This window comes from Pleurodeles waltl, chromosome 5, assembly GCF_031143425.1.
Source record: "Pleurodeles waltl isolate 20211129_DDA chromosome 5, aPleWal1.hap1.20221129, whole genome shotgun sequence".
Lineage (NCBI taxonomy): Eukaryota > Metazoa > Chordata > Amphibia > Caudata > Salamandridae > Pleurodeles > Pleurodeles waltl.
In genome coordinates this window covers 1092151770-1092223858 of record NC_090444.1, presented here as the reverse complement: position 1 = coordinate 1092223858, position 72089 = coordinate 1092151770, and positions in this window count along the sequence as shown.

Here is a 72089-nt window from a genome sequence, read left to right as displayed (position 1 = left end):
ACGCAGCTCCAAATTAGGATAGATTTGAAGGCTCTTCTTGACTTTACACTTTGACCTTTCACAACCTCCCCCCTTCTTTTTGCTAGGTTCACGCTATAGAAATACCTTAGACATACATGAATAATATTCATAACAGTCAGAACTTTAAGTGAAAATTATGCTTCCTCTTTATAAAAATATGCATTTGAAATGGATGGAAGTGAGCAGATAGGCTTAAAACGTGTGAGATCTACATCTCAAAGAGAGGTTATCAGTGAGCCAACAATACATCCTCAAGGCACTTCTATAAAGTAATTGACAGAGATTATTATAAATTCAGCAGCGTTCAATTGTGAAACGTTCACTGCCAGCAGGTTTTACAGCCCTCAGAGCAATTATGGTTTTATTTTTGCTAGTATTATATATTATCTCAGATCAATCGTTTCTTCCTCTTGGGGAAATCGGTTTTATTGGCATTTCGTTTTGCTGAAAGATATAAACTTGAAGTGGATAACATTCACATTTAATGGGGTACAAAATAAATGCAGCATTTGCAGAAGAGGGATGGTGTGTAAATGGAACGCAGGATACTTCCTTAGCTTTCTGTGTATCTTTTTGTCAATTGCAAAATTAAGTTTTCAATTTTCCGGACAATCCCATGACGCTTTGTTTTTTTGCCTTAATTGTTAAAAAAGTTTCAGACAGTGAACATAGCATGTTTTGCGGTACACTGATTTTAAACCAGTATCTTGTATGTGTTTTATTTTTCTTGGGCAGTAATATATGTAATCACAGAATGCATACAACAAACGTATAAGAGGCCTGGTAGTCAATTATTATAAGGTTAATTCCTTATTCCTTATCGTATTCCTTATCGTATAACTGAAGTACATTAATCTTGCGGAACTTCAAGTCCAATGTAGCAAATTTTACGGGACATATTTTTGAGTAGTTTCTGCACTTATTGGAAGCACGCTGTCATAGGAAATGTTCTAATCTACTTGTGTCTTCACACATTTCGAAAATAGTTCAGGAGGGAATCGCTCTCTGACAAGGGTAGAGTCGTTTTTCGCTAGAAGCATAATTCACAACTAGCAGTAATATTGACAAAAAAGGCTATTCAGGTGCTGTGTTGTCCTCTAGTATATTTTCTGAAATGAGTCAAACTGAGCCTGTGGTACTTGTCCAGACTCAAAACAAGGCATTCAAAGCTCTTCAACAAAGACCGTTTTACAAAGAAGGCAAAATAGGGCAATTTGAATTTTGAATGTAAACTTAACTTTTAAATTTGCCCATGCCGCCCTCTAAAACATGAACATTGGCAGCAACTTGTCCATCCTGGGCGTCGCGAAGGGAGACTTGGCTAAGCACATACAGTAGCAAATATATTATCAAGGCTTCTGGATATATGGTTTTTATATATTTAACATTGCCATGTGTATTTATACATATTTCTTTTTTCATCTCATCTATACTTATCTATATTTATTTTGTTTTCTGTGAAAAATAAAGTTTCAAAAACTTAATTTTAAGCTTTAACCAATAAAAGTGCTATCATTCCCTTTGAGTATTAACACCACTAGCAGCCAAATAAATACACTGTACCTATATGAAAATATTATCATAATACAGAAACACATGCCCATGTGCATCTGTTCAGTGCCTAATTTGTAAATAAAAAAAGTAGTGCTTTTCCATAAGATCCCTCTATCCAATTGTATCTTTGGCGCGGCCCAGGCCAGGCCTGGGCGAAAGTCTGATTTTGCTTGCAGAGTTGGTGGAATTCAGGAGACTCCACTGTTATGCATGTAATTAAAGTTTCTGTCAAATTCTGAAATTTATATTCGCGTTTTCACATGAAAGGCGCTGTAAACACGCACTCACAAGATTTGCAGCCTGATTGCATGATTTTACAATGAGCGGCCTCGTAGCTGATCCTTAAGTGAATTTTCTACCCAAGAAGCAGCGAAAATAAACTCAAAAATACCTTTTGGAGTTGCTATTCTACTTGAACAGACAGTTTAGGTTGTTTTTTAGTACGAAAAGCTTTTTTTCTGCTGTATTTTTCAACAGGAAGGAAGTGCCCCAGGGACTTTAACTTCCTCTTCCTGTCCAGAAGGCTCCTTCTGGTGCTTTGTCCAGCTCTGAGCAACTTCATTTGGATTTCAAAGTGAAAGGATCAATCTCTTTGTCTGCAATTCCTGCTTCATACACACTATTGGATTTTAAGGACTTTGGGGCTCATTTAAGAAAAGTGGTTCTGCACACAGTACAGCACCACCTTTCTTGCGCCCCTTAATGCCCCCGTAATGCCACCATGTGTGCGCCGTATCTGAAATACAGCGCACCATGGCGGTAGTTAGGGAACTAGCACCATAGGATTAGCATTAAAAATTCTGACGCTAATCTTGCAAAGTACACGGATGCTCGTTGAAACCAATGAGAGCTTCCACTTGACACCTGCTCTGAGCGGGCGTTAAAAATGCCGAAAAAAATAATGCAAAGAAATATCTTAGATTTCTTTGCACCATATTTTCCCCCCCCCAATGGGGGAATGCCCCCTTTGAATACATTATGCCTGGTGCAGGCATAATGCAGCGCAAAGGGTTACAAAGTGGCGCAATGCATGCATCAAACCACTTTGTAAATTTGGTGCAGTGATGTTGGCCTCGTTGGGCCACATTAGTGGAACAAAATGGCGCTAATGTGGCACAAGGATGCGCTAGCTGCTCTTAAAGTTGTCCCTTTGTTTTTGGAACATCACAACAAGTATGTTCAAAAACCTTTGGATAAAGGTGTTGTTTGTTAGAGGGCATGCACCAGTATTTTTGTTAGTACTTTTATTCAATATTTAAATGTGTTTGTCGTTGTGACGGGGGCTTGGAGTTGCAGTAGGGGCCTAGTATTTTTTTTTTGCATTTAAAAAAAAATCTTTTATAAGGGAAAAAGGTTGCACAGTTAAGCACATTTTCCCCTTGTTTGTAAAATGTACACTATTCATGTACTTTACCATGTGGTCTAGTCTGCCCATGGGTCATCCATCCAGTACCAGTCATAGGTATATGAAACAACTGTTCCTGTGGTATATGTTGTTGAAAAATCTATGATTTAGGCCAGGGATGACATTTGATTAAATGAAAAATATGTTTTTTTGTTTAATTTAATTTTTTTCCTGCAACAAGTGTATTTTGCTGGGGTGATATCATACCTTGGGAGGATGTTTGTTGTTTAAATTCTCATAGCTGACTTCATTTTCTTCTTTGGCATTGCTGAATTAATGGTTGTGTTTTTCTCATTCTTTCCACCTCTCCTTTGTCTGGCTAGTCTTTGTGTGTGTGTGTGTGTGTGTGTAAGAGAAAATATGAGAGGCAGAGGAGTATGAGGGGTAAAGAAAAGCAACTGGAGGAAGAGGCTGTTATGAGAGACAGGCAAGTACATTACTTTCTTGTGTAGATGAAAGACAAACAGAGATAGGAGTTGACAGCAGACCCGTCAACTTATGAACATTTTTCACCATTTGAGGAGGGGGTGGGGCCTCAAAAGGACCATGGCTTAGTGCTGACTATAGCCCGAAGCACTTATTTCACAGCCTCCCCCCTCTGACAACAAAAAACAAAGCCTAGGAGTTTGCCATGGATGTCCTGGGGAGATTTCAGACCCTGTAATGGACAGTGGCTGCTCAGAGCATCTAAACTATTAGCTGGAAACCTGCTCTCTGCAGGGGGTTCCAGCTAATTGTTTCACACCTTCTGATATTGGCTCCTCACCAGGTGACAGTGTGATGGGATCTGATCTCATGTGACACAAGGGGGCATCTCATGAGTTGTCAGGCCTATGAGAGCAGGAGGAGAAAGAAAGTGGAGACTTAGGGGTGAACAAGGAGAAAGAGGAAGGCAGAGAACAAAACTCATTTGGCTTTAAAACAAGAACAGTGTCAGACAAATATGAAGAAATAGAGAGAGGGAAAGAGAAAGAGAAAGAGAGAGAAATAATCAGGTAGAGAACAAAGTCAATGAGACAAGGATAATTTGACACACAGAAACAAAGTTGAGGCATACTGGGAACGTGTACCACATGATGCAATTGTCTTCGGACCCAGCTCTGGGGTAGTGGCAGGGTTTCCCACCTTCAATTCTGTCCGTTAGGTCTCTGAATCACTTTAAAAGAGCCATGAGGCATGGTAAGGGCAAATTGGTAATAGTAAGTTTAAGGCATGTTAATAGGAATTTATAGACAGCTACATCCTTTAGTGCTATAGGCAGAGCAGCCTAATACAGAAACAGAAAGCAAATAGAGTAATTTTTAGTCTTTGTCCTAAAAAGAGTATGTGATGATGCATTATTTTAATGCTGAAGAAAGATATTCAGATACGAGAGGCCAATAAAGAAAACATATTATCTGCAGATATGACTTTTTTGAAGCCAGGTTGAATTGGGGTACACAGATTCAATGACAAAATATTGGGTTTATCATTGCAATCGGTGACTTTAGGTTTTAGAAACTTCAAAAATTAGCCACATACGCATTTGTGGATTAGACTCAGAACTTTAAAACAAACTCTTCTTTGAAAAGATAACCAGTGCGGCTGGAGCCAGAGGGGAACTGGCTAAAGATTTGCAAGGATAGAGAGTAAACTAGTATGACTGCTGGGTTTTGTACGTCCTGGAGTTTCTGGAAAATGTGCTTAATGTCTGCTATTGAAGTACATTAAGAAACTACATTGGCGGCCCATAAGACAGAGAATTGTTTTCAAGGCACTCAGCATTGCTTATAAAGCACTAAACGACCTAGGCCCAGGTATTTTCAAATACAGCTTCAAATGGTACATAGCAAGAAGGACCTTAATGTCTGCTTCAGCCAAATTTGCCATTGTCCCTAGGTTTAAACGCTCTGCTAGGGCAGGCAGAAGCTTTGTGTGGGGAGCAACAAATGTTTGGAATGGTCTGCCAATATACAGCAAAACATCTCCTAATCTACTAGCGTTCAGGAAACACTTGAAAGCTTCGTTGTTTAGTAATGAGTAGGTTCTCTCTCGATTAGGATCCTGGGCCCATACATACGAACACATTTTCCCTTAGACACAGAATGGATAAAACCCTTTGGTACATCTGGACCCTGGTTATTAAAGAAAGGAAAAAAAAAAGAATGAATAGGTTCTTTCTCTTTCAGGATTCCTTACACTACCATTTAAGCCAGCGGCTACCCTCTTGGGTCATCGAGCGCTTTACAAATTGATTTAACATTAATATTAATATTTGATGATAGAGAGGTATAATGAACTGCTATAGTCTACTATGGTTCCAATAGCTGCCATTATCACAATTTTCCTGCATTCAAACAAAAGATGATATGTGATACATTTTAGTTTACATATCCAGAAGGTGAATGACCTTGAATCAACTTACCTGTCATTACTCCACACTCATTCATTCAATACCCACACCATCCATCCATCCATCTCCACCCTGAATCATGTCTATCCATCTTCTAAACTACTCACCTACTTATTTACATACATCTATCCATTCAACCAACCTCCATCCATCCAATCAATCCACCCACATGAACTTTCTATCTACCCCAATGCAATCCAATCATCTATAAATCCTTAATTTCATTCACATTATACATAACCCTGTTCATATCCATCTGACCGTCTGTCAGTCCATCTGTCCGTCCGTCCATCCATCCATCCATCCATCCATCCATCCATCCATCCATCATCCATCCATGTATCTGCTGCAATTAATTTACAAGCTGACAAAATGCTTTATAACAATGATGTGCAAAGTGTCATATGCTAAATGTAAATTTTATAGCAGGTAAGCATACGTAAATCTTCTAGGCCTGTAAAATGGAGAAGAAATATTGACTTAAACTTAGCCTAACTGACGGTGCCATGTTAACTGAAAACTAATGCATTAACAGGGAATGGCCTTTTTTTCCGCATTGAATAGTTTGTGCAAGATTTTTTTTTGACTCTTTACTGCAGATGTTGCCACTTCAGAACTTGCTTTGCATTAGACAACAGAAACAAAGGCTCTAACCTTGAGGAGATGGAGGCAATAGGAAGAATGATTCATGGGAAGAAGGTTTGGACCACAAGAAAGTCAAACTGAAACATTCAAGAACAAATGTCTAAAAGGCTACTATGCTCTAGTGAGAAGATAAGAAGTGAACCTATTCACAGGAGCGTACTGAAATCCTATTGATCATCATGAAGAAGAAAGAAAATAATGTTGCAACATAGAATTTATATATTTATATTAGTGCCTGTTCCTACTGTAGAGTAGCAGTCTCCACTTAGACTGAGAGACAGATCTCAGATGCCGTATGGAATAGAGGCGGATTCACGGATTCTTTCCCAGACTCTCTGATGTCTTTTCCATTGGAAGCATGCTTCCTTGGTTTTTCCCTGAGTGGCCTGCTTATTTTTGGTCTGAGAATACTTTCCAGCTTATTATGCAAAGGCTTCACACTTATCCTTTGACTTCTCTCATCAGAACTCTTTATGGTTATCTGAACTGACACCTTTTCTCATAAATCCTTAATATAGATCAGGGAATTTTCCTTTATGGAACACAGTTGTTGTATTATTACTATATTGACTATAAAACTGACAAATGTATTGTTTTATTTTATATTCAAATATGGATTGATGGATTAAAATATCTTTTAATAATGAGATTTAGAGAATAATATGACTTTAATACAATATTTGAGAGTAAAACCCTTTAATTTACACTAACTCTCTTTATTGACTGAACTGAAACATTTAATAAATGATTGTGCTTTTATGCTGATGATAGCTCCTTACTCTTTGTCGACTCCAAATATCCATATGACCAGTGAGGGAGGTTTGTTTAATGAGTATATCAGGAGAATGAGGTGTAGGAAATCCCCCTCTAGCACATCCATCCATCCATTCATCCATCCACCCATCCATCCATCCATCCATCCACTTCCATTTCAGACCATCTCTCAGGAGTCCTCGTCACAGATGTCCAGTTACCAAAACAGTGAGCCACCGGTGCCCTGGAAGGAGATATTTAATAGGGGTATCTGGAATCTCTCTTGTTCAGGAGGGGGGGGGGAGAGATGTCAACTTGGGAGGATATGTACTCCTAGATTTCTGGTGCTGATCAAAATACCTAGGAAGAATTCCTTTAGTGCGTGTGTTTGCATGAACATGGATGTGCCTGTGTGTGGTGTGTATAAGCTGTATGCGTGCATGTAGGAAAGTATGCATGGCTTGTGTGCATGTGTGGGGTGGTACTCGATGCTTTGCTATATAGATCACTCTGCAGCTAAAAGACAGACCTTCATTTCTAAGAGAGGGGTTGTAACTTGTGCAGAAACAGAGAGAAAGTAGGGTGTCCCCAAAGCAGTTGGGATGGCAGAGTGTTCCAACTGCACAATGATGCTTGACGTTAGAAATATCAAAGTAACATACCCCACTAAATCTATAAAATAAAATAAATTCCTCAAGCATACCAGCAAAGTGCAGAGTGGAGTTCCACAGCAGCTGGACAAGACACCATCTCACTGTACAGTAGCACCTGAAGTTAAATAGAGATAAGAGTCAGGAGCCCCAATTCTACCCTAGTGATGTAACATCACACAATAAGCATCACTGGTGAGACACAAATGGAGTTAGCTGCAACCAATGCTTAGCTTGAGCAATGCTGTAACAGGCGTGCTGGGCTAGGAAGATGTTTCAGAAGCTGTTGCTTGAGGGACCAAAAGAATCCTGGTTCCCTTACATAAATTCTGGTGGGCTCCACTGGCTCCCAATGTCACAAATTAACTTCTGACTTGGATAAGCATGTTTTTCTTGTTACACCTCTCTGGGGTGGAGGCAGCAGCGGCTCGTCCTTAAAAGCGGAGGGTTCACGCCCCACACCTTTTGGAGATAAAGAATGTCTGTCAGGCTAAGCAAAGGTCAGCCTGACAGACACTCTTTATTTTCAGGTCAGACAGCCAAGACCAAGACATGCATTAAATGTGCAGGATCCTGGCTGCCTGAGCTGAACTTTGCTGGGCTGAGGATGTCACTGCTCTTGTAGGTGTGCCCTTCTCAACTCAGCAAAGGTCCTTGAGGCCATCCCCCTCATGAAGAGGGAGAGAGTCTGTGATAGCCTCATATCGGGGCGCTTCATTTTCAAGCCCTGAAGTGCCCAGAGCTGAGAGTCTATCACTGACCTCATCATAGAGTGGCTGGGGTCAGCATTCTCTCTGACACCATCCTACTCTGTGGTGAGGTTGGGACTGCTGCCTAAAGTCAGCCAATGAGGAAAGGCAGCAGTTCCAACCCTCCTGGCACCTCTGAGGCTTCCTTCCCCAAGAGCTGCAGCAGGTAAGTGCTGTTTTTATTGACTGGTGTGTGTATGTATGTATGAATGTATATGTATTTGTGAGTGTTGTATTTGGATATGTGTGTATGTCTGCCTGTGAATGCATGGGTGTAAGTGAGTGTGTGTGTGTGTGTGTGTGTGTGTGTGTGTGTGTGTGCCCCCGTGCCTCCCATATGTCATACCTAATGGCTACCTCTGGGGAAGTGCACTGATATCATGAAATTCCAGCTTTATAAACCTTAGAAGATTTGGAATTGCATGAAATCCATGAGTGGATGCACAGGAACACCCATGCTCCACCAATGCAACACCTACCTCTATTAAATGTAATGCAACACAGTGAATTGTGCTGTGTTATTTGACATTTCTTTACAAAGCCACCCAAAGCCACACAAATCAAGCCATGCATGCCTATGTAAATCCCAAATAAGCAATGCCATTGTAAAGGCTCAATACATCTGGGTCCAGGTATCCTTGAAGGAGGCTTTAGTGGTGAGATTACAGTGAAGCTCATAAGTTGCAGTTGTGCTAATCAGGCACCAGATGTCCTCACATGAAACTTTGGGAGGTGATGGGATTACAACAGAGTCCAGTTAACTGCATTTTTGGTGGTTTTCCTCCATATTCTGTGCTGGTTCCTCCTGTGGAGTGGAGGTCTTCAACCTTTGTCAATGACTTCAGCAGAAACGCAGTGCCACTGACCCTATCCACTGTTGCAAAGGAGTGCCCCATCAGCCCTTGTGAGGCCAACAAAATGTGCATATTATGGTTTTGGGTGCTTCTGACAGGGCAAGGGCATTAGCTACAAATTTGACTGTGCTCTACAGGCTGACAGGAATGCTGCAGCCCCTAAAGGAACCTTAACTTTAAAATATAGCTTGGCACCCTTACATTGGATAGCTACTTTCTCAAAGTAATGCAAAGTTGTGCAATGCGCTGCTTTGCATTAGTGTGTGTCATGGGGGTATTCCATGGCTATACATGGGCATTCCCATGCTGCCAACCATGGCTTTTGACCCAAATACGTACCTAAGAAAAATGGCAGACAGGGGCTTGATCTAAATTGCATGCCTCATCGAGGCAGTTGTAACAAAGGGAAATGTTTTCATTTCTCCTTGTTTTTCCTACTTGGCATGTTTGGTGCATTGTGAAGGACGGAGGTTCACTCTGAAGAAGACCTCCTTCTGTGTTTTTCATTCAGACAAAGGATGAAAGGAGGGCCTAGTCATACCAGAACATTTACACATGCATCTACCTATCTACCTATGCTTAAATTTACACTTCCTTGCCTTTCGCCATTTCTCAGAGTAAATGTATTATAAACTTCATACTTACATGTCTACTCACCCTCAGGCCTTGAAGTGGGACTTTCTACAACAGGTTTTACAGTTGTAAAGTTACTATTGACCATTTTTCACACATATTTGGAGGTCTCAACAAGTATTTAAAAATATTAGAAATATTTTATTGGAAACAATACATTTCATTAAACTAAATATAATTAACCTAGCTCGAAAACAATACAAAAAATTAGAGTCCATCAACTCTTTAAACTTAATGTTTTAAAATCAATTCAGTATATAAAATGTTTTAATGTAATTTATAAATATTTCTATTTAGAATACGTTTAATAAAATCTCACCTTTAAAATTATATTTATATAGGTATTATGTAGTACATTATTATAAAACCTATTTGTTTAATTCATTTTATTTTTTAATAGAAATTTAAGCAAAAGTAATTTTAAAACAAATACAACTTTTAACATAAAATAGATAAATAGATAGATGTTAAAATTCGGAATAGATTTTATTTAACATTAATTACTTTGGGGTGTTGTGCCTCCATTGTTCTCTACAAGAGTGTGTTGCAGTACCTGTGAGTGGCCATGTGGGAATAAGGGTTCTGGACATACTGCAAGGTTGATTTAGAGTACATTTACTACTTTATTTACTTTTTGTGGGTGAGCATTTGTATTTGCATGTTTCTCCTTAAACTCCTCTCTTCCTCTCCCTAAGCCTGTCCTTACCCCCTCATTAACTTGCTTCTATTTAATATTAAAGTATATAAAAAATGATAAATGGAATGCTTGAATTAATCTCAGCCAATAGTAATTACTCAGGGCCATATCCCAGTTCATTCATCACTCAAACCAAGCTGTACTTGGCTGATGGGCCCATAACTAGGACAAAACTGACCGTGGCTTGCTTCTGTTCAGGGTAGACCTGGCTTGACAGTTTTGGGATGGACTGTTCCCATTGGAGCAGGGTCAATAGTGACTCGCATATAGCTGGGTCCAAACTGAAGTAATATGGTGTGCAAAGTAATGATGGATTGGGAGGCTGCCTGAGTAATTATCAGTGACTGAGATTAATTCACGTATTCCATCCATCCCTTTTTTCTATACTTCAGTCCATTTAATATTAAGCATTCTCCATTTTTCAGTCACTCCCAGAGGTTCCTCCCACATTTAGGTTTGTGAATAATACAAAGGGATAGAATGAAACTAAACAGAACAAGCTGATGCAAAATGTCTTGATTTGGGAATTTGAGCATATCATAATTAGGACTCTGGTTTTATGATATATATTTTTGAACATTTCCATCTGTATTTATTCATATGTGTTTGTTGGTCATCTTATTGGTATTTATCCATATTTATACTGTGTTTTTTGAATAAATGAAGTTGGAACTTCAATACTTCCACATTAATTTAACCATAAAAATATGCACTTATATTTTGATCCTTGCTGGGCTCTATCATATTAAATAGCCAAATATAATGGCACAATACACCTATATGAACATTTTAGTATTATACAAAAAATAAATGTTGACACCTACAGTGATTTAATGACATTTCACCCAGTTTTGTAGTTTCTCATGCTGTGAATCTGTTCAGTGGTTTGCCTGGAATTCATGAATGACAGCATAGAGAGTTGCCGAAGGAGGAACATTATCGGTATTTTCTGCTTTTAGAAATACATACAGAAAAATAACACATTATTTTTTGTCTATGGTTAGCTGTAAAAATGAAACACAGACATCTGGGAGCCCTAATCATAGCCTATGTTTCTGCTTTTGCATCATATACTATCAGCAAGTAGGTGGCAGCTTTCATGGCAATGAGCTTGGAGCTGCAACATCAAAATGATGCCAATGTGAATTGTTTGTTGCTTTTTGTTTGTCTTCATGTCTTTGGTTGGCAAGTTGATGAGCAGCATTTGGTGAAATCTTTGTGTGGAAGTGCCACCAGTGTTAATACATTTCAGAAGGGAACATATTCTCACATGCAGACACAAGACTCACTCTAGCAGTATTGTGGGTTTCCAATAGCACCAAGTTGGGGCACCCTTTTTTATCATTAGGCCCATACCCTGTGTCTTTTACAAGTAAACACATTTCAGCAATTTCATTTATTTTTTATCATATCAAGCTTTTAGCTCCTTGTTTTTAAATTTTAAGCACAGCTTCTTTCCTAGAAGACACAGGGGCAGAATTACAAGAAACTGGTGCATCAGCACTGATGCACCAGTTTTCTTTCGTCGCCCCACCTAACGACACCATGGGTGCGCTGTATTTACAATACGGTGCACCATGGCAGTCATTAGGTCAATAGCGTCAGAATTTTTACCCTGTTGGTGGCGCTTTGCTTCACTAGCATCAAAAATGTTGTTACTAGTGGAGCAAAGTGCAAGGAGGCAAATAGGTTAATATGGGTGTGTCATTTTAACGCTTACTTTGAGGAGCCCATAAAAATTATGCCAATAATGGTGCAGTGAAATCTTGTAGATCTTACTGCGTCATTTTTGCAGGCCTCCTAACGCCGGAACGCCCCTCTTGCTTACATTATGCCTGACGCATGCATAATGTGACACAAGGGGTCGCAAAGTGGCTTTGTAAATATGGAGCAGCAAAAATTGGCTCCTTGAGCCACATTAGCATAAAAAAAATGACTAGTGTGGTGCAAGGAGGCGCTAGGCCTTGTAAATCTGGCCCATAGTTGTTTGCTTTGCACAGTTTATCAGCCCTTTAGACACAGTGCACTCTGTGCCTTGCACAAGGCTGCCATGTACAGTACTAAATATACTACTTCATATTGCCACTCCAGGAGCTCAGGAGTCAGTCCGGATCTGCTAGACACATCAGTATGTCAGGCCTGTTCTTAGAACTCTGTATGCGTTATATAAACAACACATGGACCCACGGGGGGAAGAGGGCATTCCAGTCATGGCTGTCCTGGGATGCACATCATTCTACTGACAGCTTCGCTTATCCTGATGCTGGCTCTTCAGCTTCCCAAAGAGCATTGCCAGACAACAGGCAGACTCTTGCTATCACATTTGGGTATGCGGTTGAAACAGGTTGAAGGGTTACCACTGGTATCCTCTCTGACCTAGACATAGGGTGTAGGAAGAATTATCTAGGCTCTCTAGAAACATACAACATGATTGGGTTATTGATCTTCTGTACACTGGTTGTGATGGTGATTACTGTGCTAAGTTTCATCTACCTTATTAGTGCAGATCATTCCATTTATACTAGAATGCAATTGTTCAAATAAATGCATTGAAATCCAGTTTGCATCTTGTGTTCTGCCTTGGCAAGTGTGATTCTCCGGGTAACTAAGCAAAAGGGGTGTGATCTGTTCACCACAACTTCCCTGGGGAGTCAGAGTGTTAAGTTTAAGTTGCAAAAATAACCTTTTCCTTTCTAGGGTTGAGTGAGTCACTGCCGGATAGCCTGGAGTTAGGCCAACAGTTTCAAAAGTGGTGTGGGTTGACTTAGCCTCCTACACTCAGTGATGCTGCATTCCTAAACACGCAGTTTTATTACCATAATAGGAATCGCATGAAATGGTGCTACTAGAGTTGGTCAGGTACAAATTTAACAGATGTTGTTTGACCATGTGGCTATTGGCCATTTTGTCCATCCAGCCAGTGTCCCTTTGCCAGAGGCTTGCACTGTTCTTTGTTTGCCATGCCTCCTTGCTCCTTGTTGGTATACTATGTGGCTGGCAGCCACTTTGTGCATCGAGCCAGTGTATGTTTGCCACAGGCTTTCATTGGTTCTTCCTTGTTCCCCATGCCTCCTTGCTCCTTGCTGTTGTTGTTTGACCATGTGGCTGCCAGCCATTTTGTCCATCTCATCAGTGCCCCTTTGCCATAGGCTTTAATGTGTTCTTTGTTTGCCATGCCTCTTTGCTCCTTATTGTTGTTTTACCATGCAGCTGGGAGATGTTTTCTGCATCCAGCCACTGTGTCTTTGCCATGGGCTTACATGCAAAGATCATTAATTATTGATCATTTGTTGATTTTAGGATTATATTTAAAAAAAAAAAAATCTATTTTCATTTTTTATTTCATTTTTATATATTTTTTATTTTAATTCAATTTATTTATTTAATTTATTGTTTTTTATTTTCATTTTGATTTTACTTTAATTTTTTTAAATTGTATTTTATTTTATTCTGTATTTTGTCTTGATCTATCCATCCATACACATCCATTCCTCCATCCATCTATCTAGCAAAGTTGCACAGCCGCTGTACAGCATTCGGTTTCTTTAGATGTATAATAATTCCATTTCCTCCTGGACACCCTGGCTGTGGAGCATTACAGACAAATCAGCAGCATAATTCATTTTTTTAATTATTATTCCATTTCCACTAGACTACCTTGCCACCATAGGTTTTTTAAAGAATATTTCATTTACCCATGCACTACTCTCTGACTACCACAAGTGTCTCCTTTAAAACAGATCGAGATAAAGCAATGAAATATATCTGCATGTTGTGCCGCCTGATTTGAAATTAAATGTTATGGTGTGTGTGAGAGGAGGCCTTTTTTGCATGGTTTGCCCTCCACTTTTTGCCTGATGTTGAGATGTCCTAGAAATTGTAGTGCCCAGGGCTCCTGCTAACCAGGATCCCTGGGCCAGAGCTCTTTTCCTAAATCTGTTGTGATGCTTGGCACAATTGGATACACTCTTAAATATCACTGTAAATCCCTAGTAAATGGGTAAACCAATACCCAGAGCATGGGATATTAGGGGTAGGTTCCTGAGGGAGCAGCACTGATTGTGCCACCCTCTGGGTCCTGCACCCAGATGCACCCAACACTGCCCTTGCAGGCTGAGTTTTCTGGGGCAAACCTAAAAAGACAAATTCAACATTGCACACTCCCTGTGTGCCCTGTCTAACCTACACTGCATATGTTATGGCTAAGTCACCCCTCTGGCAGGCCTTCTAGCCCTAAGGCAGGGTGCACAATATTATATGTGAGGGCATAATTGAATGAGCAATATGCCCCCACTGTGTCCTTGCTAAACATGAGACATAGTGAGTGAACAGAGCAGTCATTTTAAGTACATGTACTGGACATTGGTCAAACACGACTTCCCCAGCTACATGATGGCCACTCTGCACCCTGGGTTGTTTGGTATCAAACAACTCAGGAAGATAAATACAAACTGGTACCAGTACTGGATTTATCCCTAAATGTGCCCAGGGGTCACCCTAGAGGTGTCCCCTGCAAAAGTTAACCGAACTGGCATGGTTGCTGACTAGGTCCATCCAGCATGCCACCTCCAGACAGCTAACATAGAAACAATGGGGAAGAGCCCTTTCTCTCTGATTTGTAATACAATTACCTTTCTGGGTGGAGGATGTAACACCCCTTCCCTCAGGAATGTGCACTCTTCTGGTGGTGAGCTTCAAAAGGCTACCATCCTTGAAACTCAAGACCCCATGCCTGCTGCTAGCATCAGATGGCTTTCCCCTTTGTCAACTCCCACTTTTGTTTGGAGCAAAAACGGGAATCCACACAAAGGGTAGGATGAGGGGTCTCACTGAGCCTGGACCATCCATAGGGACTTGCAGATGAAGTGGACTCTCCATTTAAATTTCTTCCATGTTGGATGGCAGGAAAATCGCCAATGAGGTATAGGGTAGTGCCCTTCCACAGGAAGTGGTCACCGTAGTGGGTGTAGCCACCCAAGGGTAAGTGTCACATTGGACACTAACAGCTTTCTCCTAAAATGCAAACTAAATTCAGTATTTAGTGGGCCCCCTCAGACCAAGAAGTTTGATTCATCAGGAAGAAAAGAAGACAGCACAAAAGAACCAGACAGGATGAGAACAGAGGACCTGCTGCACCAGAAGAGGCTCTAAGACCCCTGCTTGCTGCACCAGAGTCTTGACAAGCACTGCTGTGGAGGAGCTGACCACTGGACCAACCTCAAAAGACCTAGAGGACCTCCAGGGTTTGCACACAGCCCGAGATCTCCCTCCTGAGTAGAGGCACAACTCAAGAAACCAAAGAAACCTACAAGGAACCAGCAAACCAGCGAGTGTCACTTCATCGACTGGATGATATCTCTGCAACTGGAAGTTGCAGCTGGACCTGATGACACACCAACAACAGCCCAGATGGGACCTACAAGTGTGTCAACTTTGGTGGCATTGCACCCTCCCATGGCCGCGTTGTGCCAATACCCCAGGTATTGGTCAGTGCACATCAGACAACAGCAAAAACAGATCACTCAGAGCTGCAACTGGACCAGGAGGAAGCCCCAGTTAAGGGACTTAAGGAACACACTGGATTTCCCACCAGAGTGTCCTCGTCATCCCATAAGGCCCCCAGAAGAAGACTTACCTCCAGCTCCAAAGGGTTCCATTGCGCATAGTTTCCAAGATCTCCAACTCACCATGCATCCGGCCCCCCTGAGCCCTGCATCATGGAACCTGCTGTGTGCCATGGGTCCCTAACCCCTTGCAACCTCGACTGCCCAAGGGGACCAAAAGGCACCACGTTTAAACCTGCACACCAGCTCCTTTTACAGGTGGCCCCTCCAAGTAGCCCTGTGCCAAGAGACTTTCCAGCACTGTTCCTGCCACCAGGAGCCACCTGAGACTCTCCAGCTGGCACGGTGTGCCCACCAACCTCATCCACCATCCTACAAAAGAAGAGAGTGGTAACTAACCTTTGTGATTTTATCTGCATTTTTCTACGTGGCCTTCCATTTATTCCTATGGTGATTAATTACACGCAGAAAGACTAACTTTATTAAAACTTTGAAAAATTATAACTCAAAAAAGTACTTAACGTATCTTAACCATTTTGGTCTTAAAAATTAAATAAACGTCTGAAGTATTTTTAGAAATTCTGGTCTCAAGTTCATTGAGTGTGTGTGGTGCATGATTGATTTTGAGAGTATGACAAATGCTTAGCACTTCTCCTGCATTAGCCTAACTGCTTGAGCAGCTATCTTAAAAATTGGAGTTTTCGTGGTCTAATTTGTACCTCTGTAAACCAATGTGTAGTTGCCTGGACCCCCTGAACAGTGTACCCAGTTTTGCACACTACATAGAGGGCCAACCTCCTACAGTGTGGTAGTGTGGTTTGACTTTACAATGTTTGATTAAATTGCTATTTATAATATAAGTACCCAGTCCAACTAACATTGCATTTGTCTGTACTATTTCAACCTGCAACAATGCCACGTTTCACTAAGTACATGTTTTTCTTGCTTGGTTGCTTGAGATCTGGGAGCCACTGATTATAAAAGAGGAGATTCTTGCTCGACAGGATGTTGGCCCCCTGTTCTGCTCTAACTTCAGGAAGATCTACTACTGCTGGCTGCGGCTGCTATTCACTTTGCTCTGTTTTCTGAAATAATTGCCAAAAGGGAAAATTCCAATTCAACATCACTGCTTGTCGGCATCGCTATGATTGGAGTGACTGCCTCACTGACAGACATGGTCTTGGGCATATATTAGGGTGGTGCGGTAGATAAAGGAGTGCTGCTCCCAGGTTCCTCCCCAAAGGCCGGTATGGCAGGCACACATCTCCCCAAAAAGGTTGAGGTCGGCACACCACTGATGGAAAGCTTCCTCTTCTCACTGACCACTTTTCTTGGGGCCATCTTAAAGCACTCATTTGGGAGTGGTACTAAGCTGCGCAAGCAGAAGAGATTTGAGGCCGAGCAAGAACGTCCTCTTTTATAATCCATTGCTCCCAGACCTCAACCAAGAAAAAGGAAGGTTACTACTCCACCATCTTCTCCAAGCATCACTTCTGGTGACGATGATAGGGACATGTTGTGGACCCTGGCAGAGTCCGGGAGATGCCAGGAGAAGCAAAGGAAAAGAAAAGTTCTAGAAAGCCATAGAATCATGGAAAGAAATGATGGTGTGGAGGATGTTGACGACGAGCTAGACATTGTGGAAGCTGGCACAGAGGAGGCCGGCATTATCATCTAACCTTCTCCGAGGGACATGACACAGGCAGCACTGCCAGTTCCCATATTTATAAGGCCCTAGCATATACCTGCACCAACCCATAACTCAGTAGAAGTATACACTTCACACCCACCTACCACCAGTTCTTTTTAAGGCATTGGCAGTGGTCCAGTAATAAAGTCTTCCTCCCCAGTTTGGGACTTTTTTATGATTAGAAAACAGGAGGAGAACATGGCCATATGCTCCATTTGCCACACAAGTGTTTGTCAAGGTAAGCCTAGTTCACATTATGGTACTAGAGGCCAGATGTGCTCATATAAAAAAAACATTGTGCAATCTAGTGGGAGGAGCACCTTAAAATACATGGTTGAACGTGGTCACAGAGTAAAGGTGAGGAGAACCGGGAAACATCTACTACAACTGGTCGATTCGCAATGGAAGGTGAAGAAGAAGATGGTGACATCCTCACGTAAAGCAGCCCTGTTCCTAACAGTGTGCCAGAATCACCTGCTTCAGCGACCTCACAATGGCACAGGAAGAGTCAGGTGGAGACACTACAGCATACGGTGACTGCACCACGATACATATTGAGTCTACCACCACCAGCATCTCAAAAGCCACCTGCGTCAGTGGCCCAGAGAAAAGAAGAAAATCCAGGCTACTATTACGGGCATGTTTAGGCAGAAAGAGCCCGATGATCGCAACCACACATATGGCACTTTGTATAATGGGAAGCTGGCAAAAGTTTTAGAGCTGGACCTCCTCCCTTTTTCTTTTGGGGAAGGAGTGGGATTCTTGTAGTTTGTGGCAGCCTGCAGCCAAAATAGAAGGTTCCAAGTCGGACCTATTTTTCCAGAATTGCTGTTCAAGAGCTGCATCACGATGTGCTGCAATTGGTTGGACAAACTTTGCAGCAAAATGTTGTCGACACTATCCACCTGGCAACAGACATGTGGACCAGTTGTCAGGCTACTGATTACATGTGCATCACTCCACACTGGATCTCTTTAGCAAGGGTAAAACGAAAGCTATCTACAGGTCTTGAATCTGAAGAGAATTTTAAGAGCATTTGGCGGCATGCCACAGTAGCCATGTTCACCATGGAGAAATCACATACATCTGCAAACATCTTGGCTGAATTAAATAGCAAGGTCTCTGAAACAGAGGTCACCAATTTGGATTTGTTGCCACAGACATTGGCACTAATATAGTCAAGGCTATGGCAAACAGTGACTATTTCAGGGTCCTGTGTTTGGCACACTGAATCTACCTGGTTGTGCAAGACTTTCTAAAAAAAGAAAACAAAGCCAGCAGCATATTGACAACCTGCAGATGAGTCTGCACTCATTTCAGCCATTCTTTCAAAGCCCGGAAGCAGTTTCAGATTATTGAGCGCGATAACAGAGCACCATTCAAAACCCTGATACAGGAGGTGCCAACACCGTGGAACTCAACCTATTATATGTTGCGACGTCTGTTTGAGCAGTACAGACAGATCAATGACCATGTCATTTGAAGAGGAGGGGATGCAATTGGGAAAGCTTTGACCATGGATGCGGACAAATGAGTCCTAGTCAAATGCCTGACACAGATACTGCTTCCTTTTGAGGTTTTCCTATGGGAAGTTAGCAAGGAGGACAGCACAACGGACCAAGCTATCATGTTGTTGCATCTGCTACAGGAGCCTTTAAAAAAGCTGTCTGAAAGGTGTGCACTCAGAGATTTGAATGAAAACTCAGAAAAACATGCCTGTGTTTAGAGCCTAGCGATCACTGGACTTGTAATGCAAGGCTGCAAAATGACATTAGCAAGTCCAAAGAATACATCTGTGCCACCCTATTTGATGCACACCACAGTAAAATTCTTCCCCCTTTCATTCCTTTTTCTGAAGGGGATGTTTTAAAATACAAGAGGTAGATTTTTGAACAAGATGGACAAGATGGAGAACTAGAAGAAGAACAGCTGGCACTTAGAGTCCTTCATTGCCGTTCTGGGGTGCCACCTTCAACTTTCAGAGAGGGTAGTCTTGCGTCACAGCATCCAAAACCAGCAACAAGTACAACAGTAACTACAGCATCAGAAGAATCTGACCCAACCTCTGCATCTGCTTGGTTTCAAGTGGCAGGTCTTAAGTCCAGTGCAGAGTTGAAGGCAAAAGAGGTTGAGCAAGTGACATCACCAATGACACTTCAGAGGATGTTCCAGGAGTATCTGGATGTCCCAAAAGAGGGGAATGTGGATCAAAACTCATTGATGTATTTGTATGGAAAGATGTGGCAATGACCACAGCCCAGCAGGCTGGAAATAAAGTAACTGGTTGTCCTGTGGCCAGTGTGTTTGCTGAATGTGTGTTTAGTGCACCTGGCACAGTTGTTACAGTGAGAAGGACCAGTCTCTCTCCTCAAAATGTGGAAAGATTAACAATGATCAAAATGACCCAGCATTTTATACCACCTCAATATACTTCCTGAAACACCACAAGAAGTTGAAGTAGATAACTGGCCAGAATCCAGTGTGTTTGCGGACCAACTTCTGGGTGAATCACCTGCGTTTGAGGACAAACTCTACTTCCCATGGTATGCGGTTGCCACCATAGAACATTTTAATTATTTCTTGTTGAACTTCTTTCTTTGTAAAGAAAAATAGCTAGTGAAACTTTGCTTGTGTCACATGTATGCTGCCCCACCATTTATAATAATCATATATATGGCCAGATTGGAGTTGGACCCATCTGCAGCTCGGAAGCCTCCACATTCCCTTCAGGGTTTTTGAGGCAATGCCTGCCTTCCTTACATGCCATTGTCTATCCTTTTTGATTTTTCACATCATCTAGCTGGGCCGCCCAAGAAAATCATTCATTAAAAGACTGCAAGTGCCAATGCCACATTCCAATGTGTTGCTACCATCAAAGAGGAGAATATATTTTGCATCAACCACTGTGCTTGGATTGGAAGAGGTAATGACTAACTATTGCACCAATGAATGGTGATATATTGAGTGATTGTGAGTGATGGTTGATAATGTATGTGGTGGCTGATAGTGAGAGAGGGAGTTCAACAAATTTAAATTTGTAAACTTGATTTTAATGATTTGCAATGTTTTGGGGCTGATCGGTGATAATTTTTTCCTAAAAGTGATTGGCTTTACAAACTTAGTGAAATTTACCTGCAGAGTATACTCCTTTTTTCTAGTTCTTCACAGAAAAGACCAGCCACTTTAGTTATCAAACACAAATCTACACAAACTACTCTAATGCTGTTTCTCTATTTGTTCTTCAATAGCAGTGTACTACACAGGTACACCTCATTTGGTTTGGGACTAGGACTGAGTTACTCAGAATCAGGAAAAGGAGGAGAAGAATGGAAGGATTCAGGGCGTGATCACCTCAACAGCTAGAAGGAGAAACTTATCAACTTCAAAGAGAAACCATGATGATGGTAAAGACTCTGAGGCCTAATGCGTTGATTTGGGAAATGCTGCTGAGGGTGCACGTGCTGCATTGCTGACTCAAACATGAAAATCTTCTTTATGTTCTTGCTCTGAGTCATCTTGGTACACTCCTGACTCCTCATGAAGCTTACCTTGCGCCCATTTCTCCTTCTCCTTGACTGTATAATACAGTTACTGTTTTTCAAAATGTAGGCCTTCTCCTAGCCCATTCTGCACAAACAACACTTGGTGAAAGCTCGTCACTCCTGTTTACCTACTGGACAGGTTCAGCCAGGCACCCAAGAGTGATGGACATTCCAAGAAAAATTGAGACTCACTACTCAATTAGGCAATAAAGTATCATTTTCCTTTTAACTTTTAACAATCAATTTTTAAAAATGGGTGGGTTATCTTCAATCCTGCATAATTTGTATATTTCAAACCTAGAAATCATAACATTTAAAGGTATGCCATCTTGGGTCTCTCTGGGGCAGATGGACTGTTTGCAATGCATTTAACTGAACTGTGTCATACCTTTATTGTTTCCTTCCACAGCAGATTGATGATGGTGTGCTGCTCAGCACCCTGATAATGATTATTATTGTTGTAGTTTCTTTTGTGTAGTGTTTGTCTTTGTCACACCTTTCCTAAATCCCTTTTCCCCATCCTTTCATTTACCCTCTTCGACTGGGCTGTGTGATTTGTTGAGGTGTGGCAATCAATTTTACACCATAAATGATTCACACACTTGCTGGGGGAGATGTGGTGAAAGTGACATCAACTCACTGCATGACCTTCTATTACCTGAGTAATATTCTACACCAGCCCCGTCAACATCATTATTAAGGTTAACCTCATCCAAATACTCCTGATTCTGATCCTACTTCTCTTTACTTGAGGATTTTATTTCCTAAGTTTATTTTTTTAAATTTAGCTCCCCATTGCTCAGAAGAAGTTGGTTTTGCTTGTTGTTTTTCACATGTTGTTATTGTGGTAGTCTGGTCTCAGACTTCTAAAAGTTGACAGTGATGAATAACCCTTGCATAGGTGGTATGGCACCTTGTGTCTTCCCTTCTAGCACATTAGCCTGCTACTACTACTACTACTACTACTAGCCCCTTAAGATGCCACCTTGGGAAACACCCTGCGGTAAGAAGACTGAGATATTATTAGTTATCACTTCATGTATTCAGGTAGGAGAAGAACTATGGATTGATGTGAACTTGTTTAATTAATAATTAATTTCCACTGAAGATGTTGTTTGTATATAGGTTTTTGTAGGCATAATAGGCAATAACAATCATCCCCTATTGGTCAATATAGTTACAGAGGGCAGTAGATTTAAAAAAACAGGCTACTCTAAAAGACAGTAGCGCAAACTAAAACACCAAAATAAACATTTGAGGTATAAATCAAGTAAAATAAATGATCCCCTTTTTATTTTTTACAAATATAACTCACACCTATTCCACCCACAACAGGCCCACCCCATTTCCCAAACAAATGGCCCCATCCCCACAAGTCAAATGTCTGTAACAAAAGTCTCCAACGAAAGTCTAAAGTCCAAAACTCAGTCCCAACTTCCTTGCCACCCCTCCACCCACAACAAGTCCCTCCCACCAAAACAATTTTTTTTAAAAGAGGGCCTGTAAGGAAATGCCTCCTTGGCATGGTTACCCCCTGACTTTTTGCCTTTGCTGATGCTATGTTTTGAATTGAAAGTGTGCTGAGGCCTGCTAACCAGGCCCCAGCACCAGTGTTCTTTCCCTAACCTGTACTTTTGATTCCACAATTGGCACACCCTGGCATCCTGGTAAGTCCCTTGTAACGGGTACCCCTGGTACCAAGGGCCCTGATGCCAGGGAAGGTCTCTAAGGGCTGCAGCATATCTTATGCCACCCTAGGGACCCCTCACTCAGCACAGACACACTGCTTGCCAGCTTGTGTGTGCTGGTGAGAACAAAACGAGTAAGTTGACATGGCACTCCCCTCAGGGTGCCATGCCAACCTCACACTGCCTATGCAGTATAGATAAGTCACCCCTCTAGTAGGCCTTACAGCCCTAAGGCAGGGTGCACTATACCATAGGTGAGGGCACCAGTGCATGAGCACTGTGCCCCTACAGTGTCTAAGCCAAACCTTAGACATTGTAAGTGCAGGGTAGCCATAAGAGTATATGGTCTGGGAGTCTGTCAAACACGGACTCCACAGCACCATAATGGCTACACTGAAAACTGGGAAATTTGGTATCAAACTTCTCAGCACAATAAATGCACACTGATGCCAGTGTACATTTTATTGTAAAATTCACCCCAGAGGGCACCTTAGAGGTGCCCCCTGAAACCTAATCCAACTACCCGTGTAGGCTGACTGGTTCTAGCAGCCTGCCACACTTGAGACATGTTGCTGGCCACATGGGGAGAGTGCCTTTGTCACTCTGTGGCCTGTAACAAAGCCTGCACTGGTTGGAGATGCTATCACCTCCCCCAGGCAGGAGCTGTAACACCTGGCGGTGAGCCTCAAAGGCTTACCCCCTTTGTTCCAGCACCGCAGGGCACTCCAGCTAGTGGAGTTGCCCGCCCCCTCCGGCCACGGCCCCACTTTTGGCGGCAAGGCCGGAGGAGATAATGAGAATAACAAGGAGGAGTCACTGGCCAGTCAGGTCAGCCCCTAAGGTGTCCTGAGCTGAGGTGACTCTAACTTTCAGATGGAGGATTCCCCCAATAGGGATAGGAATGTGACCCCCTCCCCTTGGGAGGAGGCACAAAGAGGGTGTACCCACCCTCAGGGCTAGTAGCCATTGGCTACTGACCCCCCAGACCTAAACACGCCCTTAAATTTAGTATTTAAGGGCTTCCCTGAACCTAAAGATTTAGATTCCTGCAATTTAACGAAGAAGAAGACTGCTGAGCTGAAAAACCCCTGCAGAAGAAGAAAGAAGACACCAACTGCTTTGGCCCCAGTCCTACCGGCCTGTCTCCTGCCTTCTAAAGAAACCTGCTCCAGCGACGCTTTCTCCAGGACCAGCGACCTCTGAATCCTCAGAGGACTGCCCTGCTTCAAGAGGAACAAGAAACTCCCGAGGACAGTGGCCCTGCTCCAAAAAGACTGCAACTTTGTTTCAGAGGAGCAGATTTAAAGACCCCTGCAATCCCCGCAAGAAGCGTGAGACTTGCAACACTGCACCCGGCGACCCCGACTCGACTGGTGGAGAAACAACACCTCAGGGAGGACCCTCCGGCGACTCTGAGACTGTGAGTAACCAAAGTTGTCCCCCCTGAGCCCCCACAGCGACGCCTGCAGAGGGAATCCCGAGGCTCCCCCTGACCGCGACTGCCTGACTCTAAAAATCCCGACGGCTGGAAAAGACCCTGCACCCGCAGCCCCCAGCACCTGAAGGATCGGAACTTCAGTGCAGGAGTGACCCCCAGGAGGCCCTCTCCTGTGCCCAGGTGGTGGCTACCCCGAGGAGCCCCCCCTTTGCCTGCCTGCACCGCTGAAGAGACCCCTTGGTCTCCCATTGATTTACACTGCGAACCCGACCCTTGTTTGCACACTGCACCCGGCCGCCCCCACGCTGCTGAGGGTGTACTTTCTGTGTGGACTTGTGTCCCCCCCGGTGCCCTACAAAACCCCCCTGGTCTGCCCTCCGAAGACGTGGGTACTTACCTGCTAGCAGAGCGGAACCGGGGCACCCCCTTCTCTCCATTGAAGCCTATGCGTTTTGGGCACCACTTTGAACTCTGCACCTGACCGGCCCTGAGCTGCTGGTGTGGTGACTTTGGGGTTGCTCTGAACCCCCAACGGTGGGCTACCTTGGACCCCAATCTTAACCCAGTAGGTGGTTTACTTACCTGCAAAAACTAACATTACTTTACCTCCCCCAGGAACTGTGAAAATTGCACTGTGTCCACTTTTAAAACAGCTGATTGTGTTTTATGTAAAAAGTATATATGCTACTGTGATTATTCAAAGTTCCTAAAGTACTTACCTGCAATACCTTTCAAATGAGATATTACATGTAGAATTTGAACCTGTGGTTCTTAAAATAAACTAAGAAAAGATATTTTTCTATAACAAATTGGCCTGGATTTGTCTCTGAGTGTGTGTTCCTCATTTATTGCCTGTGTGTATGTACAACAAATGCTTAACACTACTCCTTTGATAAGCCTACTGCTCGACCACACTACCACAAAATAGAGCATTAGTATTATCTCTTTTTGCCACTATCTTACCTCTAAGGGGAACCCTTGGACTCTGTGCATACTATTCCTTACTTTGAAATAGTGCATACAGAGCCAACTTCCTACAGGGCCCAGAAGAGGGCACTGTTGTTATGGGGCTGAAGCCGGTTCAGGCTCTGCTCGATCCTATGTAGCCGGCTCTCCACCTGCCTCTCTAGGCAGTCCAGCTGCTGCACGATGGGCCACAACAATGTCCTCTACATGTCAGCTTGGGACGAGATGGCAGCAATTCCTGGCAGCTGGCAGCTGGCAACTGCCAGCTGCGTTGGCAATGGAATGGCTGGGAGGCTGTTGCCAGCTTGCTGAACTGGGGCCAGGGTCAGAGGCAGCTTATATTTCCGTCTCCTTATCCTCCTGAGCCACCAGCCACGGGTATTCAGCCTAGATGGTTCCAGCCTCTGCTAACAGAGAAGGGCCACTATCCCCTGCCTGGTGTGCGGTGCTGGTGGACCAGCAGTAGTAGCTATATCAAGAAAAACAAAAAGAAAAAAGATGAATTGTAAACAATGCTCTTTGCAAACACTTGTTTAAAATTAAGTAGCTGTGGCGCAGAAACAGTACATTGCTGGCCCCCTAACGCCATTGGAATTTGTGATTATGATTAGTCGAGTCACAGGGCCAATATTTATTTTTTTAATCCACACATGCCTTACATAAAAAGCACTGACTGTCTGGCACAAAAGAATTAAGACAGGAGAACACCAGATTAAAAAAAAAGTGATTTATTGTTTTTCTTTTAATGGCTTTTCTAGTACCTAAACAAACACTTTGAGTGGAAAAATAAAAATGAATGACCTCTTATTTATGAGGATAGCATTATATACTATGGAGTACAAGTTGTTGTGCTACTAAATTAATGGAGGTATTCTTGCCAGCTTTTTTGATACTTTGCTACTGTCTGCAGCTAGGGCAGCTGTAGTTGACAATTATCTATCATTAACTTTAGTGGGTCCGCTCTTCTCCAAATGCTTTTCACATTCTACCCTGACTCCAAAGAGGCAGATGAAGAATAAATAAGATACTACACCTCACACGTCATGTATAAAATGTGGACATTATTATCCTGTTTGCTGTAAGAAGACAGTAGGGAAAACAATGCATTGCACTACAAGGAAAGGAATGGAATATATAGATTGTATTTCGTATGTTTGTCACAGAGTATCTTTTACACCAAACTTGAAATCAAATCAGGCACGTAGTCCCATTTTACTCACTGGCCTCGCCCAACACCACGAATTATTTCCGACAAATTCATTTGCTGGTAGTAAGGAAAGGAAACTTGACTTACTCTACCACAGGGGGTTAGGTGGGTAGTTAGAGCTTTTGCTATATAATAGAGGGTTGTCTCTGATCACTGGTTTGTCATGTGCCTATGCTTTGGCTTGTTCAGTCACTTTAATATACAAACGTTTAGAGAGAAAAATCTGAACAGGTGTAAAACAGATCTGTAATGGGAAACAATGAAATATATTTAGGAATCACTTCACATGGCCATAGAAATGTGGCACATGCCAAGAATGGAATTTTCATTTTTTTGGTAGGCTGGGACAGAAGAACTTAGGAAAGAATAAAGGAGTAAAGTACTAAGAGGTGACTGAGTGGGCAAGGGAAACACACCATGGGCCTGATTCTGACTATGGCGGGCGGCCGAGGCCGCCCGCCAAAGTCCCGCCGACAAATGACCGCACCGCGGTCAAAAGACCGCGGCGGCCATTCTTACATTTCCGCTGGGCCGGCGGGCGCTCTCCAAAAGAGCGCCCGCCGGCCCAGCGGAAATGCCCCTGCAACGAGGATGCCGGCTTCGAATGGAGCCGGCGGAGTTGCAGTTCACCCATCCCTAAATTTACCAAAACTCACTCATGCATCCTTTAATCTATCCATGCATTATTTCGTTTATCTCATTTCACCCATCCTTTCTTTTAACCTTCTGTTCTTTTCTGTTTCTATCCAGCCATCATTTTTAGGGTATATTATGTGGAGGTTTGCAGATAGAAAAGGTCATAACTCAACTACCGCTGTCACTGGTAAAGTTGGGTTCATGATCACACGTCACAATGACACCCTTCTAGGTAGTGAGTATAATAGTAATTGTCAATAAGAAAGCAATGTGACTTACCACCGTATGTCCCTGCCGTCGCTTCACCCCCTCCAATTGACATTCCTCTTGCAGCAGCACTTGAACCGGCGGCACTGGTGGTCGGTGTGGCTTGAAAAAAACATATGATTTTTTTTAATGACAGATATGGTTCCCCCACTAATGCATAAAAATACAATTGAAATACATCAATACATTTTGGTTAGCAGCTGTCCAATAGGGTGTGAAATATCACAGGAATTGGTATAGTTTACATTTGTTTATTCTCTGTGTTTCCATTTATAAGGGATAAAGCAGTTGATTGTTCTTCCAGTTTTCTTTTCTCTTTCAGTCTTGCCAGGTGTTGAGACCACCGGTTTAGAATGTGCCCGTAGATAAAAGAAAAAGACCTCAGGTAATTGTACGTTTATGGTTTGAGTGGGTATAAGTGTAGTGGTAAGTGAGGAACATTCACCACTTGTATCTCACATTTCTAGTGCTACCACCACCACATGTATACATTAGAGCACCATTCTATTGTGCCTAATGTTTATTATAGTGCTCTTTTTCTCTACAATAGAGCAACTTTGGCTCTAAAATTGGAAACTATAGCACAAATAGAAATAATTTACTGAGTATCTTTCATTAATGGGGCAGTTCAGTTCAAAACGAGAAAGAAAGGAATCGAAAATAAAGGAGGGAAGTCTATTAGCCAGACTTCCGAATAGCGTGTCTCGGGACTTCCACTTAAGGGAGGTGACTGTCTCCTAACTAAGTACCCCTTCTCCCCTTCCCGTGCCTGTCGAGGGGCTATCACGTACCTGGGTAAGCCATGTCACTCCATAAACTCGGCTGGGCATCTCCTGAAGAAGGTGGCCTCCTGATGTTCCTGTCTTCTCGTCCGTACCCTGTCTGGGTGCTGTAGATTGCCTGAGGGCTCCAGGCACCACAGACTCCTCTTGCTCTTCTCTCCACAAGTGGTCCATCTTCTGCTCCTCCTCTGGTGTGTCGGTATCCTCAGATACTCTTTCTTTTGTTCAGTGGATGGATCCCGATCTCTCCTTCTCATTGTCTTACGCGTCTATCCCAACAAACTCAATTCTGGCAGATGTTTCTCCTGCTTTAAAGAGTCAGCTCCTGCTATCTTGCGGTTCCTTCCTCCAATCCCACGACCTCTCTACATCCGTCACTTGCTTGGGAATGGAAGATAGGGGAGTGTCTACCGGATTTCTCAACCACTCTGCCCAACTCTCAGGGGGAGGCTGCAAGTAGAGAGTTATGTCAGAAAGGGACTCCTGTGAGCCCAGTGAATATCAGGGGAAATCACCCATTCTGTTCACAGAAGTAAGTCCACAATCCTTTTCATCCTGACAGCAGCACTGCAGTATCTTCTATCAAAAATATCACCATGGGCATTTTGTTGGTTCAGAATGTTAGAAAAGCCAGGTAGTCAAGCAAGCCAAAAACTATTCATAATGGAGGGGCTGAGCTATAGCCTATGATGACGATAACTCTGAATCATTGAAGCACAATGAAGGGGTGGAACAGTAATGGTCAATGAAAGACATATAGGGCCTGATTCGCCGCCCGCCAAGCGGGAACCGCCAGAAGACCGTACCGCGGTCAAAAGACCGCGGCGGTCATTCTGGGTTTCCCACTGGGCTGGCGGGCGACCGCCAAAAGGCCGCCCGCCAGCCCAGCGGGAAACATCCTTCCACGAGGAAGCCGGCTCCGAATGGAGCCGGCGGAGTGGAAGGGGTGCGACGGGTGCAGTAGCACCAGTCGCGAATTTCAGTGTCTGCTAAGCAGACACTGAAATTCTAAATGGGGCCCGCTTACGGGGGCCCCTGCAGTGCCCATGCCATTATCTTTTTGAGCAAGAAAAAGAAAACCTTATCAACAAACATGCATGATGAATATTATTAATTATAATACTAGCTTACGTGGGTCTGCAATCTTCACAGTAGACAGCAGAGCACCAAAAATCTATTCTTAGTCTTCAGTACCAAAAATATATATATACAGGGGAGAGGAAAAGATTTTCCAACAATGCAGAAAAATCTACAGAGTAGTACAGACCGGAAAAAGTCAGCTACCAAAAAAAAACATGAAATAAGGAAAAAAAAGATAATGCAGGGATAAGAGGAATCAAACAAAATTTGGATTGGGGACTTTTAAAAAAAGGAGACAGTATTAAAAAAAGGTTTAATCAAATGTAGTATAAAAGTGGGCAGAGGTAAAAGTTAGGGAAATAATAATAATAAGTAATAGGTCATACTGGGATGAGTGGAGCTCTCAACATTGGCACTGGTGGTCAGTGCCTCCTCCCCAGCTCTTGCCGGACCCCCTCTATGCTGCCTCTCTTTTTTGCCCTTGGGTGCTGATGCAAGAAATAAAGAAGATAAAAAATAGATTATTGGTACACTTAATCTGCACAAAACAATTATAACAGACAAAAGCAGTAACATTGTACTTATCTAAATTAGATCACCTATGGCACTGGTTTTTGATTATTGTTGAGTTTGCTATTCTCCTAAAAATCCCTATTTCAAATGTCCTTAACCAAAAATACATTTGGAACCAATGCATTGCAATGAGTGATCTTTGATTCTATTCTCAGTTTAATCTCAACCCCCTTGATGAACCAACTCAGTCCCCTTTTTTTGCAATATGTAGATGCATTCTAGTACTACACAGTGTGAAATTGTTTGGGACTGTACGAGCTACATAAAAAAAGTCATAGAGAACGCTAACTCACTGATATCACTAATTCACTATGGTTAAATATTCAGCCAAAGTAAGTGTCGACGAGTATGATGAGGTGGCACTTAGCACCTGCTTGGCTTAAACTGGATCAATAACAATATTCTTAACATAAACTAAACGTAACTTACATCTAGGTGTGAGTAGCATGCTATTCGGAAAAAACACAAACACAACAAATATAGTTAATACTCACTGAGCTCCAGAATCTCAACTCCTAGCAGGTTAAGCAAGTCCTGCTCCCAGTCGACGATATCAGACCAGCGGTGCGCCAGTGGCTGGTGGTGCGCTGGACCTGAATTGTGCGGCACACACACCTGTGCTCCCCTCCACCAATACATCTGATGCTTCCGCAGGGGGTACTTGCTGCCAGGCCTATCACCTGCTGTAAGCTTGGAGGGGAGGTGGCACGGCACATGAAAATCCAGTTTGGTCACTTCTACCTCACAAAAAATAGCCCAGGACTCCACACCCTGATGGTGCCGCAATCCGCAGAGTCAGCGGCAGCTGCTTGCTGTTCAAGGGGGCCTTGCACCGCAGCTCCCCTGTTCCCTGCCCTACTCTGCCATGTCACTTGGTGGAAAAATAAACAAAAATAAAAAAACTCATGAAAAGCACAAAAAAATGAAAAAAAGTACAAATAGACACACAAAAATACTCACTAATAGAATAAACAAAAATGAGGGGTAGATTAATTAGGAGGTGTAGATGAATTAGAAATGGATTAAAAAAAATAAAAAAACAGGCCCAGCACCATGAACAGAGTAAGAAAACCAGATGACAGTGCCCATGGAGACCCTGTGGTGTCACTCGCGTGCAATTTGAATGCAAGGACTCACTTCACATTGCTTTTGACAAAAAACTCAATGCTAATGGATGTGATGGGGAAACTCAGCCTGCCCACAGAACTCCACATAGCGCAAAATAGTTTTTTTACTACTCCACAAAGTTCTGCATAGTGCAACTCCACTCCCTGCAGGCCTACTAATTACCTTTCTACAGAGACATCCTTGGTGTTAGGAAACATTCCCTCAGCTAAATAGGTAGTACTTAGTCTGTAGGGTATACACGCTTGAACTTTAAAAGGAGTTCCCATTTGGTGTTTCGATCTCTGAATTTTACCCTTTAAATATAGCACAACCATAACCAGTGGTAATTCCTATAAATTGTAGACAACCTGTCACACACTACTTAATAGCAAATGGGCTTGCTAATGGGGGTGGAGATGTTACTTTCATGGTAGAGGTACACAATGCATTTAGAACAGAAATGTTCTATTCATGAGTCACGTTCGTGCAGTTGATGCAAATATAAATACTTTCCATACATACACTTTGGCAAACCCGTCTGTACAATACAGAGCTTATCTATATCTAGAAATGCCACTAACATATCAAGAACACCATGATTGGTTTCAAGGCATCCTCCCACATGTTATTGATAGCTGTGAGAAACTGGGTTGTTGGTTGACTGAGGTGTGAACCCTGCTCAAGCAACAGCCACAATCCCTTGCAGGGTGAACCACAAAAAGTCACTAAATTAACCTATGTTTAACCCTGGGTAGCTAGGCACAAAAAAGCAGTCAGGCTAAACTTAGAGACAATATGTTACGAATGTATGTAGTACACAAAAAGCAATACAGTGAAAGCACAACACAATAAAAATCCCAAACCAATTTGGGAAAATAGAGAAAATTATGATAAATTATTTGACATATTTGACACCAAAATCATGAAAATCCAATTAGTGGAACCAGCGCTCTGAACTTTTAAAGTTTAAGGTTCAAAATAGCCTCAGTTGTAGAAAATGGCCACCTTGGCACATTTAGCACCACACCCAAGGGTCCAGGAGTGGAGGGAGGCCTCTAGGGGGTCAAGACTCACTCAGGGTGGGTCTAGTTGCAGGTTTAGGATGGTGGGAACCTTTTATGTCCCTGTGGCTCAAAACAGGAAACCAGATGAACTAGCCCTTGGAGTCACTTCTGGAGTCCTGGGTGTAGGTGGTGATGCAGGGCTCTGTAGTAGGGCTGGTCTATGAAGGTTCCAAACAGGCTGCAGGCAGCAAATCCGTCCTTCCAGGTACAGCATCAGTCTGGCAGAATGCACAGCAGGTCACAATAGCAGTCAGTCCTTTGACAGTCCTTCCGCAGGTCCAGTAGTGAAATGAGGAGCAGGTTTGAGAGCGCTCTTTTTATACCCTGGTGCCCCGCTCCTAGAAGTTGGGAGACGTTTTCAGAAGAGTTCTCTGAAGTTCCAGGAATTTCCTACCACCCTTGCCCTGGCTCCTCGCTGGCTGCACTGACAATACAGGGTGGTTAAGCCTATTCTGTGGTGGCAGAGCCCAGCCTATTCAGTTGCAAATGGGGCTGTGCTTACTACCCCCCCCCACCATCAAGTCAGGGAATGGCCCATTCAGGCTCTGCTAAACCCCCTATGTGTGACTGCCTGGAGTGAATTCACAAAGTCCGAACTGTAAGTTACATCCATTCATTTGACACAGGCACAGAGGGCAGGAAAATGGCAACTTTTTAAAAGTGGTATTTTCAAACTTGTGATGTTAAAGCTGACTTTACCATTTAAGGGGGCTTATCATTACAAGTTCATAGGTACCAAACATGACATATCTATTACCTCTGGTTTAGGAATTACAATGTACTCATTTTGATAAGGAATCTCTAATATTACCTTATGGGAGGGGTAGGCCTCCCAGTAATGAGAAAATACATTTGGGAGTTTTTCACTACCAGGACATGTAAAACTAAAAAGTACATGTCCTACCTTTTATTTACACAGCACCTTGCCCTATGGGCTACTTAGGGCCTATCTTACGGGTTAAATATGTAATAAAAGGGGAGTTTAAGGCTTGCACGGGGTTTTAAATGACAATTTGACATGGCACTCGGACACAGCCTTCAGGCTGCAGTGGCAGGCCTGGGACGAGGTGCCACTTAAGTGGGTGGCACAATAAGTGCTGGTGACCCACTGGTAACACTCAATTTACAGGCCCTGGGTATATGGTGTACCACTATACGAGGGATCTACAGGTAAATTAATTATGCCAATCAGGTATACATCAATCAAACATTGTTTAGGAGGGTGAGCACATTCACTTTAGCATTGGTTAGCAGTGGTAAAGCACACAGAGTCCTAAGTCCAACACTGCAAAAATCCAGACAAAATGGAGGCAAGCAGGTAAAATGTTTGGCGGATGACTACCCTAAGGGTGACAGATCTAACAATACTGTTAGATTTGGACCTATTAGTAGCGATAGGGCCTCATGGCCAGTTCTAGGTGCCCACACACCATTTCCAAACATGCAAAATTTACAAGCAGTGGATCTGCACCCATTATATGATAATTAGTTATAATACATAGACTCTTAATACAATTTGTAATCCAGACTTTTAAAACTGCTCCAGCGAAGTCTGCTCCAGCTGCTCCAAAATTGGCTACATCTGGGATAAATTTGGTTACTACTAATACAATTATGGGTAAGGCTCCCACCAAATGCAAAGAAATTCAGTTTTGGATTGCACAAAATCTAATTAAGCTAGAACAGTGTTTCTCTATTCGGGACCCCAAGATAAACACTGAATACTCACAATATGCTTGCCATTCGGAATGATTCCATCCATAGATTACTGCGCAAATTAGGGCACAGTATTTTCAGCAATTTACATTATGACACATTGTACGCGGGCATTGGCAAATTTTCCAGATGTATTAAAACAAATTCAAAATGAACAAAGTTCTACCTCTGCCCAGGATTTGGGAATGAAACTGATAGGAAATTTTGACACAATCTCCTCAATTATTTTAAGTAACATTAAGGGGGAAATAGCATCATTGGCAATACACCAGTGGCTCAGAGATGTTCCTCAAATAGACCAGAAATGCGAGCTGCCAAAGATTATCGCAGACACTTATACTAGCATAGGCTGGTAAAGTCTGAGGGCCAGACCAGCTAAGCCACAACTTAAAAGTAATTATGAAAAAAAAAATAACTAACAAGTGCAGGAGGGTTCTGAAAATTGCTGGGACAAACAAAAATGTAATAAAGACAAAATAAAACAATGGGTAGAATCTGCACATTTGGAGACCTCAGAGAAACACTACCATCTTAGAAATAATGACAATCTAAAACAACCTGACAGGTATCAGTATACTGAAACATGCCATACTTTCAGGACTCATCCGACAAATGGACTGAGAGAAGTGTTGGTCAGAACAAAGAAACAAGTATGTGAAAGCAAAAAAAAGACACACAACACTGATCTGACGCCACAATAATAAAGGAAGAGAAACTTCCATAACACAATCCTCAATTTAAAAAGAAGATAGTTGTGGCAGTTTCGGCAAAGTACGCCGCACATATTGAGAGCACTGCTGATGAACAGGACGTGAACAGTGACTGCTGGACAGCACAGTAGAGGTCTCAATAGTTTGTCAGAATCTTCAAGAGCTTCTGGAAGTGGCAGCACCTAAAGACTACTTTGAAGTCGAAATCCCAGATGGGCGCCTTCCACCACCCTGCCGGTGCAATTCCAATTGAGGGGGACATTAATCACACAAATAAAGTCATTTTCTGGGAAAGATTAATGCTAAGCTATTATATTCGCCTGGCAGAAAAAGATTGTCCAACAGAGTTTATCCAAATGCTCAAACAAGGGGAAAATGGAAGATGTACTTTTGCCTTTTTTCTCAGTCCTCGTTCCCGAACCAGTAAAGGAAGCCTATGCTGCAGATTGGGCTCTGGCACAGGCTCCAGCACTGTACCACAACCATGTGCTTTAGGATTCTACTTATCATGTGATACCTATGTGATCCAATCCACAAGTACAACCTCAATACTCAATAAAGAGTTTAATTTTCAAGTCAGGGTAATTCTCTCACAACTAGAATACCAGGGAGTAATTGAACCGTACGTGTCACATATGAATAACTCTTTGTTTCCCATAGTTAAGCGAGGCTATTCTTACAGAATAGTCTTACTTTGCTGACATTTAAAAAGTTACACATGCATATTTGCAATGCAAAATTCACATAGCACAGCTCTCATGAACAACATTGTATGCAAAAATATCAAACAACTTTCGATATCTCCAAGGGTTTTTTTCTGCCTAAATGTAGCAACTGAAATCTGGGATTAAAGTGCATTTTCCATGTTAGGCCATCACGGTTGTTTTTGTCGACTTCCCCAAGGGTATAAGAAGAGTCCAGGACTGTTCTCAGCCCATGTGAAATCAATATTACATAATATTGATCCTAAGGTATAGATCTATGTAGATTACATTTATATAATGGATGACGACCTCAACACACATCGGACCAGGGTAGATCTCTTTGTACTGGTATTTGCCGACCATGGCTACAAATTCAACTTTAAGAAAACTAAAATGCCTTGTTTTTGGGATAGGAGCTCTCAAATGAGGGGAAAAGTCTGGCACAACACGTATTTGAGAACTGTGCACAAGTACAACCACCAAACAATATCAAAAACCTGAAATATTTGCTCTGATTCTTTATTGTTGGCAGAACATACATTGCACAATGCGTAAAATCCCTTTATGATTTGATCCGTACTGACTTCTCAAGCAAACACTAGATGCCACAACATACATACGTTCTCAGATCATTACAGACTGACATGCTAGAAGCTAAACACCTAGGTGCTCATCATGACATTGGCAATGACTGTTAAAAAGGTGGTAATACCGCCAACATGACAGTGATAACTCCAATAGACAGCCAATGTACCACACCAACCACCAGGGTGTTACCACCACGCACCACGGCGGTCTCCACCAACAGCCAGGCAGAAGACAAGGTACCGCCCACCATATCATGACACTGCAATCCACCACAATTTCCGGGGCAGTACCGACACCATGAAAAGCCTGGCGGAAACACTGCACAGAAGACGAAAGACTCACCATCAGAGAGACAGAGAAGAACAACGCCACCATTGAACTGGAACTGCAAGTCTTCCCAATGCTCTTCTTTGCCATGCTCTACCTGCAACACTAACGAAGACGACGACGGTGAGTGCAGCTGCCTAGCACACAAGGGAGGGAGGAAGGAATAAAAGGACAGTTACACACATGCACAGCACACGCCATACACACAACCAGTTATAGAGGAAAAACAATGACACATGACACGTCATAATAATGCACGGACAACAGTTAGGCAGTACTGAGAATGTATTGAATGGGAACTGCCACCAAACAAACCAATTGGATAACAAAGAGATGTGTACGATTGTCTACAAAGGGCCAATGCCCAGTCCAAAGTACAAAGGGCCCACATGGCCACAGGGCACAGTCCAAGCCCCAACTTGTTTCCTGACAACATCCGCACAGAACTGTGCAGGGACATCATTTTAGAAGTGGGCAGGCACCTCAGGGGAAGAGGGGTGGGGGGCACCTCAAGCTGAAGTCGGGAACTTGCCCACTGCTCCTGGAGGGGGCTCCATGCCCATTTCCCAATGCTGGGGAGTACAAGGTCACAGTCTCTCAGGTGGGGTACTTGCCCACTGGTACAGAAGGGGGCTCCATGCCCATTATCCTTTGCTGGGGAGTGCACTGTCACTTTCTCTCAGGTGGGGAACTTGCCACTGGATCTGGAGAGGTCTCCATGCCCATTATCCTCTGCTGGGAAGTGCAAGGTCACAGTCTCTCAGGTGGGGTACTTGCCCACTGGTTCTGGAGGGGACTCAATGCCCAATATCCTTTGCTGGGGAGTGCAAGGTCACAGTCTCTCAGGAGGGGTACTTGCCCACTGGTTCTGGAGAGGGCTCCTTGTGCAACAGTCCCTGAAGGGTGGCCTACATGACCTCTGCTGGAGGTGAGGGCTGCATTGTCTCAGCTGGAGGTGAGGGCTCCGTGACCACTGGTAGTGGTAGTGTTGGTACCCTGCCAGCCTCTGCTGGAGGTTAGGGCTGCAGTGTTTCAGCTGGGGAAGGTGCCTCCTGGGCAGCCTCTGCTGTAGGTGAGGGCTTCTGTGTCCCAACAGGGGATGAGGGCCCCATGGCCACTGGTGGTGGTGGTGGTGTTGATACCCTGCCAGCCTCTGCAGGAGGTGAGGTCTGCTGTGTCTCAGCAGGGGAAGGGGCCTCCTGGGCAGCCTCTGTTGGAGGCGAGGGCTGCTGTATCCCAGCTGGGGGTGAGGGCTTCTTCCCTTTCATGGCAGGAGGTGAGGGCTTCTTCCCCTTCCTGGATGGTAGAGTGGGATCCATCCCCTTCCTGGCTGGAAGAGTGGGATCCATACCCTTCCTGGCTGATAGAGTGGGATCCTTCACTGTCTTGCCTCCACGACTAGGAGGTGCCTCCACTTCCCCCGTGGACTGTTTGGCTGAGGTGATGGGCTGGGTCATTGGGACCCTGCTCTTACGGGCAATACAGGGGGAGGAGGGGAAGGGAAGAGGTCAAGTTGGGCAAGGAAAAGCTTCTTAGGGACAGTGAGGCTGGATGAGGGAGGAGGGATGGGAGTGGTGGTTGAGGGTGTGATTGTTGGAGGAGTAGGTCTGCTGGACTTGGGTGCAGGTGCATGGGTAGTGTGCTGATGGGAGGTGGATGGATGTTGGGTGTCTGAGTGCCTGTGGTTGTGTCCTTTAGGAGGAGGGGACAGACAGGGTGGGAGAGGACACAGGGGACGCGTGGATGGATGTTGTGGAGGTGTCTGCAAGTGAGGTGTGTGTGTTGCTTTGTGTGGTGATGCTGGTGATGGATGTTGAATCAGGGCATGCAGGTGTGAGAGTGGATGTGACTATGAGGGAGGTGGAGGAGGAGGAGGGGGAGACAGTGGAGGCAGGTAATGTGGTTGTGTGTGCAACTGTCTGGTGTTTGCTGGAGTGCTTGTGGACTGAAGTGTGGTGCCTGTGTTTGACTGTGCCACTCTTGTGTGATGTCCTGTGTGCATGCTCCTCTGTATGTGTATATGGGATGGGTTGGGATTGAGGAGACTGGGACTGGGAAGTGGTAGTAGGAGGGGGAATGGTAGAAACAGGGACAATGGCTGCCATTAGAGAGGAGGGCAGAGCCTAAATCGATCTCTGTTGGGCCGCCAATCCACTGTGGATGCCCTCCAAGAATGTATTACATTGCTGCATCTGGGATACCAGCCCCTGGATGGCATTCACAATGGTTGACTGCTCTACAGAGATGGATCTCAGGAGGTCAATAGCCTCCTCACTCAGGGCAGCAGGGCTCACTGGGGCAGGGCCTGAGGTGCCTGGAGCGAAGGAGATGCCCACCCTCCTGGGTCAATTACAGCACCAACACCACAGTTGTCATACACCGTACCATCACACACAGGAATCAGGATTGAACACTATGCATTGCACTGGCATTCAATTGGCTATATGCCACAGCAAGATAGGGGCCAAACACCGCCAACTTTACCCCTTCAGGGACCCACTAAGCCCTGTCTGACATAGAATGCAACCTAGCTAGGTTACCTGGATTTGCTATACACCCATTACCCTTGAGTTGGATCACGCTGCAATGTCTGACCTGCAATTAAGAGGCACCCACTAACTCACACCCACCACCCGGTGGCGTGTCATTTTACAGATGCTGGTGATTTGACAAGAGTCCTGATGTGATTACTAAAGACAGTTACAGGTCATTAATTGTATGTTATCAAAGTGTTCAGATCATTTGCACTCAATGTGACTGTTCCCCTCAATGCACATTCTCAACACATTAAATACTATCAGTCAAGTTGTGTTCAAGGGTGTTTATTATAGCACTATAAAATTGGGGAAAGTGCAATGGAATGGGGTGATGGTAGAGGAAAGTCCAGGGTATTGTTCCAGTCTGTTTGTAGCACAGGTCCAGTGTCCAAGTGGCCATAGGCAGGGGAGCAAAGGCAGTTCAAAGTGGACAAGGTGATAGGGTGGGACACAAGGTGGACAATCAGGAGTTTCCCATTTCCTGGCTGTGGTCTTGGCAAGTGTCTCTGGCTTCTGTCTGGGTTGCAGGGAACGTTTGAAGGGTGGTTCACCTTCTGCAGGGGGAGGGGTGCTGGTGGCCTGCGGGTCCTGTGGCAGGGCCTCCTGCCCACTAGCTGCAGCAGAAGTGGAGGGCTGGTCAATAGATTGGCTAGTGGTAGGGGCCCGCTGGTATGCTGTTGATTCCCTCATGATGTTGGCCATGAATGCCAGCACCCCTCCTATGGAGATCATGGTGGTGTTGAGGGCCTGCAAGTCCTCCCTGACCTCCTGATGGTGTTCCTTCTAAAGCCACTTGTTCTCCTGCATGTTGTCAAGGATCTGGCCCATCATGTCCTGGGATTGTTGGTAGGCCTCCAGGATCTTTGTGAGTGCCTCCTGGTGTAGTTGAGCCATTTTAGTTATAGCTCCATGCACGTTATTTTAGCACACTAGGCCTGCAGCTGTGCACTTTAACCTAGATATATTGCATTCAGCTTTGTTTATTATTTTAACAATAGCCACATTTGCGGTCTTGTTTTATTTCTCTCTATCTTGGCACCTCCTCTCCGCTGACATTGGCTGTGGCACCTGCGGGGATGTAAGTGATGTATTATGCTTCATGCCTGTGACATATTGTACATCACTAGCTTCCCCTCTATCGTTGCTGTTGCCCTGCCACCTTTGTTTGTGTATCGTGATGTATTGTGGGATTGTTAGTTCCCCTATGCTGTGCATGCTTTAGTGATGGGTGTACATGCAGGGCTGGGAGGGCTGACCGTGCATTGGTATGGCATCTAGAATTTGGCATTGGGGTTAGTCATATGTGTAGGTGCAGTGTGTGGGATGGAGTGGAGTCATGGGAGTGAGGGTGAGGGTGAGGGGTGTGATGGCATGCAGGTATTGGGAGTTATAAGTAGTAAATATTGACTCACCAGTGTTCAGTCCTCCGGCTACTCCAGTGAGTCCCTCAGGATGCAGTAATGCCAACACTTGCTCCTGCCATGCTGTGAGCTGTGGGGGAGGAGGTGGGGGTCCACGAACACGCCTTCCCCGTAGGTCGTACCACCTCTGCCTGATGTCGTCCCTTTTTCTTGGGTGCTGTCCCACGACATTCACCCTGTTAACGATTCTCCTCCATAGCTCCATCTTCCTGGTAATGGATATCTGCTGTACCTGTGCTCCAAACAGCTATGGGTCTACCCTGGCTATTTTCTCCACCATGATCCTTAACTCCTCATCAGTGACACAGGGGTGCCTTACTGGGGACATGGTTGTGTGGTGTGTGTTGGTGAGAGTCTGTTGAGTTATGTGGTGGGGTGTGTGATGTGGGGTGCATGAGGGATGTATGGGTGTATGTGGTGTGTGTGTCTAGTTGTCTCTGTGCTGTTCGTGTCAATCTCCTAGCAGTAATTGCTGTTCGTAAACGGTTGTGGGTAATGTGGGTGTGTGTTGTGGGTGGGTGTGTGCGGTGTGTGTATGATTGTCAGGTGTGTTTTTGGTATTGGCCAATGTAGTGTTGTTTTGTATTTGGGTGTCCATTCTGAGCACGACGGTATGTACCGCCAATGGTTTACCACTACTGAATGTCCGCTGTGGTGATTCGTGGGTCATGATGTGGTGGGCATTGCTTTGTTGGCATAGCAGTATGGATGTTGGTACTGACAGTTTACCACTGACCTTTGGGCTGGCGGATTTCTGTATGTGGCAGTATTCTGTCGGATTGGTGTGTGTGTGTGTCATAATATTAGGAACGGATATTCACCACCACGGCTGTATGTTGGCGACTGTCACTGTGGCGTTAAGCAGGATTTACCACCAATGTTCAAATGAGGGCCATAGTCCCTTTTATATAAACTGTCTAAGACAGTTTGGTGAATTATTGAGTCATATTTTTAATGTTTCTAAGACTGCAGGGATTGAACACATTTTTAAGTCTGTCGGATCTGGATGTTTAAACACATTCCAGATTGTCTTTGGTGTAATACCCTTGCCATTCACTCACTTTTTTGAGTGTTTTTGGAGGTTTCCCTGCTGTAGCTATTTTTAAATCACAATGGCTGCCCCATCTCAACCAAGAGGAGTGACGAAGGTCCCATCAGCCCAACTGAGTTCTGAACGCATGATATAGTACTGTGGAGCATCTCTGTTGGAGGAACTGGTCATTGTTATTTCAACCGGTATTCCGCTGTTTGCAACCTGTTTTCAAGTGCTTATGGTGCACCTTTGAACAAGCACTGGATGTGTGTCTTACTTTTCAACAAGGTCTTTCAGTGGATATAAATCTAGTGATGTTCTCGGTGAGGGTTTGTTGTCAGAGTTGTCCCATGGGATTGCAGTTTCTATGTGATGCCTCCTCTGGGCCTGCCTTCTTGGATCAAGTCGCTGTGGCTCGTGGTGCCCCGACATCTGGACGGCACAGAACGCTGCCTTCTTGACTATGCTTGTGACTGCGTCTACAAATCATGTGTGCTCCTTTCAAGGTCTAAATGTGGCTCTGGTGATCTTATCACCTGCCGAGTAGGGGGTCTATCCTGGATTCCATCTCTACTACTACTGTATTTGATGACTTCATGCAGGATTCCGGTGACTTTTAATTAGCTTTATTTTTTCATTATTGCATTATTATCAATTTGGCCTTATGCTTTTGGTTGTTTTGATGGTCAACATTGGCATCCTTTTATATTTTTGTTTCAGATTTTTTGTCTTTAGCATTTTTGTCATTTGACGTTTCATATTTTTTAGAGATTTTATAAATCGCTTTTCAAGTATTAAACTCTCCACTGCTGTTCCGGCAAGAGGAGGGTGTTGTGGGTTGCCTCTAGCACCTAGGTTTTAGCACCCTTAATTTAGGATTATGCCCATCGCCTGTGTCTTTTACATTTAGATAAAAAAAAAATATTTCATATTTTTTGCATAGTCAGCTTTTAGTTCCTTATTTTTATATTTGAATTGCTGCTTTTTTCCAAGAAGACATAGGCTCTCATTTTAACATTGGGGTCTTTCTTGAAGACCGAAGTTCTAGCGGCCGCCAAAAGATCGCAGTGGCGGCAGCAATCCGCCCGCCCAATTATGACACATGAAAACAAAATCGCCAGAACAAAGCCACAAAACTGACACCGCCAGGCCAAACAACGGCAGCAGAGATGCGGAGTCACCACCCACACTGCCACAGCAGAAAAAGTTTGCACCCCCTAATATGATTCACAAATCAGCACAGAGGGCATAGCGTGGTGGTAATCCATTGGTGGTCGGGACCGTTGCAGCCAAGATGGAAACTCCACTGCAACACAACACCACATAGCCCAATTCAAATATCCCACACCTAAAACACATACACACACCATATCCACCCTATAAAAACACATACACATACACACAACCCAAAACCCCTTGCCATGACAAACTACTGACAGACATTGCAAGTCCACGCTGAATATCGCACTGCACACAGACATCCCAGGCACCTGCACACCTCTCACGCATCACACTTCACTAAAATATTTAGGCCCATATTTATACTTTTTGTTGTGCGTCAAAAGTTTTACCGCCGGCTAACGCCATTCCAACGCACCATGCAGATGCCTTATTTATGGAATGACGTTAGCCGGCGCTGCGGACTGGTCTGCGTAAAAAAACATGACTCACACCAGGCAGCGCCGGCGTATGGGAAAATGGGGTTTGTGCGTCAAAAAATGGTGCACGTCAGGTCTGAGGCAAAAATCAGGCCTCAAACCGCACTTGCGCCATTTTTTTTTATGCCCAACCTCCATTGACATGACTCCTGTCACAGCAAAGACAGGAGTCATGCCCCCTTGCCCAATGGCCATGCCCAGGGGACTTCTGTCCCCTGGGCATGGCCATTGGGCATTGTGGCATGTAGGGGGGCCCAAATCTGGCCCCCCTATGACACTTAAAAAAAACGGAAAAAAATACTTACCCCAACTTACCTCAACTTCCCTAGGATGGGTCCCTCCATCCTTGGGTGTCCTCCTGGGGTGGGCAAGGGTGGCAGGGGGTGTCCCTGGGGGCAGGGGTGGACACCTCTGGGCTCCTTTCGAGCCCACAGGTCCCTTAACGCCTGCCCTGACCCAGGCGTTAAAAAACGGCGCCGATCAGGCTGTGCGCCGTTTTTTAAGGCCCACCCCCTCCTGTGCGTCAAAATGACGCCAGAGTATAAATAAGGGGCACAGGCCTTAAAGTAATTTTTTGGAAGGGAACGCCTACCTTGCATATAATTAACACAAGGCAGGTTCCCCCTTCCAGAAAATGACGCACATGGTGGGATTTTGACGTCCGCGGGGTCGGGCGTCAAAGTATAAATATGGGGCAGGGTTTGCGCCGAATGTGCGTCAAAATTTTTGACGCACATTCGGCGCAAGCAGAGTATAAATATGCCCCTCAATACTCACACACACATCACACTCATCATGTCCCGAGAAAAGAACGCCCTTTTCACCCATGATGAATTAAGGACCACGGTAGACGAAATCATCAGGGTAGAGCCATAAATGTTCGGGGCACGAGTCCAGCAAACATCACTGACATAAGATGAAGTTATGGCGGTGATCATCGACAAGGTGAACTCAGTGGGAAGCCACCCATGTACAAAAGATGACATACGCAAGAGGTGAAATTACCTGAGGGGGAACGTCTGCTCCATGGCGTCCAGACACTAAATTGCCCTCATGAAAATTGGCGGTGGGCCCCCATCACTTCCCCTGGAGCTTACATCGTGGGAGGAGAAGGTCTTGGCGATCCTGCACCCTGAGGGTCTCAGTGGAATCCCCAGAGGACTGGAAACTGGTAAGTCACCTATACCCTTGTATGAAGTATACCTGTAATGCATGCATCCCCATCCCCTGCATGCCCACCCTACCCCACTAACACCAATCCCAAAGTCCACACTCCCAAATGCACCCAATGCATGTGCAGCATGAAGCACTACGATGCATCACCCAGTAGCCACCTAACAATGCACATTCCCCTTGCACAACTACACCTGAGTCCTGAAGCATGACACATAACACTCACCTTGCAGCCCTTGTAAAGTACATCAGGCAGATGCAAATAACAATCCCTGTCATCCACAGGTGCCACTGAGAATGTCATCAGACAACCAGTGCCACTTACAGCCAGTACCCGACCTGATGAAGACCCCAGTGATGACAGCAACACAGGATGTCTGGAACTGGAAGACCTACCTGGCCCATCTAGGCTCTCTGGGTAGTCCACCTCAACCAACCTCACCCAGGACACCACGGAGCCCCTCACAACCTCAAGGCCACGTCAATCCATAGTGTTCCCACCTGTACAGGGACCTGAGCCAGCACCCACCACACAAGATGATGAAGTTCCTGGTGTAAGTGGGAGTTGACACACCATGCCAGAGACACAGGCACAGGGGGCTAGGGCCAGTGGGAGTGCACCTAGGGGTCACAGGGTGGGACAACCCAGAGAGCCACCTACCCATGAGGCTATAGCACACGTCCTGGGAGCATACCACCAAGCCCAGGACAAGATGGGCCAGTTATTAGGCCTGTTGGGAAAAAACCTGAGGCAGCAGATGGAGTACCACCAGGAGGTCATTCAAAAGTGGCATGCCTTCAATGCCACCATGGCCTCCATGAAAGGCTTGATGCAGGAGCTCATCACAGTCCTGGGTGAGTCCTCCACCCACCAGCAGACCCCTTCCACTAGCCAACCTACTGACCAGCCCTCCACATCTGCTGCAGCTAATGGGACTCACAAGCCTAAGGACTCAGAAGCAACCACTGAGCCACCCCTTATTGCTGAGGAACCCCCACGCAATCGTGGTCGCAGACCCAGATATCCTTCAGGGACAGAAGTCAAGACCACCCCCATTGCCAGGAAACAAGCCACTCAATAACTGTCTCTCTTATGTGCTACTGGGACACCTTGTTGACTTCCTACTGCCATAGCCACATTTCCAAATGCCACATGGATACTGGACCAGTGCTAGCAACTGCTGGGCCTCACAGACTGATGAAATTGATCACTATGGTCCCACTGCTTTGCACTCTATTCACCCTTTGGTATACACAATAAATGCACTTAGATACATGTTTTTGGTGTTATGTGTTTGCTCATTGTTAAAGTGCAACAAATGTGTGACATGTCACAGAAATTGAGCCCTAAAACACATTGAAGATGTGTATGTATCATGCTGTCACCTGGCTTCCTGCAGCAAACTCAGGGTTCACACAACCCTGGGTCCTCAGGTAGAAGACTGGGAAGAGTGGTGAAACATCATCCAAAGTACATCTGCAATTGATAGCACAGACTGTTCAACACACTTAGGGGTATATTTATACTCCGTTTGCGCCGAATTTGCGTCGGTTTTTTTGACGCAAATTTGACGCAAAACTAACTCCATATTTATACTTTGCCGTTAGACGCGTCTAGCGCCAAAGTTCATGGAGTTAGCGTCATTTTTTTGCGTGAACACCTTCCTTGCGTTAATGAGATGCAAGGTAGGCGTTCCCGTCTTAAAAAATGACTCCCAGGCATGTGCGTGGTATTTATACTCCCGGGCAAAAATGACGCCCGGGAGTGGGCGGGGCAAAAAACCCCGCATTTGCGCCTCTTTTTAACGCCTGGGTCAGGGCAGGCGTTAAGGGACCTGTGGGCTCAGAATGAGCCCAGAGGTGCCCTCCCCTGCCCCCAGGGACACCCCCTGCCACCCTAGCCCACCCCAGGAGGGCACCCAAGGATGGAGGGACCTATCCCAGGGAAGAAAAGGTAAGTTGTGGTAAGTATTTTTTTTATTTTTTTTTGTGGCATAGGGGGGCCTGATTTGTGCCCCCCTACATGCCACTATGCCCAATGACCATGCCCAGGGGACATAAGTCACCTGGGCATGGCCATTGGGCAAGGGGGCATGACTCCTGTCTTTGCTAAGACAGGAGTCATGTTAATGGCGTCTGGGCGCCCAAAAAAAATGGCGCAAATCGGGTTAAGACGATTTTTTTGCCTCAGCCTGACTTGCCCCATTTTGGGACGCCCAAACGCCATTTTTCCCTAAGCCGGCGCTGCCTGGTGTACGTCGTTTTTTTTCACGCACACCTGGCAGCGCCGGTCGGCTAACGCCGGCTAACGCCGGCTAACGCCATTCAATAAATACGGCGCCCGCATGGCGCTTCAGAATGGTGTTAGCCGGCGCTAATCTTTTTGGCGCAAAACTGCGTTAGCGCAGTTTTGCGTCAAAAAGTATAAATATGGCCCTTAATGTTCACTTTTGCCAACAGTATGTACCTGCACATCATGATGGTTAAACAATTCACACTGTAGGTCCACACACTGATAGACAATCCAATGCTATTGCACACATGACTACAACCCTATTAAGGTACAATGAGACAAGTTAATTGTTGCATCTAACAGCAATGATCTTAGTAATAGACAATCACTGTAGTAGTTCCACACAGCTCACACCCTTGGATGCAGAGTATTGACAGAACCTGAAGTCACAAGAAGCTGCAAACTCTGCCAATGAAAATGTGATTCCAGAATGGAAGTGAAGAAGTAGATAGTAGTCAGATCAGAACTATATGTAACCCAGACAGATGGACTAACTAACATCACAGTGGCACTGTAGACCTACTAGTCAGACCACTACTGTATTCACTCATCTGACACCCAAATGGGGTCAACACCTACTGATATCAGGGATGGATAATGAATTACACCTAATCTGCACACCAACATGTGACATGTCAAACGTAGAGAAGTACCTACCAGAAGCTTAGCTGAAGTGCTGCTGGATGAGATCTGTCCTTGTGCCTACATCTTCCTCATTCCCATCATCGTCACTCATGTTTCCTCCCTCCTCTGCCACTGGATTATCCCCTACTCCTAACTCCTTCAGCAACGGGATGTTCCTCCTTAGTGTCAGATTGTGGAGCATACAGCAGGCCACCGCAATGTGGCACATCTTCTGTGGTGAGTGCTGCAGGTAACCACCAGAGATGTGCAGACATCTGACTTGTGCCTTCAAGAGACCAGGGGGGTCATTCCTACCTGGTAGGTGACGGAGGAAGCACCGGCAACAGGCTGGCGGTGCTTCCGGGGGCATTCTGACCGCGGCGGTAAAGCCGCGGTCAGAAAAGGGAAGCCGGCGGTTTCCAGCCGGCTTCCCGCTGCCCCAGGGAATCCTCCACGGCGGCGCTGCAAGCAGCGCCGCCATGGGGATTCCGACCCCCTTCCCGCCAGCCTGGTTCTGGCGGTTTTCACCGCCAGAACCTGGCTGGCGGGAACGGGTGTCGTGGGGTCCCCTAACAGGGCCCCACATTGATTTTCAGTGTCTGCGTGGCAGACACTGAAAATCGCGATGGGTGGAACTGCACCCGTCGCACACCAGCAACTCCGCCGGCTCCATTCGGAGCCGGCTTCCTCGTTGCTGGTGCTTTCCCGCTGGGCGGGCGGGCGGCCTTTTGGCGGTCGCCCGCCCGCCCAGCGGGAAAGTCAGAATCACTGCGGCGATCATTTGACCGCGCTGCGGTGTTCTGGCGGGGGTACTTTGGCGGGCGGCGGAGAAGTTAGAATGACCCCCCAAAAGTCCTTTCGACCACCCTTCTTGTCTTCCCATTAGCCTCATTGTACTGTTCCTCAGCCCTGGTCTTTGGATTCCTCACTGCTGTCAGTAGCCAGGAGAGATTGCGATAACCTAAATCACTTGTGGATAGGGTAAACCAATGTTTACATTCCACAATGTCACATACAGACTGATTAGTAAGGCTGGGGTAACAGTGATGACATATACACTCATCATACTCGCCAACGAGGTAGGCCCTCACTCTTAGTAGAGGCGCCATCAACTGTGGGACACTGCTATTACTGAGCATGTATGAATCATGGACAGACCCTGGAAACTTTGCAGCCACCTGGGAGATGTACTGGTCAGCTAAGCAGACCCTCTGCACATTCATAGAGTGAAAGCCCTTAATGTTCCTGTACACTTGCTCATCAGCCATGGGTGGTATTAATGCAATGTGTGTGCCATCTATGGCCCCAATCACATGAGGGATATGTCCCAATGCATTGAAATCAGCCTTCACACTGGCCATATCTACATGTTTGGGAAAGTGAATGTAGCTGTCCATATGTTTGACTAAGGCAGACAAGACTTTCCCCAACACATTGCTGAACATAGGTTGAGACATGTCTGTTGCCATTCCCACTATCCCCTGGAATGAGCCAGTGGCCAAGAAATGGAAAACGGAGACCACCTGCACAGTTGAAGGAATGGCTGTAGGTTGTCGAATAGCTGGCAGCAGATCAGATTCCAACTGCACAGTTCAGTTGATGGTGGGAGATGATGTGGCGTTCTTCCATCGTTGCCAAGTTAACTAAGGGCCGGTGCATCTACACATGGTATACAACACAAATATGTCAACAATTACTGTTCATGAATCCTCCTGCAGGGTGACAAACGGTGAATCAACATCACATATGCTGTCGCTTGTTGCATGCAAAGCAGACTTCAATGTGCCGAAGCGTTGTAATTCCCCTGTCAGTTGCACATACATCTGGGAATTACATTGGATGACAATAGTGAGATGCTTGTCTGTCACTGCTACTCTACAGTCACCATCAATATGTAAGAGCATTTCCACAATGTCATGTTTTCCAGAATATGTGAACACTCCAAGTTCATGCTGCTAATTGTACTGCCTAATTGTACTTAACACTGTTCCAGGGCGTAACTCAACACATGTCAATGTTGGAAAAGAGTAGTGACTTTGTTAATTAATGTATTTGTTACAGTTGTATTGCAAAATGGCTGCTGCCTTTCCAGCATGCAGGAGACAGAGGTCAGTGAGCTCATTCCGCCAGCGTATGCCGTCATGGCGGTAGGTAGACGGAACCTCCGTGCAACTCCTCATTGGTTAACATTGATGTCTATGGCATATAGGGACCAATGATGACTACCGCTGGTGGTGACGTTGCAGACCGCTGTGGCCGTGACAGCCATTTTCTGCAGTGTATCTCACTTAACTCCTGACTCTCCAGCCATTAAGACCTCCACTGAGCGTGCTGCTGTGTCGTGTTCGTGGGAGCCACAATGACATGTGTTACAGGGGATAGGGCCCCCGCTTTCACCTCTGAAGAACTGGAGAAACTTGTGGGTGGGGTCCTACCCCTGTACACAAAGCTGTATGGGGCTCCAGAACAGCAGGTAGGTTGCACAATGGTTGTGTATGTTGCTACATCAATATGTAAGTGTGTAATGGTACGTGTATGCAGGATGTTACAATGGAGGGTATACCTACGGATATGACTCTTAGAAATGTTGTGGAAGTGTGAAGTTGTGTACGATGCTGATTTGTGTACAGTTGGTAGGCCTTTGAATGCCATAGGTTGTTGTGCCTACATTAATATGCCTTTCCTTCTGTGTCTCCCATGCAGGTCAGCTCCCATCAGAAGAAGGGTTTGTGGAAAGCCATCGCGAAGTAAGTGCGGATCCTGGGGGTCCATACCCGGATGAGCACCCACTGCAAGAAGCGGTAGGAGGACCTGAGACTCTGGGCCCGGAAGACCGCAGAGGCCCAGTTAGTGATGTCATCCCAACGGGGAAGGGGAGCCCGTCAGACCCTGACCCCCCTGTAGCCTGCATACTGGCAGTAGCCTACCCAGAGTTGGATGGGTGCTTCAGGGCAACACAGCAGCCACAAGGGGGTAAGTGACATAGTACATGTCCTGTACAATTTGTAATGGACTAGATGGGTGTGTTAGCCATGGGATCAAGGATGTAAACTGTAGGTATGACAGTTAATGTAGGTAAGATACAGTTGTGCTGTGAACAGAAGTAGCTGTGATAGGTGAGCATTTGAGCAACAGACGTTCATGGCATTTTTAAAGTGCCAAATTTTTTGACTTCACATGGACATTCAGGATCTTCATTTGGTATCCATACCTATCTACACATGTCCATAATGTGTGGCACGGGTAGGTATGACAATGTACAAATGTTACTCATTGACAGGTTTCTCACAGTAATGGTCCTATATACAAGAGCCTAAGAGTGTAGAGTAGTACCAGAGTGTAATTGTGGTGGTATCATGATTGTGCATGCACATCAGAGTGTATACACAGTGGGTGTAAGGAAATCTCCTTCATGCAGTAGGGAGTGTAGTCAGGAATGTACATAGAGGCATGTTGTTGTAATGTACATATGTGCAATTGGAATTGACCCTATGCTCCTATATGTTTCACCCCCTCCTCTTCTTGTTGTACAATCCTACCCTTTTGTGCATTAGCATCAGCAGGTGAAGGAGTAGGGGCACTGGCAAGTGGGGAGGCTGCAGCCCATGGGACCCAGGATGTAGAGACCACTGAAGCCAAGGGGACCAGTGGGACCGAGGACGAGGGGAGCACCATGGAGGAGACTGGAGCTGATACCACTGATACACATTTCTCCTCCGATAGAAGCTCCCTGGTGGTGGCGGCACTTTCTGGGAAAATCCCAGCACCATCCTCGTCTGCCACCCCCCTCACCAGCACCACCCTCCCAGTAGCTCCCCACCCAGTTGCTCATGTCCACTCACCCAGGAAGGTGGGCGTCTCCTTCGCCGCAGGCACCTCTGCCCCTGCCCCAGTCATCCCTGCTGCCCACAATGCTGAGGTTATTGACCTCCTGAGGTCCATCTCAGTAGGGCAGTCAACTATCGTGAATGCCATCTAGGGCCTGGCATCCCAGATGCAGCAGACTAATGCCTGCCTGGAGGTCATTCACGGTGCCTTGACTGGCCTACAGAGATCATTTCAGGCTCTTGCCTCTTCATTGATGACAGCCAGTGTCCCTAGTACTTCCGTCCTCCCTCCTGCTACCTGTGCCCCATCCCAAAGCCCTCTCCCCTCTCCTAGCCAAGACACACATGCAGACAAGCATTCACCCAAATCAACAGACAAGGTACACGAAGACAAACAAAGGCACCACAAATCACTCACAAGCATGCACACACTCAACACACAAAAGCAGACACGGGACCAGCTACTACCTCCCCTGTTTCCCCGGCACCTCCTCCCTTGCTGTCACAACACCACTCACACCTGCCAGCACTGCATCCATACTCCCTGTCCCTGTCACTACTTTGTCCTCAGTCATCTGTAGGAGGCTGGCCTGGCTTATAGTGGGTACCTGATGGTACTTACACCTTGTGCCTGGTCCAGTTATCCCTTATTAGTAGATTAGTAGTGTTCTAGCAGCTTAGGCTGGTAGAGGTAGCTATAGCAGAGCAGCTTAGGCTGAACTAGGAGAAATGCAAAGCTCCTACTATACCACTTATATCATACAGCACTATATCACAAGAAAACACAATACTCAAGGTACTTTATTTTAGTGACTGTTGGAAAATGGGTTAATGGTAAGGGCAGGTAAATACCTACACTGAGCAATAGGCCAATAACCTCCACTTAGGTCCAGTTAGGTCTCAGTAAATTAAACCCAGCTCAACCCTTGGTAGCTTGGCAACGAGCGACAAGGCTTAACTTAGGAGACAGAGAGTAAAGCATTCAAATATCACAAAACAGTAATTAAATAAAACACAGGAAACAGTTTAAAAATCCAAAACCAATTTATGAAAATAGATTATATTGTTATCTTTAAAATGACACATAAACTAATAAAATCGGCTAAAGGGAACCAGAGATATGAATTTTTAAAGAATTATTGTTTTCCAGCACCTAGAAACAAAAAGCACCAATCTGGTCATCTGGTCGCACGTCGACCGGGGCAAAGTCAAAGTTTAAGGCCGACAGCGATGGAGCCCTGCTTGGCTACAGCCCGCGGGAGGCCTCGGTCAAAAGTTTACCTTCACACTTAGTCGTTTTTCTGAAGATTTTCTTCAGCGGGACGAACCTGCCAGTCCAATCCCACCTCCTGGAACTCTTCTCTGGATACGCGTCGCGGGAGCCCTCGTGGAGTTTTTTACCCATGGACTTAGTCGTTTTTTTGAGGTGAAAATCTTTCGACCGGGGTAAACCTGGATCTTGATCCGATGTCCTTGGAGCCCTCCTCGGATACACTGGATGGGAGGTCCCGGTCAACTTTCTACGTTCGGACTTAGTCTCTTTTTTGGAGATTTTCTTCACCCGGACGAACCTCCAAATCAGGACGGGTTGCGGTTGAGGCAAGCCAGCTAGAGTTGCCACAGCGGGTCGGTCCCTCTATGGAGCTTTTTTCCAAAAGTTCTCCAAACTTCTGGATCTTCTCCCAGATGTTCCTTTAAGGTTCTTTTGGTGTCCACAGCCCACCCCAAGGTTACAGAAGCTCTGAGACGATCCTTGGGGTGTGTGGACTACAACTCCCAGAATGCACCTGGTGCAAACTCCTTTTTGGCCACTGGACAGTGGTCAGCTGGTTGATTTCTTCAGGAATTGGTGCAGGGGACTATGGTTAGCAATTTTTCACCTGTAGCAAACAGGGAGTCCCTCCTTGAACCAGTTGAAGCCAGGCAAAGTCCTTCTTGTGGTGAAGCCCAAGTGTGCAGCTGGTGCAGTCCTTCGGAGTGCAGGGTCCAGGTGCAGGCCAGGGGTCCAGCAGGGCAGTCCTTCTTCTTCTGTGGTTCTTCCTTGTTGGAATCTGATGGGGATCTGAGGTGTGGATGCAGGTCTGCCAGTTTTATCATTGCTACTGGGTGAAAAGCAGGGGGGTCCTGGTTCTCCAATCAGGTGCAGGGTCCTTCCCCCTGTGATGACCACTTCCTTGGAAGTGTGGCAAAAATCAATCCCAGGGAGCAACATTCCTCAAAAATCCATCATGGCTGAAAGTGATTTTTGGAGGTTACATCTGGCTGAGCCCACCCACTGGTGGGGCTAAAAGTCATAAACACACTCCTCTCCTGCCCTCTCCTAATCTAATCAAGGGGGCATCTAGTTTTCTGGGGTTGCAGGATGTGGGGGTGTTGCTGGGTTGCTCCAAATGTCCTTCTCTGCCTTTGAAGACCAGTTTGGCAGCCCTCCCCCTTCCTGCCTCACCCTCTGCTGAGGGGAGATCCCCTCCCACAGGCACATCCCTTTGTGTGAAGTCAGGCCACTTCACACCTCATCCATCAGCCTGGTCAGGCTGCCAGAGGCTGGCCAATCAGAGCACAGCAGCAAAAACAATGCAGGGCTGAAATTGGCAACTTTTCAGGTAAAGTTTAAAACTCTTTACCTGAACAAGTTATATTAAATCCAACAACTGGAAGTTGTGGGATTTATTATAATAATTAATTTGACACCAAACTCTTTGTATGTGTCACTTAAGGGGACTTTAAAAAATTAAAATAAAGTCTCCCCATTCTAGCCTATGAAGGCCATTCACTACAATGAGGGGAAAACAAATTTGGCTGTTTTTACCTCACCAGGGCTTATAAAACTATTTTTATAAGGTCCCTGCTTATAGTTCCATGGCACCCAGCCCTAGGGGCACATAGGGCACACCTTAAGGGTGACTTATATGTAAAAATAAGGTCATTTAAGACTTTGGAACTACTTTTAATTCCAAAGTCGAATTTGCATATAACTAATTTAAAAGCAGCCAGCAAGGCAGGCCTGCCTTTAACATGACACTGGGCACCTCAACAGTGCACCTATGGGTGCACTGCCTATGCTGGGGTCCCTAAACCTACATGCCCTACCATATTCTAGGGACTTATAGGTAGGTTGACTTAGCCAATTATAATTAGCCTAATTTGCATACTGATTTTACACAGAGCACAGGCCCTGGGACTGGTTAGCAGTACCCAGGGCACCACCAGAGTCAGGAAAACACCAGCAAAGAGTGGAAAATGGGGGCAAAAAGTTAGGGGGCCTCTGCAATCGGCCCTGTTCTCTCACAGTGACAATATGCCAAAAGTATCTCAGAGGATATACTCCCTTAGGAGGTAAGTAAAATACACAAAATATACACACAAACCAAAATCAGGTAAGTAAAACACTTAGAAAAGTAGTGCACCCGAGTGAGAAGGCTATTGACCTCCAGCGATCCATGTCTGTTGGGCAGTCAACCATAGTGAATGCCATCCAGGGGCTGGCAGAGCATTTGCAACAAACAAATGCATTCCTGGAGGGCATTCACTCCAGCATAGTGACCCAACAGAGATCATTCCAGGCTCTGGCCTCCTCCCTGATGGCAGCCATTGTTCCTGTCTCTACCCCCCTCCAACTTCCTCTGCCCAGTCCCATTCCCCTGAACCCCAACCTACCCCAAGCACACATTCAGACCAGCATGCACCCAAGACAACACACAGGAGTGGCTCAGGCGAACACAAGCACCACACATCATCCCACAGGCACTCACACAAACACCATCCTGATGCAGACATACCAACATCCACTGCCTCCACTGTGTCCCCCTCCTCCTCGTCGACCACCTCCCTCCTAGTAGCGTCTCCACTCACACCTGCATGCACTATATCCACACCCACTGCCTCCATCACCATCACGCCTATCACTACACGCCCCTCACTTGCAGTCCCCCCACATCCATGCACATGTCCCCTGTGTCCTCTCTCACTTTGTCTGTGCCCCCTCCTCCCAACGTACACAAACACAAGCACTCAGACACCCAACAGCCATCTACCTCACAACAGCATCCAGTCCATGCACCTGAACCCAAACACAGCAGACAGACACCTCCAACAACCACTCCCTCTTCCTCCACTCCCAAACCTTCACCCTCTTCCCACCCCAGTGTCCCTAACAAGCTTTTCCTCTCTGCAGTTGACCTATTCCATACCCCTCCCCCGACCTTCACGTCGGGCCAGGATGGGCAGAACCCAGGCTAGCACCTCAGCCACTCAGTCCACGGCCACAGTAGTTTCGGCAGCTTCTGCAGGTGTGAGAGGCTCCAAGGAAACATAGATCAGTACTGGCAGTGTACCTGCACCAGCTGTCAAGGGGAAGGGCAAGGATGTACCACCAGCTGCCAAGGGGAAGGGCAAGGATGTGCCACCAGCTGGCAAGGGCAAGGAGGCACCACCAGCTTACAAGGGGAAGGGCAAGGAGGCACCACCAGCTGGCAAGGTCAAGGAGGCACCATCAGATGGCAAGGGCAAGGGCAAGGAGGCACCACCAGATGGCAAGGGCAAGGGCAAAGGGCCTGCACCTGCAGGCAGGAAGGACAGGAGCCCTGGTGCTGGGACTGAATTCTGAGCCCCAACACCAACCATGGAGCTTCAGGCTTCCGAAGCTGCAGGGGAAGGGCTGGAACCTCTCCCCACCTCTGCCTGCACAGACACCAGCACCACTGCCAGCAGCAACAGCCCCAGTGGGCAGCCGTCCGAGGCTGCAGGGGACGGGCTGAAGCCTCCCCCCACCACTGGCAGCACAGACACCAGCACCGCCACCAGCACTGCCACCTGCACCGCCACCAGCACCACTGCCAGCACCACTGCCAGCACCACTGCCAGCAGCAGCAGCCCCAGTGGGCAGCCGTCCGAGGCTGTATGGGACGGGCTGGAGCCACCCCCCACCACTGGCAGCATAGACACCAGCACTGCCACCAGCACCGCCACCAGCACCACCACCTGCACTGCCACCTGCACCGCCACCAGCACCACTGCCAGCACCACTGCCAGCAGCAGCAGCCCCAATGGGCAGCCGTCCAAGGCTGCAGGGGAAGGTCTGCAGCCTCCCCCACACCACTGGCAGCACCAACACCAGCACCGGCACTGCCACCACTGAGCAGCCGTCGCCGCCGGCTGGCAGTGTGTAGTCCTGCCTCCATGAACTGTAATGCATCCTGACCCTGACCGCTGCAAATCGTGTGGGTCTAACACCCATGTGAGTGACTGTGACCTTTCACTCCCCAATATCTGCATCACAGGGCATAAAGCCCCCTGCACAACCAGTGGAAGAAGGCATCCACTCACCCACTCCTTGCCAGGATGAAGCACACTGGGCACAAAGTCCCGTCCATAACCAGTGGAAAAAGGCATCCACTCACCCCCTCCTTGCCAGGATGAAGCACACAGGGCACAAGGCCCCCTCCAGAACCAGTGGAGACGCCATCCTCTAGAGAGACTGTGGCTTTGTACTCCCCAGGACCTAGCAGTGGGCAAACCACCTCCTAGAGAGACTGTGGCTTTGTACTCCCCAGGACCAAGCAGTGGGCAAACCACCCACTAGAGAGACTGTGGCCTTGCACTCCCCACGACCGAGCACAGGGCATGTTGCCTCCTCTAGGACAAGTGGTGTTGTACCATCTACCGGCTGTGGTGCCCCCCATTCCCCATCTCCCTGAGGTGCCTGTGTATTTTCGACCTGATGCCCCAACAGTGTTCTCTCCGTGTTGATGCAGGAGTAAGGTGGGGCCTTGGCCTATGTGATGTGGCCCTGTGGCCCACGGACATTATGGACTGGGCAGTGTCCTTCCATTTGTATATATGTAAATACTGTTTTGATTTTTGAGGATGGGTTTCTAGTATTGTATCTTATTACACCCACTTCCTTTTGTCCTTGCATTATTCGTGAGGGGTATGGGGTGGATGTGTAATGTTGTTGCATCTGTTTGTGTGTATGCTGTTGGGGGTGGCGGTTGTGGTGTTGCGTGTTGCATTCTCTTTTTCCTCCCCCCTCCCCTGTATGCTAGGCGGCAGTACTCACCGTGTTCACACAAGGAATCGATTTGCACTGCCTTGCTATACTCCAGATTCATCAAACCATGCAGAGCCACACAAGGTGGTCTTGTGTGGCGTGATTAATTGCACTGTAGGGTTGTGTCACCCATGCACCCCCTCCCTTGACCCAGGGGCAATGCAAGACTATAAAAAATCTGGCCTTTGGACTTGCTTTGGCCTACTAAAAGTGTGTGTAATCTGGACCTGTTAATGATTGTGCATTTCAGCTACGATTGCCAGCCTTGATTGCCCTTCCACTTCCTCGTTAATGCCGCATGTTTGTTCAGCAGTAGGCAGTATCCCTGGCTTATAAAAAGTGCATAAGTACTGCTTGTCATTAGATATAGTTTTTGCCCTTTGGCACCCTTTATCTCATTTGACATCATCTCTGCCTGGTGCATGTTGCCTTATGGACTATTGGACCTTCTCTGGTTACCCTTCTATTTGGGGTACATATTCTGAGCATCTTGACACCCGTCTGGCCAGGCTGAGCTGAGCATCTGTTGGGATGTTTTAGTTCTTATCACAATGATAATTTGCACATCCGTTTTTCACATGTCCTCATTATAATTCCAAGAATACCAACCCATAACACAATAAGTTCACCTTGGTGGCAGACATGCTGTAGGAGGCTGGCCTGGCTCATAGTGGGTACCTGATGGTACTTAGACCTTGTGCCAGGTCCAGTTATCCCTTATTAGTAGATTATTAGTGTTCTAGTAGCTTAGGCTATTGGAGGTAGCTATCGCATAGCAGCTTAGGCTGAACTAGGAGACATGCAAAGCTCCTACTATACCACTTATATCATATAGCACTATATCATAAGAATCACAATACTCAGAGTTACTAAAAATAAAGGTACTTTATTTTAGTGACACTGTGCCAAGAAAATCTCAGAGGATATACCCCCTTAGGAGGTAAGTAAAATACACAAAATATACGCACAAACCAAAATCAGGTAAGTAAACAGTTAGAAAAGTAGTGCAAACGCTGTAGAATACAATAGAATGCAATAGGCCTCGGGCAACACAAACCATATACTAAGGAAGTGGAATGCGAACCACTTAGCGACCCCACGCATAGTGTAGTGTCTAGAGGGTCGCTGGGAGTGTAAGAAAACACTAACGGTGTCCAAGATACCCCTGAAAAGTAGGAGTAAAGTTACCCTACTTCTTCAGAAACACACTAAAGTTGTGATAGGAGATTCTGCAAAGACCCCAACAGACTGCAAAGCACTGAAGATGGATTCCTGGACCTGAGGACCTGCAAAGGAAGGGGACCAAGTCCAAGAGTCACGAAAGTGTCTGGGGAGGCAGGAGCCCACTAAACCCCGGATGGAGGTGCAAAATGGCTGCCTCTGGGTGGAAGAAGCTGAAGATTCTGCAACAACGGAAGATGCCCGAAACTTCTCCTTTGCACAGAAGATGTCCCACCGCGTGCTGGAGGATACAGAGTTGTTTCCACACAGAAAGACCACAAACAAGCCTTGATAGCTGCAAAGGTTGCAGTTGAAGAAAACGGGTGCTGCCCAGGCCCTGGAAGGACCAGGAGGTCGCCCCTTGGATGAGGAGGAAACAGAGGGGGCGCTCAGCAACACAGAGAGCCCACGCAGAAGCAGGCAGCACCCGCAGAAGTACTTGAACATGGGTTCAAAAAAACTGAGCACAGTGGTCATCTCAACACTACAAAGGAGCGTCCCACAAGCCGGTGGTCAACTCAGTGAGTTGAGCAATGCAGGACGGAGTGCTGGGGACCTGCGCTGGTGCTGTGCACAAAGGATTCCTTGCAAAAGTGTAAAGAAGCCATAGCAGCTGCAGTTCACGCAGTACACAGGAATACTGTCTGGCGTGAGGAGGCAAGGACTTACCTCCACCAAATTGCGACAGATGGACCACTGGACTGTTGAGGTCACTTCGATCCAGCGCCTGTGTTCGAGGGACCACGCTCGTCACGATGAGAGTGGACCCAGAGGACCGGTGAAGCAGAAGTTTGGTGCATGCGTTAGCAGGGGGAAGATTCCGACGACCCACAGGAGATTTCTTCTTGGCTTCCAGTGCAGGGTGAAGGCAGACAGACCCCAGAGCATGCACCAGCAGGAAACAGTTGAGAAAGCCGGCAGGATTAGGCGCTACAATGTCACTGGTAGTCTTCTTGCTACTTTTTTGCAGTTTTGCAGGCATCCTGGAGCAGTCAGCGGGCGATCCTTGGCAGAAGTCAAAGAGGGAGATGCAGAGGAATTCTGGTGAGCTCTTGCATTCGTTATCTGAAGAGAAGCACACAGGAGAGACCCAAAATAGCCCTCAGAGGAGGATTGGCCACCTAGTCAGGTAAGCACCTATCAGGAGGGGTCTCTGACGTCACCTGCTGGTACTGGCCACTCAGAGGCCTCCATTGTGCCCTCACACCTCTGCATTCAAGATGGCAGGAGTCTGGGACACACTGGAGGAGCTCTGAGCACCACACCTGGGGTGGTGATGGACAGGAGAGTGGTCACTCCCCTTTCCTTTGTCCAGTTTCACGCCAGAGCAGGGGCTGGGGGATCCCTGAACCGGTGTAGACTGGTTTTTGCAAGGAGGGCACCATCTGTGCCCTTCAAAGCATTCCCAGAGGCCCAGAGAGGCTACTCCTCCCAGGCCCTTAGCCTCTCTCAGAGGAAATCCTTTATTCTGCCTTCCTGGGACTGGGCTGCCCAAACCCCTGGAGGGTAGAAACCTGTCTGTGGGTTGGCAGAAGCAGTAGCTGCAGTGAAAACCCCAGAGAGCTGGTTTGGCAGTACCTGGGGTCCATGCTGGAGCCCTGGGGATGCATGGGATTGGCACCCCAATAACAGATTTGGCATGGGGGGACAATTCGATGATCTTAGACATGTTACATGGCTATGTTCAGAGTTACCATTGTGAAGCTACATGTAGGTATTAACCTATATGTAGTGCACGTGTGTAATGGTGTCCCCGCACTGACAAAGACCGGGGAAATTGCCCTGGACTACGTGGGGGCACCTTGGCTAGTGAAAGGGTGCCTTCACACTTACTAACTCTGCACCTAACCTTCACTAAGTGAGGGTTAGACATATAGGTGACTTATAAGTTACTTAAGTGCAGTGTAAAATGGCTATGAAATAACCTGGACGTTATTTCACTCAGGCTGCAGTGGCAGTCCTGTGTAAGAATTGTCTGAGCTCCCTATGGGTGGCAAAAGAAATGATGCAGCCCATAGGAACTCCTGGAACCCCAATGCCCTGGGTACCTAGGTACCATATACTAGGGAATTATAAGGGTGTTCCAGTGTGCCAATTAGAATTGGTAAAAATGGTCACTAGCCTGCAGTGACAATTTTAAAGGCAGAGAGAGCATAAGCACTGATGTTCTGGTTAGCAGAGCCTCAGTGACACAGTTAGGCACCACACAGGAAACACATTCAGGCCACAACTATGAGCACTGGAGTCCTGGCTAGCAGGATCCCAGTGAGACAGGCAAAAACAAACTGACACACAAGTACAAAATGGGGGTAACATGCCAGGCAAGATGGTACTTTCCTACACATGCACAATGTGAAAACACTTCCCATGTAGGCTGAAACCAGAAAACACCATTCCAGCCACAAACAACTGGCAATGTGGATTGCTACCTTTGCGGGTAAGTGCTTCTCTGCTTGGGTAGAACGCATTATAGACTACAATACAATAAAGTGCAGCAACCAAAAACTCTGCAAAGTAGACATATTCGCAGGGGCCTTGCATCCCCCAAGACCCAGACAGATATTCAAAGCTAATTTATACTTATCTCTATTCCTTGGGTCATCCTCATTTAGGAGCTCGGTCACTCCTTTTGTTGTCGACTCACTCCTTGTTTCTTCTGGCTGATTAAGTCAGCATTGATTACAATTGAATCATTCAGTCTTCTAAGAAACACATGCTTTACTTTTGCGATTCCTAAATATTGAGCACCATGGTGTGGTTAAATTCAAAATACTCAGGGCCTGATTCACAAAAGTTAAACTTCCATATTTGTGTTTATGTATGGAGAGGAGTGGTGCATGATAAGGTCAACCTGAGGCCTTCCAGCTCAATTTTGCTGAAATTATAAACTCTGTAACTATCCACAGAGATTTTAGTTCTGCACTCCTCAAGTCTTGGATGCAGTTCTCATTGATTGCCTAGGGTTGGTCCTCAGTACCTTGGATTTCTTCATATTTCAGTTCAATAACACCACTATAAATACCTGTGACAGACAGGATTTGGCAGATGTTGGAGGAAGAGAGTTGGAGTAAAGGCAGTCTGAACCTTCTGTGTCCTAGCTTTCTTTCTCTAGATATGGTAATGATGAAAACACGCCTCTGTAACAAAAATGGTGTTGCTCCCCTGGGGTCTTCTTCTTTCTAAAGAAAACTACCAATAAAAAAAAGTGTTATGTCGTGGGAGGTTTCATCTCAAGGGGTGAACCCCCACGGATGGAAGTTTGAGTGCCCTACATAAGAGGGGATAATGGTCTGCCTCTGACATAAGGGGCAAGTTAATAAAGTGGGCCGGCGGGTTGGCACCAAAGGCCACAACAAAGTAAAGTACTGGCGAGTCCTGCCTTTTCTTTCCCCTACTTAACAAACTGGTGATGAGAGGACCCATGGCCCACGGTCGCATTGCTGGTGCGGAGGCTTGTCCTGCTCTCTGCCCCCCACCGTCCCCCGCCTTCCAGCCACCCGTTCACCTTGAGCGAGCTAAGTGCCCTGCTTCAGTGGCGCCCTACAAACTGCTGCCCCACGGGTGCAATCGGTAATTGCCCAGCCGCTAGCACAGATTATAGTTGCTGAGCATCGGAGGCCCGCTGCTGATCCTGCCTGGCTGGCAGGTATACTTGTGGGAGAAGACCCGCCCACTGACTTTCACTTACGTGTCTCCCAGGTGGGAGCGTGCTACTTCTGGCTGGTGTGCATGCACAGGAAGGCATGTACAGTGGTCAATCTGGGCCCTGGAGCGCGTGGTTTGGCTCCCCACACATCTGGCCCACATGCTAGCACCCTGCCACTGTAGTCTTCCTGGGGACTATCACAAGCTGTGCAACCAGCTATTGGACTGCCAGATTGTAGGAGGCTGGCCTGGCTTATAGTGGGTACCTTGTGGTACTTACTCTCTGTGCCAGGTCCAGTTATCCCTTATTAGTAGATTAGTAGTGTTCTAGCAGCTTAGGCTGATAGAAGATAGCAATGGCAAAGCAGCTTAGGCTGAACTAGGAGACATGCAAAGCTCCTACTATACCACTTCTATCATATAGCACAATATCATAAGAAAACACAATACTCAGAGTTACTAAAAATAAAGGCACTTTATTTTTATGACAATATGCCTCAAGTATCTCAGTGAGTACCCTCAGTTAGAAGGTAAGTAATATACACAAGTTATATGTACACAAACCCAAAACAGGTAAGTAATAGTAAGAAAAGTAATGTAAACAGTGTAGAATTACAATAGGATGCAATAGGTGAACATAGGTCTAGGGGCAACACAAACCATATACTCCAAAAGTGGAATGCGAATCACGAATGAACCCTAGACCTATGGGAGCTTGTAGAGGGTCGCTGGGACTGTAAGAAAACAGTCAGGGTTTCCAAGATACCCCACCCCAAGACCCTGAAAAGTAGGAGTAAAGTGCCCCTACTACCCCAATAGGACACAATAGTCGTGATAGGGGGATTCTGCAAGAACCACAAACACCAGCAAAGCACAGGAGACGGATTCCTGGACCTGAGGACCTGCAAGGCAAGGGGACCAAGTCCACGAGTCACGATAGTGTCCAGGGGGTGGGCAGGAGCCCAGGAAACCCCGGATGAAGGTGCAAGAAGGCTGCCTCTGGGTGGAAGAAGCCAAGGATTCTGCAACAACGAAAAGGGCTAGGAACTTCTCCTTTGGATGGAAGATGTCCCATGGCGTACTGGATGTTGCAGAAGTGTTCCCACGCAGAAATACTGCAAAGAAGCCTTGCTAGCTGCAAGGGTCGCTGTAGAGGTTTTTGGGTGCTGCTGGGGACCAGGAAGGACCAGGAAGGACCAGGATGTCGCCCCTTGGAGGAGGACACAGAAGCAGGCAGCACCTGCAGAAGTACTGGAGCAGGCACTTAGAAGATTTGTGAACCGGAGACCACTCAGAGTCACAAAGGAGGGTCCCCGACGTCGAAGTCCAACTCAGAGGGTTGAGCACTGCAGGACGGAGTGCTGGGGACCCAGGCTAGGCTGTGCACAAAGGAATCCTTGGAGAAGTGCACAGAAGCCAGAGCAGCTGCAAATCATGCAGTACACAGGTTTGCAGTCTAGCGTGGGGAGGCAAGGACTTACCTCCACCAAACTTAGACTGAAGGATCACTGGACTGTGGGAGTCACTAGGATATAGCTCCTGTGTTCCAGGAACCATGCTCGTCCAGATGAGAGGGGACCCAGTGGACTTGTGATGCAGAAGTTTGGTGCCTGCGTTAGCAGGGGAAAGACTCCGTCAACCCCGGGAGATTTCTTTGGGATTTCCAGTGCAGGGTGAAAGCAGACAGCCCTCAGAGCATGCACCACCAGGAAGCAGTCGAAAAAGCCATTAGGAATAGGCGCTACAATGTTGCTGGTAGTTGTCTTGCTACTTTGTTGCAGTTTTGCAGGCGTCCTGGAGCAGTCAGCGGTCGATCCTTGGCAGAAGTCGAAGAGGGAAGTGCAGAGGAACTCTGGTGAGCTCTTGCATTCGTTATCTGAAGAATACCCCAGAGGAGAGAGCCTTTCAGAGGGTCACCTGCTGGCACTGGCCACTCAGAGCAGTCCAGTGTGCCCCAACACCTCTGAATCCAAGATGGCAGAGGTCTGGGACACAGTGGAGGAGCTCTGGGCACCTCCCCTGGGAGGTACTTGTCAGGTAGTGGTCACTCCCCTTTCCTTTGTCCAGTTTCGCACCAGAGCAGGGCTGGGGGGTCCCTGAACCGGTGTAGACTGGCTTATGCAGAGATGGGCACCATCTGTGCCCATCAAAGCATTTCCAGAGGCTGGGGGAGGCTACTCCTCCCTAGCCCTTCACACCTATTTTCAAAGGGAGAGTGTGTAACACCCTCTTTCAGAGGAAATCCTTTGTTCTGCCTTCCTGGGCCGGGGCTGCCCAGACCCCAGGAGGGCAGAATCCTGTCTGTTGGGTTCGCAGCAGCAGCAGTGGAAACCCCGGAAAGGCAGTTTGGCAGTACCCCGGTTCTATGCTAGAGACCCGGGGGATCATGGAATTGTCCCCCCACTACCAGAATGGTATTGGGGTGACAATTCCATGATATTAGACATGTTACATGGCCACGTTCGGAGTTACCATTGTGACGCTACACATAGGTAGTGACCTATGTGCAGTGCACGCGTGTAATGGTGTCCCTGCACTCACAAAGTCTGGGGAAATTGATCTGAACGATGTGGGGGCACCTTGGCTAGTGTCAGGGTGCCCACACACTAAGCAACTTGGCACCCAACCTTCACCAAGTGAGGGTTAGACATATAGGTGACTTATAAGTTACTTATGTGCAGTGAAAAATGGCTGTGAAATAACGTGGACGATATTTCACTCAGGCTGCAGTGGCAGGCCTGTGTAAGAATTGCCTGAGCTCCCTATGGGTGGCAAAAGAAATGCTGCAGCCCATAGGGATCTCCTAGAACCTTAATACCCTGGGTACCTAAGTACCATATACAAGGGAATTATATGGGTTACCAGTGTGCCAATGAGAATTGGTCAATTTAGTCACTAGCCTGCAGTAACAAATTTAGAAAGCAGAGAGAGCATAAACACTGAGGTTCTGGTTAGCAGAGCCTCAGTGATACAGTTAGGCACCACACAGGGAACACATACAGGGCACATACTATAAGCACTGGGGTCCTGCCTAGCAGGATCCCAGTGACACAAGGGCTAAAACAAACATACATACAGTGAAAACGGTGGTAACATGCCAGGCAAGATGGTACTTTCCTACACAGATTTAGCCATTTGACCCCCATCACGGCCAAGAGTCATCTCAGCCCGCCCACCACACAAAAGGTAGGATGTGTGCACTGTAGGAAGCTGGCCTGGTTTGTAGTGGGTACCAAAGGTACTTACACCTTATACCAGGTCCAGTTATCCCTTATTAGTGAAATCTAAGCAGTGTTCTAGCAGCTTAGGCTGTCTAGAGGTAGCTGTAGCAGAGCAGCTTATGCTGAACTAGGAGACATGCAAAGCTCCTGCAATACCACTATAGTTACACAATACTTATACACAATAACAGACAATACTCAATGTTACCAAAAATAAAGATACTTTATTTCACTGACACAAGGCCAAAAATATCTTAGGCGCAATACTCCTTCTGGAGGTGAGTATTATACACAATATTTTCATTAGTAACCAAAATCAGGTAAGTAAACAGTCATAGAATAGTGCAAACAGTAGAAAATACAATAGATTGCAATCGGCCTAGGGGCAACACAAACCATATACTAAAATAGTGGAATGCGAACAACGAATTCCCCCCATGGCAAGTGTAGTGTGTAGAGGGGCGCTGGGAGTGTAGCAAAAACACCAAAGGTAAGTAAAGTACCCCTCCTCAGAGCCCCGGAAAACATAAGCAAAGTACAGCAAGTTTCCTCAGGACACATTACAAGTCATGATAAGAGATTTTCAAGAGCCAAGCAAGTCTGAAAGCAACAAATGATGGATTCCTGGACCTGAAGACCTGTGGAGAGCGGAGACCAAGTCCAGAAGTGGAAGAAGAGTCCGGGAAGGACAGGGGCCCCTTCCAGCCCAGAAGATGGTGCAAAAGTTGACTCTCAGGTAAGAAGAACAGTACAGAAGAGCACCAAAGAAGATGGCTGTGGGTTCCTGCTTGGTGCACGTGATGTCCCACGTCGAGTTGTTGGATGCAGGCTGTTTGCGTCTCTGGATTCCACCAACAAGCCTTGGTTCAAGCAAGTACGAGGTTTGCATCAAAAAGGAGCTGCCTGGATCCAGAAGGGACCTGGAGGTCTCTGGAAGACAGGGGGCTCTCAGCACTTCAGAGAGCCCTCCGGACACCAGGCAGCACCCCAGGAAGTCCCAGAACATGGGGACAAAGAAGATGCAAAGTACGTTTGTTGCAGCACTACACTGGAAGGTCCCACGCCGCCAGAGAACAACTTAGGGAGCTGTGCTTCACAGGATAGAGTGCTGGGAACCTGGGCTACACTGTGCACGAAGGATTCTTGGAAGAAGTGCACAGAAGCCCAAGGAGCTGGAGAAGATGGGGTGCACAGGGGTACCTGTCGCAACATGGGGAGGCAAGCTCTTACCTCCACCAAATTTGGACAGCTGGACCTTTGGACAGTCTGGGTCACTTAAGTCCACCACCTGTGTTCCAGGGAGCATGCTCGTCATCAGGAGAGGAGTCCCAGAGTATCGGTCGTTGACGCAGAAGGGTGCCTGCAGAAGCAGGGAAGTGACTCTGTCACTCCACAGGAGATTTCTTTGGTTCTTCTGGTGCAGAGTGTAGACAGGCAGTCCTCAGAGTCGGCACACCTTGGAAACTGCTGCAAATGCTGGCTGGAGCTAAAGTTGCAGGTCAAAGGAGTCGTCCTGCATACTTTGTTGCAGTTACAGTGCTTCATGGAGAAGTCTGCGGTTGATCCGATTGTCAGAAGCTGAATCAGAGGATGCAGAGGATTCCTGGAGGAGTCTTGAAAGCTGAATCTAAGAAAACACCCAGAGGAGAGAGCCTAATTATCCCTGCGAGGGGGATTGACTACCTGCCCAGGTATGCAACTATCAGGATGGGTCTCTGACGTCACCTGCTAACACTGGCCACTCAGAGGTCTCCAGAGGGTCCTCACACCTTGGAATCCAAGATGACTAACGCCAAGGACACTCTGGAGGAGCTCTGGGCACCACCCCTGGGGTGGTGATGGACAGGGGAGTGGTCACTCCCCTTTCCTTTGTCCAGTTTAATGCCAGAGCAAGGACTGGGGATCCGTGAACCGGTGTAGACTGGCTTCTGCGGGGAGGGCACCATCTGTGCCCCTCAAAGCATTTCCAGAGGCTCTGGGAGGCTACCCCTCCCAAGCCTGTAACACCTACTTCCAAAGGGAGAGGGTGTAACATACTCCTCCCAAAGGAAATGCATTGTTCTGCCTCCCTTGGATTGAGCTGCTTAGTCCCCAGGATTGCAGAAACCTGTCTGTGAGGTGGCAGCAGCTGGGGCTGCAGTGGAAATCTCAGAGAGCTGGTTTGGAAGTACTGGGGGTCCATGGTGGAGCCCCCAGGGTGTATGGGATTGGTCCCCAATACCAGATTTGGAATGGGGGACAATTCCATGGCCATATTCGGAGTTACCATTGTGAAGCTACATATATGAATTGACATATATATAGTGCACACGTGTAAAGGTATCCCCGCACTCACGAAGTCCGGGGAATTGGCCCTGGACAACGTGGGGGCACCTTTGCTAGTGAAAGGGTGCCCTCACACACAGTAACTTTGCACCTAGCCATCAGTAAATGAAGGTTAGACATATAAGTGACTAATAAGTTACTTAAGTGCAGTGAAAATGGCTGTGAAATAGTATGTGCACTATTTCACTCAGGCTGCAGTGGCAGTCCTGAAGAAAGGTTTGTCTGAGCTCCTTATGGGTGGCAAAAGAAATGCTGCAGCCCATAAGGATCTCCTGGAACCCCAATGCCCTGGGTACCTAGGTACCATATACTAGGGACTTATACGGGGGGTCCAGTGTGCCAATCAGAATTGGAATATGTAGTCACTAAACTTTGGTGACAAATTTGGTAAGTAGAGAGAGCATAAGCACTGGAGTTCTGGTTAGCAGAACTTCAGTGACACAGTTAAGCACACACATAGGCCACAAACTATGATCACTGGGATCCTGGCTAGCAGGATCCCAGTGAGACAGGCAAAACATACTGACAAACAGACAGAAATTGGGGGTAACATGCCAAGAAAGATGATACTTTCCTACATGCACATTCTCTAGACTGTCTCACAAACCTATCTGTGCATGACCTCAACTCAAAACAAACAAAAAAAAAACTAAAAAATAAACGCAAAAGTGACCTACATGCAAAAGAGGTCATCACAAGTTGAAGGCGGAAGGCCCACTTCCTCACACATTGCATAGCCCGCTGCCAACACTGCTGCCTATACCAGTATCTGCCGCCCTGCCCCTGCCACACCATGGTGTCTGTACCTGCCCTGGAGCCATTTGTGGCAGACGGACCACCCTCAGCACAAGCAACAAGGTGGAAGGAGTGGGTCGACAGACTAGTAACCTACTTTGCTGGGTTAGTGCTCGAGAATGACAGACGTTGCCCCATATTCCTACATCTGTGGGGAGCCATGATTCACAAGATCAGCAAATCTCTAGCCAAGAAAGGCCTGCCATTCACCCATCAGGCATTGAAGCAGGCCCTCACTGCACACTTTGAAACCCTTATGAACCCAGACTATGAGTGTTTTCATTTTTGACAGGCCCTTCAACTTCCGGAAGAATCAGTGGACGCCTTCCGCGCAAGGCTCAAGGAGCTAGCTAGCACATGCACCTTGTCCAAAGTCGACAATCAAGTGCTGGCCCAGTTCATCCAAGGCTGCCATTCTGTGAAACTGAGAGAACACATCCTGCAGGTCCCTGGCAAGTCCATGAGGGACATACTGACCATGGGTCAATCCAAAGAGCTATCGAAGGTACATGCGGTGCACGTGGAAGCGGCCCTACAGAGGCAAGTGAAGTCAAAGCCAGTGAATGTAGGGGTCTCAGTGCCCACAGGCAAGAGAAAAGCCAGACCCAAATCAACCACAGGTACCCGGACTTGTTACACATGTGGGAGGTAATACCCACATCAGGGCCCCTGCCTGGCCCATGGAAGATGGTGCACCAATTGCAATATGCCCAATCATTTTTCAAAAGTCTGTCGCTCCACGCTCTCATAAAGACCCACCAAAGCTAGAACAGTGAACAATGCACAAACTTTCCTAGTCCTCGAGGGCGAAAGGGACATGGACAATGACAAAGATGATGAGGAGGTTGCCATCCACGTCATTCACGCAATGCAACCTTGGGGACATATCCTCAAATGAATCCTGAGATGCACCGTCCTAGTGATGGGTCAACATGAAGCGGCCCTCATTGACATGGGGGCATCCATAAACATCCTGCCACAGTCTGTCTTCAAGACTCTACCCATTTGTCCTGTGCTTCGCCCCACAACCACTCAAGTCTACACGTTTGGGTCCTCCATGCTGATTCCCCTGGCTGGAGTCTTCACAACTGACATTGCACACAACACTGAGATGGCCCATGCCAAAATGTATGTCATGAAGATCGGATTAGGCAAGCTCAACCTGGTGTCATTCACCTTCAGTGTCCACTGGAGGAGCATCAACGACCTGGAGATGGAGTACTCACATTTATTTGAGGGCATTGGATGAGTCCATACAACATGTTGCTTTAAAACACCAGCGGGTCGCTTCCACCTATGCCCCAAGGTAGAAGAAGAATAACGGAAACTGGAGCTGGCCTACATCATTGAACGTGTGAAGGGACCAATACCCTGGGTTTCACCCATTGTTATCACCCATAAGCCAAGACAGTCTGTTGAGGTGAGATTCTGTGTGGACATGTGCCTACCAAACATGGTCATCTGGCATAGGTGAGCGGGTCACCATGGTTCTTTAAGTTGGACCTCAGGATGCATATCATCAAGTGCTGCTAGCTCTGGCATCAAGGGCAATCAACATGTTCTCAACACATGTAGGCCTCCAAAGGTACAAACGCCACAGCTTTGGTGTGTCAAGTGCCGCTGACCTATTAAAAGACACAATAAAGGGGGTCCTGGCAGGGCTGGAAGAAGTCATCAACGTCAGTGACGATATTCTGGTGCACAACCCCACCATCGAAGAGCTTCTTTAGTGACTATGGGGGTCATTGCGACCCTGGCGGCCGGCGGTAAGTTGGCGGTAACACCGCCAACATGTTGGCGGTGTTCCGCCAGCAATTATGACTGTGGCGGAATTGCCACGGCCATACCGCCGGCCCCTCCAATATCCCGCCAGGATTCCACCTGGCGGTCATAATCCCCAGGGCAGCGGTGCCGACCGCCAGCCTGTCCGTGGCGGTAAACACCGCCATTGAAAGGCTGGCGGAAAGGGGACTTGGGGTGCCCCTGGGGGCCCCTGCACTGCCCATGCACTTGGCATGGGCAGTGCAGGGGCCCCCAGCCATAGCCCCGTCGCGCATTTCACTGAATTTCGGGCAGTGAAATGTGCGACGGGTGCTACTGCACCCGCTGCACATCAGCATTGCCGCCGGCTCTATTACGAGCAGGCAGCAATGTTGATGTGAAATTTCCGCTGGGCCAGCGGACGGTAACACCGTTACCGTCTGCTGGCCCAGCGGAAATGTCATAATAGGGAGCCAGGAATACCGCCGGCAATGGCGGTATTCTGTCTCCCGCGGCCTCGGCGGTCTTTTCGCAAGACAGTCGAGGTCGTAATGACCCCCTATGTGCCATGATCAAGCAGTTGCACAACAATAGTTTGGCAAATCATCTCGAGGTGCACATTTTTACAGCAAGACATTGCATTCTTTAGACACCATTTCTCAGAAAATGGGGTAATACCTGACCCGGAGAAAGTCAGAGACATTCAGTCTGCACCTGCTCCCACCTCAGTCACTGGAGTTTGCAGTTTCTTAGGGATGGTACGTACTGTGGGTGGTTCATTCAGAACCTGACCTCCCTCACTACACCACTCCAGGAGTTAACCAAGGCCAGTGTGGCATAGGAATGGGGGCCGGCCCAACAAGCAGCCTTCCAAGCTGCAAAACAAGCTCTGTATGCTCACACCACCCTAGTGTACTTTAATCCTGCCAGAGAGTCCGAGCTGTTAATGGATACAAGCCCCACAGGACTCGGGGTAATCCTGTCCCAAAACGGAGATAACGGGGAGGGGGCCCCGGTGGCCTACACCAGTTGAGCGCCAACAGACACCGAGCAGCGGTACTCGCACATTGAGAAGGAGGCCATTACAGTCTACTGGGGCTGCCGTCACTTTCATCTCTACTTGTACGGCCAGCCATTCTCTGTACACCCTGACCACAAGCCCCTCATCCCGCTGTTCATTGGGTCCTCCTCCAAACCACCTCCCTCAGGATCAGAAAGTGGATCCTTCAACTGCAAGAGTATCAGTTTTCAGTGGACTACCGCCCAGGAGCCCAGAACCCCACCAACTACCTCTCTCTGCATGCCAGGCCAACCACAGCTCGAGAAGAGGTGGAGAAATATGTGCTAATAGTGGTGGAATGATCACAACCATTTCCTATTTCCCTGAAAAAGGTCAAGTCGGCCACTCAGGCGGTTGAATGTCTGCGATTGGCCATTTCCGGCATTGCCACACAGAGATGGCACACAATGATGCGCAATGTATCTAGAAGGACGGAAGAAGCCCACCTGACGTTGTCCTACCACGTCCGACAAGAGCTGGGGTGTCCCCTGAAGGATATCTATTGTGAGGCCCGCGACTGGTCATCCTGATATCCCTACAACAGAGAGTTGTAGACCTCACCCATTGGGCACACCAAGGAACTGTGATAAAAAGGAAAGGCTATTATTGCAATGTATGATTCCCTGAACTGGCTCAGCATGTGGAGACTGCAGTGGAACATTGCCACATCTGCCAAATGGTTGGCTGGGCCTACCCCCAGCGCCCATCATTACTGAGCCCATCCCCTCGGCTCTGTGGCATAGAGCAAGTGCGGACTTTGGAAGCCTGCCTGATGGGTGGCATATGCTAGTCGTCATTGACGTCTTCCTAAAATATCTTGAGATGTAAATTCTGGAATCCACCAGTATGGCGCAAACCATCACACGGCTAGAAAAGGTCATTGATACTCACAGACTCCTTCAGGAGCTCCGAACAAAGAATGGTCTGTTTTTCTCGAACCTAGACTTCACAGAGTACCTGGCATCCCTTGGCATACGTCATCACAAGATCGTTCCTTGCTGGCCTCAAGCAAACGGGGAGGCAGAACGGTTCATGAGAGCCTTGAACAAAGTCTTGGGAATCGCTGTGGCCGTGGGACAAAACATAGAATGGGCACTGTGGCCCTCATTTCGACCTCGGTGGTCTTTTTTAAAGACCGCCAAGGTACCACCGCGCTGAAGACCGCCAGTGCAGGCGGTTTTCGGCACAGCCTATTATGACTGCTGGCAGCCCTCCGTCCTTTTTTGGACTCGGGTGGGGGAGGGGGTGGGGGAGACCCTTATCAGTGCCAGGGAAGGAATTGCCCACCGCCATGGATTTCGTGTCGCGTTCCAAACCACCTGAAATCCATGGCGGTATGCAGGGTCCTGATACTGCAGGCAGTCTGGTGACGGCCACCGGGCTGGAGACCGAAGTCTCCAGCCCAGCGGTCGTCACCTCCCTGGCGGTCAGAGTGGAGAAGTGG